We start from the raw sequence: 72,089 nt of genomic DNA, 5'->3' as shown, positions 1-72,089 counted from the left end.
CGGTTTTAACTAAAAGGTTATATAATCTTCGGCTCTGGCCAAAGTTAGATTTCCTTTCTATTTTTTTGTCACTTTAATTCGTTTTCAAAATAACCTCAAAATAAAAAATTTGGGGGTGCCACGTCCGTTTTTTTTTTCTTTATTCCACTTCCTATTAATCCAATAAAAAAATTAAATTAAAAATTTTGTTTCATTCGTGAGTTATTAATTTATGCCAACAAAAGTGGTCGGCTGGGCCATAGTGCAGTGGTGGGTAAACGTTTATTTTCCATAGCACTCGTGCATAGCGTCGGAAGTTCTGCCGCAGCGCTGCCGGTACACTAACAGTATGAGCACTCTCAAATTTTTTTTATAATCTCTCTTATTTGCTCCCATTTTGCCTCATTTGACAGCCTATACTTAAAAATCAAAATGTTCCCATAGAGAACATTTTTTTAGGAAATTGGGTGGAAACATGTTTTCTTCACAGAAAATATAGATAGGGTTCCTAATGTTCAAGAACTGTTGCTAGAAAAACGTTCTTTAAAATAAAATACACTATTTTAGTGCCCGTTCCAACTTTTGAATTAACGAAAAATGAAATCAAAAACTACGTTTTTGGCCGCTCAGTGAAATTTTCTGCTCTGTAAGTTTTTTGCTGCTACGCTTACACTCAAATTTGAAACATGTGTGCGTCTTGCCTCCCACTGATTTCAAGTTCAATAAGCATAGACATATCGGTTTTTGCTGGAAATCTATCTATTCCAGACAGAACAGCTTTATATTGTTTAGTTATTTTAGTGTCGTAAGTACCTTCTGTCAAAAAAGTACCGGGACTGGATTAATTAAAACGCCTGTGCTAAACCGATTTCGGACATTTTTTTTTTTTATGTTGCTAACACTGTTCTGCATTACTAAGTAAAGTTTGAGCGCGATCTGTGAAGTAGTTTGTTTACAGTCGCTGGTTACTTCAGTCTATGTTCTGATTGCTTGCCGAATTTCATAATGAACAACTATATTGAACAAAGAATTTGTCTTAAATTTTGTGTTGCGAACAAAATTTCTTGTACTGACGCTTATGGTGAAGGCTTATGGTGATTCAATTTTATCGAAAACACGTGCTTTTAAGTGGTCTGCTGTCTGCTGACATGATGGAACGTATTATTTCAGCTGATGAGACGTGGATGTATGAATACGACACGCTTACAAGTCAACAATCGTCCGAATGGCGACCAAAATATGCTCCAAAACCGAAATTATGAAATTCGGCAAGCAATCAGAACATAGACTGACGTAACCAGCGACTGTAAACAAACTACTTCACAGATCGCGCTCAAACTTTACTTAGTAATGCAGAACAGTGTTAGCAACATAAAAAAAAAAAATGTCCGAAATCGGTTTCGCACAGGCGTTTTAATTAATCCAGTCCCGGTACTTTTTTGACAGAAGGTATTAAACTCCCAGTTAACTTCGTTAAAATTTGCTGTGGTCAGCTCGAAATGATCCATTGTTTTCAGGAATATTTTATAACCAAAAGATATATTTTGTATGCAATATTTTTCCATTTTTATCATGGACATGATGTCATGACCTTGATTTTGTTTTTGTTTAATTACGGTAATAGGTGGTGGTTTGATGATCACTAGATCTGTGGTATCAGTTTCAATAGCATCAACGTTTTCATCTTCTATGGTTTGAAGAGGGCGATAATAATTTGTATGTTGATTTTGATCGGGGTTTTCCCCTTTGATATTTTTCCTTAGTTTTGTTATTTTGGTTTCGGCAGATGCTAAGGCATCGTCAGTCAAAAGTTTACGGCGCTTAATAATGAATGAGGTAACTATAATAGCTGATAAGAATTTCGCGGCGAATTTTCTATGCGTATGGTAACCGTTTACCGTAAACGATTTCAGAGCTCGTTAAAGACAACCTCACACGACATAAGTCTATCAAAGACTGATATATACATATATACTAGGGCGGGTCAATTTTTTTTCGCAAAAATCGTCCCCCAGAATCGGAATCTATGAAGAATTCTAAGAAAATTTCACGCTAAATTTGAAGCTTAAAGATTTCACTATGAGGTACACAAGGTATTTCGAGGTATTTAAGACATTTTAATGTATTTAAAAAAAACATACGCATTTTCCAGTTATGTTGGAGTCAATTCTGATTCATCTTTTTACAACAAATTTTATGTTTTTTTTTAAATTTATTTAACTTATAATTTATTTTTAATTTCGAAAAAAAGAGTCAAACTAGCCATGTACTTACCCTCATATAAGAAAGTAGGAGCAATGCGTCTGTAACTTTTTAACGAAGTACGGTATCGATCTGAAAAATTAAATATATATTCAAAGGCCTTTTAAAGCAACTAAATAAAAGTAGGCGTGGCATGATAAAAGGCGGAATTTAATTTAATTTTTTATTATAAAGTTTATTTGCTTTCCAACAGTTAGGTAGTTTTTGCATTTTGTTGACTTGGACTATAACGTCATCTTATTAGAATCTCAAGTCTTTCTTTGACTCCATTTGAGGAACTTTGGAACGACTTTATAAAGTCAATGACAGCATCTCGATTCTGTGGCATAACTCGTCGTGAGACATGTGTTAACAACTGCACACATCGTTCGGTGCCCTGTATGTGCGATGGACTTGCTGGATCTGGCAGTGGTATTTTAGCAGAATTGATGTATTCCAACAAGTGATCGTGTGGGATGATCCATTGTGGGATCTCGGGGCTCTCTGCCTATCCAAATGGCACCCACGTCATCCATTTTGGAATCATCATCCCCGCCGTACCAGGATACCGGCTCCGCCCAACACGCACCTCCTGCCACTTTTGGTTCAGTATCGCCGTTCGGAAATTGCTATGCTAGCTACTGCCAGCATTTTAGTGGGAAACCATTCTGACGCTATGCTCCCTTGCTCTGTTGAGCTCGGGGTCTCTGGTGAATTTCATTACAACCCGGTTAGCCAGTCAGCTTCAGCTATGCCACTCAAGGAGTTCTAAGCCTATATCTGGGCTTGATGACGCGGAGTTTTGCACAGACGGAAATTCAGTTGGTGTCTTTCTTCAGTCTCGGCATTCCGTTTAATCTGCCCATATCACGGCAATCATCGCTACCAAGATCTCCGAGATTCAACCCAACGATTATATTAATATTTCGGACTGGAATATCCCGGGAAACTTGGCGCTTGCTGATCATAGCTCAATGAGCCTCAGCGCATCGATTTATTGATTGGTGCTAGTCTCTTCTTTGATCTATTATCGGTGGGACAAGTTAAGTTACAACCTGGCCTTCCCATGTCACACAAAACTCGATTCGGATGGGTAGTTTTTTGCGACCGATCTCAAGAAGCTACCCCGACAGGCTTTTGCCACTTGGCTTCTGCCAACTCGAGGAAGGCGCTGGATGAGCAACGATTATGAAAGGTCCGAGCACTAGGGAGAAAACTAAGTCGTCGATTGCAGCTAAGCACCCACTATGCTCCATCCATCAGATCCCCTTACCAGACCATTGGGGGGGAAAAATAAGGCCCCTGTAGGGTCAGGAAGCAGCCGCTGAATTAGTTTATTTATTATTCTCAAATATGAACATATCACCTTAGTTGGTCGCGAGTCGCCTCTTTCTCGGCCGCTCGACTTCAACAGGACAATCTTAAAAAAAGCTATAGCATTAAAAACTCTCAATGACCAAACAGCCCCAATCATAGATCTTATTGTTGAAAATTCCAGAGTTCATAGTGTTTGGAAACCAGAGACTGGAACTTCGAAGCGCGCTGCGGCTAATATTCATTTGCTGCCCATTAGGGATTTTGTTGAAAGTCAGCTTTCAACAGGGGGAGTATGTTGGGACCAGCAGAAATAAACATGAGCAGCTGCAATAAAGATGCAGTGAATCATAAACATTTGTTATCATGAATTATTATAATCTGTTCTCTTGTATTATTTTTTATCCATTATCGTATGCTCTATCACGTACTCTCTCATCTGCGCTCTTGGACTTGACCGGGAGCTTTTCGGCAGATTAACCAATGCATTTATTGTGGGAGCCGTTAAAGCTCTCACTTTTGTTCTTGTTGAATGCAAAGGTTTGTTGTCTGTTGTACATGTTTTGAGCTGAGCCAATGTATGGATGGTTGTAAATTTAACCCTAAATAAAGTGAACGTAAAGGTAACGGTTTTTGAAGTAGAAGGCTGCAGATGTATATATGGAATTGGAAGAGTTGCATGCTCGTGAATAGCTTGCTGTTTTAGTGAGGAATCGGGGCTCCCTCCACAGCACTATGGGAAAAAACTTTTCGATTTTTTTGGCATAAACTCTAGTTTTAAAGATAAAAACTTGAAATTTGTTATATATACTATTAAGATTAATGTGTAATTTCGGATTTTGTTGCTTTTTGAATCGGACCATTGCCTTCATCCAAGACTTCCTCTTGCATGATTAGTATTCTGTTGAAGCCGCTTTTAAAACAAAATGCCTGTTATTTTCATTAGATTTTCTTGCCGAAATGGTGGCATCGTGGAGTAAAAGAGAACTTGAATTGTTATTTTCTTCTGCAAGTTCAGATGCTAATTTTCTTTTGAGCGTTACGCCAGCATCCTCATAATTCATTTTTGGGCGACTTCGTTTATTCGATGACATATTTTGAGCACAAAAGCTTAAACTCATATTGGCGGCTAGCCACAAAGAGTGTTTTTTCTTAAATTGGTCCATTATACGGTAGCATTTTGCCAAATATTTTTTAATATAACCAATGAAACATTTAATTTTGGTTAATATTTGCTGATTTAAAGATCCTCATCAAATTGCTCGCTGTAAAGTTGTATTTGTATGTATCTTCTTAGAGCATCTTCCGAGCGCCTGTTTTTCTCCCAAACTTCGAGAAGTGCAGCGTATGCAAGCTCATAAGTTGCTGGACATAAGTCATTTTTTTGAAAAAACGTGCAAAAAATGGCAAAAATTATTAGTTTTGCGATATTAAGGATACATTTGGTAATAACTTTGCGTTTTTACCTTTTGCAACGTTGTGCCATTTATAAGTTATACACCCCGCGGAACACAAACAAACTTGTTAGTTTTAAGCTAAAAAGATACACATATAAAACAGTTCTCAGTTGGACAACAAGTCATAATAATCAAAACATCAATCTAAGATACATTTATAAATACCTTTGCTACGATTTGCCATAATCAGAAATAATAAATCAATTTGTTGCTCCACAAAATAAACAGTGAAAGTTTGCAAAGATTTTTCACTTATTTAAGCACACAACAAAGTCAATCGAACAGCTGACTTTGTTCGTTTATTAAAACTATAGTTTTGTAAGTAAAAAATCTTAGATAACGGCTCTTGGCTAATTAGGGTATGTAAATTCAAAAAATATATTTTATTTTAAAAAATAAATTGTAAAATAATTTGATTTTATGCCAAAAAAATTGACTTTTTTCCCATAGTGCACTGCCTTAAATGCGCAAAAGTTAAAATTATCTAAAGCTATTATTATTATTAAAACAAAAGCTATTATATTCTACTGTACATTGTTTATTTTATAAAAAAAAAGTAAAGTCACATTAAAAGCATCACAGTAAAAGAACTGGGAAACAACTACATGTAGTAGTTACATGTAAATCCATCTGTTAGGAAGAGCCCCAAATAAAGGGTCTTACTCCAATGAGTTCCTTTTGGAAAACTGATTTTGTTTGGTAAAGTTCTCTTATAAGTAAGATACATTAAAATCTTAAATCTATTTAAAACTACTTATCAACGCACTGACATGCTATGCGACCCTTCCTCAAGTGCGATAAGCGCACCACTTGTGTATGTGTGTATGTAGGCGGCAGGGGATCGGTTTTAGACCATGCTGTTTGTCTCTTATTTCATGGGTCCGATCCCTTGAAACTCTATCTTAAGAATTTGTATATAAAATAGTGTTCAATGCTTGAACACATCACATTAAAGTACGATGGGACTATAAAGTCCAAATTGAAAACCAAAATAAAAAACTATTACAACTGTCAATCATTTGGTCACGGTTCAAATAATTGTTCAGTTAAAACTTTTTGTGCCCACTGTACCGCACCTCACCCTCACCTTTGTCAGAACTCAAGCAACAATAAATGTGCCAGGATAACGTATATTTAAAACTTTCCTTTAGGGACAACCATTAAATGTTGTCACATAAACTTCACTTATGGATAATTTTACATATTAATATGGTAGAAATAAATTAGAGTAGTAAGTGTCCTTTTTAGTCTTCTAAAAGTGAGTAAGTAGTAAGGGGGTGTGTCCTTTTTAGGCTGCTCGATGTTGTCCAGCAGGGAGCTGGCCAACAGGTTCGGGTGATTATGAAGCCTGTAACGTAACGTGCGCTGCTTCTTTGGATCTCGTCCTTGACCCAAGGAAAATTAAGAACCTCGTGGATGGTGCGATTGTCATGATAGACGTGGGCCTTATATGGCCTTATAAATGAGAAGTTTAGTGGAAGTTCTCAGCTTCGATCTCCTACCCATGAGCCAGTAGAAGGATCGAAGTCTTTGATCAGCCTGTTTCCTCTTCTTAATCAGATGGGATCCCAGGTACTTGTGATTGTCTTCCTGTGGGATTGGAAAACCGTTGAGGTTAACTGCAGGGTAGTTGCCTTTGCAGAGAGAAAATGTGGTGGCAGTGGACTTCTCATTATTGACGGCAATGTTCCATCGCTTTTGCCAGTCGCTGAGCAAGTCAAGCTGCAATTGCATCGTTTCGGCTGCCCCCATGGCGCTATCGGCGGTGGTAAGGAAGGCGGTGTCGTCTGCATAGGTTGCTGCGAGCAGGTCAGGCCTCTGAAGAACAGGGAGGTCGGCCGTGTAAGCATTGTACATCAACGGGCCAAGAACGCTGCCTTGGGGTACACCAGCGTGAGCTTCTCTTATACCGGAGATGGCCTCGCCACATTTAGCCGCAAATTTTCGGTCTTCCAAGAACGACTTTAGGAACTTGAAGTATGGTCGGGGTAGGCCAGTCTTTAATTTATATAGAAGACCGAGATGCCAGACTCTGGGGTACCGTGTCGCCGCCTGAAGCCAAACTGGTGGTCAGGGATCAGTCCAGCCTCGTCAAATACTGGCAGTGCTCTGCTTAAAAACACTCGTTCCAGTATTTTGGAGAGCATTGGTAAAAAACTTATTGGTCGGTAGGACGAAAGGTTTGCTTCGGTTTTCACGGGCTTAGGTATCATAGTTACCTAGGCACGTTTCCATGTGGACGGAAAGTACCCTATCTCCAAGCATCTATTTTAGATCCTCGTAATTAGCTGAATGCTTGGAGGTGGTAACATTTTTAATGCAATTGCATTGATACCATCATCGCCCGGGGCCTTGTTGTTGCTCATGATGGTTATGAGCTCAGCTGTTTCCTCCTCAGTCACTGGCTCGGCTAGCAGTCGGGCAGTTTCAGCAGCATCCTCCGGTGAGCAGCGATCGAAAGGCGTAAAGACACCTTCGAGGTGTTCGGCGAAAGCGTTGGGCCTGTCCATCTCCGATCTGCACCAGCTGCCGTTGGTTCTTTGTACAGGTGGGATCCTTTTCAGCGTCTGTCTGATAGATTTGGTGACTCGTCATAAGTTATGTTGAGGGTCGCCTGGCTCAAGTTGTTCGACGAACCCGTCAAAGGCCTGCTTTCTTAGTCTTGCCAGCGTTTCTGTCAGACATTTGGTCGCTCTATAAAACATAAGAACTTTATTAAGTTCTAAGGTTAATAAGGCGATGCAGGGGCCAGTCACTACGGTATCACAAGGAGCCGCAGTGGCTCAAGTGGAGAGGGGGGTACTTGAGCACACAAGGAGCCCCACAAGTGGATGGGGGTACTTGAGCCGCTGGGGCTCCTTGTGATACCGTACAGGCAAGAGGTTCTACAAGGAGACTTCCCCCCTCCTATCTACTAATGTTCCCAAGAGTGTGCTATCTTTCCTGCGGCGGCTCGCGGTCCTATCCAGCTTTACGGATGAATGCAACGAGTTACGTGGAACGATATCCGTGAGGTCTGTTAGGTCCGTGAGTGCTGCTGCACCCAAGAATTTGAGCCGGCTGCGCCCCAGCGAAGGGCAATAACAGAGAAGGTGTGCGACTGTCTCTTCCTCTTCATCCCCACAGCTCCAGCAGTAATCATAGTGTGGCACCGCTAATCTAGCCGCGTGTGCTAGATTCGCGAGCCACGCTGGAAGAAAAAGGAGCGCAACTGATGTCCATCGTTGAAGCGTGGGGTATGGAAATCGGTGTTACCATTTCCTTCCTTCCTGCTGAAGGGGTCCCTAGCGCGTACCCCGTGTGTGAGAATCGCAGGAGCGAGTCTCCCATACGTACGCAGCTGCCGGTACCTTGGCATCACGGTCAGCGAACGCATGTTTTTCACTGCGCATATCGCATCGCTGCGTCAGCGAATGGCCGGAGTCGTGGGAGCATTGGCACGTGTGCTGCGAGTCGACTGGGAATTCAGTCCTCGTGCCAGGCAGACCTTATATGCCGGACTAATGCTGCCCTGTGCACTATTTGGTGCCTCGGTGTGGTATGTCTTTACGACGCGGCAAGTTGTGGCCAGGGGGCTACTTCTTTCCTGCTAGAGGCTAATCCTTATGGGATGCCTTCCGGTATGCCGGACATCAACCCTGGCACTGCAGGTGCTTGGTGGAGCCCCGCCTCTTGACCTGGTTGCTATGAAAATAGGAATAAAGTACAAGTTGAAGCGTGGATACCCGTTGAAGGGGAACGACTGGCTCTACGGGGAAGACCTTTCAAGTCTGAGCTGGACGCAAAAAGTCGCGGGCATCGAAGGATGCCTACTGTCGGACTGGCAGAGTAGGTGGGATGATGCTGGCTCGCCCGGTCGGGTGACCAACAAATTCATCCCGGACGTTTCGTCCGTATATAATCCAGATTTTGGATGCGCGCTGGCTTTTTGTTAACAGGGCATGGGTCGTTCAATACATTTCTGCATAGACAAGCTCTTAGTGATACTGCCGCATGCTCATGTAGCGATCCTAATGAGGACTGGGAGCACATTTTATGTGTCTGCCCCCTCTATGCAGACTTGCGTCACCTCGATGGACTCGGTCTGCAGTACTTTGGCTGAACCTGGACGTTTGGAAAGATTCTGGACAGCGACGACAGGATGCGGAAACTGAAGCAGGTTGCCGAGGAGGCGTTCCGAAGGAGGAGGGGTCTTTAGACCCATTTTTTCGTGCCGTGTGGCTAGCGGCGAAGAATTCTACCACAGTTCGCCATAGCTTGTCGTAGGAGGCGACTAACATGGCAGGGCCCCCCATCCGAGCTTGTCGGAGCTAAAGGGATGGGTCACCGAGCCCACAAACTTCGGTGCCACGGGTTGGATAGTGTGTCCAAGACACTACCATTGAGGTAGGCCCCCTTGTGGGAGTATCGTGGTGGCTGTGTTTGATACCCATATCGCGGGTAGAGTCCTCGGACTCGACGTGGAGTTGCGTTATACAACTCGGGTGCTGTGACCCATAGATCAGCAGAGGTGATAGATACACTTCGTCTCTTATCCAGAGCGAGTATGCTGCCCGGCAAGCACATACTTGAAAGGTACCAGGCTGGTCGCTATGTACATAGCTATAGCATCTAGTCTGGGGCGCTGGCAGGCGTACCATCCGTGCCCATGCACTATATACCTGTTTTTCCTAGAGCGGATAGGACAGATCACGCGTGAGTTTTGGAGTTTCCTCCATTTCCTCAGTGCTACGCGGTCATAGTGATCCCTGCATTTTAGCCTACGTGTAGCTAAAGGAATGCCTTGCTAGTACCGGCCCTTGCTAGTTCGTCAGTGGCGCAGTTTCCCTCGTGGTCACTATGGCCGGGCACCCATATCAGGTTGATGTCATGCTGTTCTGCCATCTCGTTAATAGATCTGCGACAGTCATTCACTGTCCTGGAATTGGATGAAAATCCGTCAAGGACTTTGAGTGCCGCTTGACTGTCTGAGAAGATACAGATTTTAGCTTGATTGCCAGTAAGTGCTGGAGTTCTAAGTGCTTCCCCGATAGATACTACTTCTGCTTGGAACACCAGTTGGTTTAGAGGTTGACCCTGGGGTACCCTCCGTAGGGAGCTTCTCCATCCCAGCAACTCCTTGGCTTTTGAGGACCTTGGAGTTTGACGGGTCACTGACTCCATTTCCGGACTTTTTTAGGGAGTTCCGTTCTCTGCTTTGGTTTTTGTTATGTAAAATAGTGTCTGTTCAAGCATTGAAAACAACTGTAGATATAAATCAAATACGAATCAAACAGCATGGTCTAAAACCGATCCCCTGCCGCCTACATACACACATACACAAGTGGTGCGCTTATCGCACTTGAGAAAGGGTCGCATAGCAGGTCAGCGTGCAGTGCGTTGACAAGTAGTTTTAAATAGATTTAAGATTCTCATGTATCTTACTTATAAGAGAACTTTACCAAATAAAATCAGTTTCCGAAAGCAACTTATTGGAGTAAGACCCTTTATTTGGGGCTCCTCTTAACATTTGGTCCTTCGAAGCACCCTGACGTTTTCCCCCTGTGGTAAGAGACTCAGGTTTTAAACTAGCACCTATAAGTGGCTGTAGAAAAAAAAAAAATCTGCCCAGGGTAGTTAAAAAAATAAGGCTGCGATCTGGGTAAAAAAGAGCCCTGGTTAAAAATCGTAGTCCTCTGTTGTTTCCCCCCAAGAGGTAAGGGACACAGAGAATAAAATGATATAAATGCCAATGAGCATAAAATAAACAAAAAATAATAAAAATGAGAAAAAAAACGGCTCAAGGAGTATTCTCAACCTTATTTTGGGGCTCCTATTAAAATTGGCACCTAAATAGTGGCTAGATGTGCATTGACACACTCAGTCCAAGGTAGCTAAGATGGCTGCGAACTAGGCATAAAAGAGCTCAGTTTAAAATCGTAGTCCTCTGTTGTTTCCCCCCAAGTGGTAAGGGACACAGAGATTGAGAATTGCCATAGAGCAATAAGTGCGTTTTTTGTTTAGCGCAGGACTGTCCGAGGCCTTACATCGGAATATTTATGAAAAATCTTTGGGCTGGAATTCAACCATTGGATCTCCAAAGCGATACGGCGCAAGTTAAAAACACAACTTGTTGTGGGAAATCAAAAATAAGATTTCAATTAAAAAAAATAAGTTTTTCCGGAACAACACCGGAAATTCACAAATATTGAAAATAATATACGGCGTGTTCGAGGCCAAATATCGAGCAAAAATAAAAAGTCGGGTTCCTGAAAACAACGACAGCCAAAGTCTTTGGCATTTTACGCACAAGTTAACAACCATGAAAATGCAAACATACCTTATAAAAATTGTTCAAATTTTATAACACAAATAAGTTTTTATATATCTTTAAATGGAGAGAAGTCAAGAGCTCTATACTAGCTGGGGTACCTTAGGGATCTGTGTTAGGACCAGTGCTATTAAATATATACACGCATGACATTCCCCAGAGGACTAATTTTAGGCTTCCTTTATTTGCTGATGATGCCGCTATTTACACTTCGCATTATACAATAAAATGAAAAGCATCGTACAAAATTATCTTTATAAATTAGAACAAGAAAGGAAAGCTAACTTCGGGAGGAGCCGAAGTTCATATACCCTTGCAGTTTAAACCGGATATATATCGCAAACATCGGATATAGTTGGCCGATCCTTATGGGAATGTGAATATATAATCCAATTTATTACAATACAAAATCTAAAAAAAGTCTCAAGCTATCTTCCAAAATCTTCAATAGTCTCAAGCTATCTTCTATCTTCAAAAATACCAAAGTTGGTATTTCTACCAAAAACCATTTCCGATCGTTCAGTTATATGGCAGCTATAAGATATAGTCGGCCGATCGTAATGAAATTTGGTAGGTCGGATTAACTGACCAAGAATATAATCTGTACCAAGTTCCAGCTTTCTTTCTTTCTTTCAAAAACACGAAAGTTGGGTCATTTCCGATCGTTCAGTTATATGACAGCTATAGGATATAGTCGGCCGATCCTTACGAAATTTGGCATGTCGTATTATTTTGCCAAAAATAGCGCTCGTGTAAAATTTCTCTAACTTTAAAAACACCGAAGTTATACCATTTCCGATCAATCAGTTATATGGCAGCTATAGGATATAGTCGGCCGATCCCGGCCGTTCCGACTTTTGTACTACGTGAAAAGCACACCGTGTGTGTTTCAAGTCGATAGCTTCAAAACTGAGAGACTAGTTCGTGTTGAAACAGACAGACGGACAGACGGACATGCTCATATCAACTCAAGAGGTGATCCTGATCAAGAATATATATACTTTATAGGGTCGGAGACCCCCTCTGCAAGGGTATAAAAACATGTAAGAAAAACACAGAGCAGCGGCACGACATGTCGCACTCTAAAAATAAAAAAATTAATGAAAGAAACTAAAAAGGATCCATTAATTACAAACATTACAATGTGTTATTCTTTATGCACTATCCTATGCTTTGTGTCTCGGCAGATTAGTCAATGCTTTTATTGTGCGGGCCGTTAAAGCTCTCGTTTTCGATCTTGTTGAATGCATATGTTTGTTGTCTCTTGTTCTTGTTCGAGCTACGGTCTGATGCGAATTTAACCCTTAAGTACATTTTTTATTTTGAATTGCCGGTTTTTTTATTATCAAATTCGGGGCTGTCAAAAACGCTGTCGGCTGTACGCCGAGATCACTCCGAATCTGTACAAAATAACTTTCTTATTTTGGCTCTTAGAGACCTAATTGTGATGCCAATCTTCTTCCTACTATAGTAGACTTTTATTAAGTAACTTTCCCTCACAAAAAAACTTAACACAACCTTATTAATGGTTATGTATGTAGATAGCCAAACTTCTATTCTTATGCCTTATTTGAGCAACACTCTTCCTCGTCATCTTTTACACTTTTCTTTAATCTCGGATATGTTTCCATACGTCATGCAGCCAGCGTCTCTCGTGCCAGGAGTCTGTATGCATCGAGAGCCGCGCAAAAAAAAGAAAAACGAAAAAAATATCCGATAATGGGAACCGCGCAAAAATGATATCACTCGGTCCAGAATTGTAACGCGTCCCCTATCCTGTTGAACGTGAAAGACACCTTTCCCACACCTTTCAAGCCACATTCGCGTAGTCCACCTGAACCAGGACTAGCTTTCTTATTTGTGGCTCTATGCTATGTCATTTCTTAACTTAACTATATCACGTAGCTTAGACGCCAGGGCTCACATATGTTTTCGGTACGTTCCACCATAATTATTAGTTCGACGTGATTACCCGACTTATGAGCCACAGAAGTAGGTTAGATTTAGGCTGCGATGTGGGAGACCAGTAACTGAGCTATTACAGCTTAAAACACACTACAGAGGTCAAAGAGTCTGAAGGACTCATTCAGACAAAGGCCGTCCAACTTCGAGCCGTCCGTGTTGAAGCGTGTGTTCTTTTTTTATACTCGAAAACGGAAGATGCAAAAAAAGTCAAAAATATCTCATTTTGTGCATTAAACATTGTGCTATCATCCCTCATACTTAGTTTTGATCGTTTTCGATTTCGCATTCTGCTACGAGCGCCGAAACAAAAAATTTAAAGGTGTCGTATAATTTTGGGCAGGAGTGTATAAAGGAAACTAGCTGGTGCCGAGATTCGTGCAGTTGGATGAGATTGAAACCTGATCGTTAGCGACGGGTATACAATAGTCCGTACCTCCATAGGTATGGAATGGTATAAATCCAACTTGGTATGACCATAATTAGGTATGGAATAGTATAAGTCCAACTTGGTACCACCATAATTAGTCCTTTTTCATAGGCCCGTCTCTCGACCCCAATTGCCGATATTGTGGCTATCTTGACCCCCATTATTTTTACAGGAATAGCTATCAGTAGTATGAAGGTGACCTGTAATTCAAACCCCGTCAGAGTTTTCCTAAACCATTCCCTACATGAGTAGTTTGTTGAGGCAGACCACCAGACAACTGCCCTGTAAAACCGGTGTAATAACCGCCGTGTAAATCCATTTTACTATTGTATCAGTAGTACGAAGTCTACCTGTAATGCAGACCTCCGCCAAACTTTGAGTTTTCCTAAACTTATTTTTAAATAAGGAGTTTGTTAGGGCAGACCACGAGGAGTGAGCTCCCGCTGAAATGACTACCAGGCTAATGCAACTTCTGCCACTATCCCAGGGGGGACGGGATCATTACGCGACTCTAAAACAGGAGCACAATCCATAAGTATCGCGCACAAGTCAGGAGAGAAAAAAGCAGAATTCTCTGTTAAGCACAGGTTTCTGAATCGGTAGGGACCGTTTAGAGCGATCGATCGAGTAAAGATCGAGTGCAGGGATCTGGACGAGATCACCTCAAAGGAGGAGGTTTTGGGAGCCATTGAAGGCGTTTGCCCAGACGCAAACAGCCGTAAATAGACTGCCTGCAGGGTGCGCTTGGAAAGCACTGAAAAAGGCTGGCTAAAAGTAGGCTGGGTGCGGTGCAGACTCAGGGAAAGAATAAGCGTCACTAGGTGCTTCAGATGACTCGAGTATGGGCACATGGCTAAACAATGCCAGAGCGCCATCGACCGCTCACGAATGTGCCGGAGATGTGGCAAGGACGGCCATATGGCTAAACTGCCTGCAGGGTGCGCTTGGAAAGCACTGAAAAGGGCTGGCTAAAAGTAGGCTGGGTGCGGTGCAGACTCAGGGAAAGAATAAGCGTCACTAGGTGCTTCAGATGACTCGAGTATGGGCACATGGCTAAACAATGCCAGAGCGCCATCGACCGCTCACGAATGTGCCGGAGATGTGGCAAGGACGGCCATATGGCTAAAGACTGCGCGGAGGAACCAAAGTATGAAGCGGGAAAAATCGGGCAGGTACCAACTTACCCAGTTTCTTTCAGGCCACGGATCTTTCCACGGTCATATGGCTAAAGACTGCGCGGAGGAACCAAAGTATGAAGCGGGAAAAATCGGGCAGGTACCAACTTACCCAGTTTCTTTCAGGCCACCAGGATCACTACCAGCGCCGAAGCAGCTTGTAAAATTTGTGTTCAGCTTAAAGGAGCAATGGGACTGGGTAAGCCAGTTGATAGCTTATACACAAGACGACTTAAGGATGTAGTCTCATGTGCCGGCCTACTTTTTAGAGGTTATTTCAAAAAATTTTTTTTGTAATAAAAAATAATGCGATCGTTTCAATTTTCAAATATGTTTTTATAAGCATCATAAACTATTTGAAAATATTTCGTTTAATTTATTCTTGTGTAGTTTAATACACTTTATAGCATGCCAAAGTATGCATATAAAAAAAAAGATAGGTCCCTGGCGCAGGTGATTTCGACTGCTAGAGTCATCCGAAACAAAAAATTAGAATAGATTATTGTTTTGTAAGCTAATGGCTCTGTCCCGTACTAGAATGAAATATTTTCATCAATAAACAACAAAATGGCGAACTCACAAAACAAAAAATTAAAAAAAATTAAAAAAATTTATCTTAAATTAATGATAAAAAAAAAACTAATCATTAAAAATAAATGATTCTAGTACGGGACAGAGGTGTTACTTTTTAGAACAACATATCCAAATTTCAGCTAGATCGGTACCATAGAATTTTGTGAATCACCTGCGCCGCACACAAAAATGTCGTTTCGAGAAAAACGCGTTTAAAGTTTAGACGCTACCGAGAAACTCATACTTTTCGGTGTAGGCGCGCTCTCGATTATGGGCTCTATCTCTGTCATTATTTGATATTTTTATTTGAAACTTTAACAGTACATTCATAATAAACAATACTACCAAAATATAAAAAAAAAAAATTGATTTTTTCAACCTCACACATGAGACTACATCCTTAAGAAGACTTGAAAATTAACGTCGCTTAAGGGAGAATGCCTAGATTAGGCAACCCTTCCCCGCGAAGTATTACTTTGCAGTGGTTCCACAGAGTCTGTGGTGTGTGAGGTGGTGTCTTTAGTACGTAGGCGCCGACTAGACAAGCCGATGAATGGTGGATGATGTTGGTACGGGCCAATAGTATCTAGGATAGATTTTCACCCCAATGGCGCATTCAAAAAAAAGGGCAGGCCACCAGACTACTACCTGTTATCCCGGATAGGTCTAATTACCGCCATTTATTTTTTGAGACATGCCCCGTTTCATCCCAATGGTCTTACGATACATATAGAGCACGATTGTTTGCTCTATCCATAGTATTTAGCTTCCAGTCCAGTTTCCTGTCTAATGTAATTCCTAGGTACTGGGCGTTACCACTAAGGGTAAGAGTTTCCCACGATAGCTTTGGAAGCCTTAAACTTGGAGGTTGGTACTTCCTGGTGAAAAGGACAAGTTCAGTTTTGGATGGGTTTACTCCCATCCCGTTCGTATCTGCACATGTGAAGAGTCGCATAGTCTGTTGAAATTTTCCAGGAAATTGCAACATCATCTACATAAGCAACAACTTTGCATTCACCACCCTTAAAGCACTCTGGGAAATGTGCATTTGTGAGAGCCTCTTGGGTTTCCTTGCTGGACGTGGTTCAACTACCATCTGAATTTTTAATGTACCCTACATTAGGTGCAGTGTTAGCGAGGACCTTCTTCAGGCGGCAGGCCTTCCAGGTGGCCTGAATGCTTGTGCAGAACCTGGTCCAGGCATTTCTCTTTTCTCGTGGCCCATGTACGCCGAGCATACCCGAGCATCTGACGCTCCCAACCCAAAAGTTCTGTCTCCAAGGATCCAGGGTTCCTTGATTAGGGCTACATCAGCTCCACTTTCGACGAAGTGAAGTAGAAGGGCAGCTAATGGCGCGGTGGGTGGTGGTCATTTATATGAAAGATTGTCAGAGACATCCTTGGAATTCTTCACCTCAGTAACCTCCGCTTTCGTCTCGAAGCTCAGCAGAGAGTCCTCCTCCATCTAGACGCCTCTAAGAGCCCTTGCCAAGTTGCTCTCTTCCTATGTGTATCCTTCCAGGATGCCTTCTCCTCATCCGACATTCCTTCAGGATGTCCTTCTTTGGTCGATTCCTCCAAGTCGGGCTCTTGAACCGTCCAGCTCAATGCCTCCAGTCTTTGGTTCCGGCAACCGAGAGTCCTCCGTGAAAAGTGTCGGGTTGTGTCGGTTGCGCGATGACCCCCCTGTTGTACCCGTTTTCCATGTTCACTCACACTTCCAGCTTTTTCAAAAACAAAATTCTTTGGGCGCAGTGCTACGTGCTTAATACAACTGCTTATCATTCTCAGGTCTTTTTCTGACGTTACTCATCCCATTTTTAAGATCACGCCACTCTACCTTTGGCGGGCCCACCTTCCTTCTCTTGGACCCTCCAAGGAGGGGGGCCGATGGTTGCCAGAACCGCTACTCTTCATGATGTCCTTTATTCTCCGCTGTTGCTAGGCGAGATTTTAGAGGCCCTGCAAAGACCGCTACTCTTCACGATGTCCTTCATTCGCTGCTCCTCTATTGTTGTTGGGCGCTCCTTAGTGTACCTCTAGAACCGGTACTCTTCACGGCGTCTATTGCTTTCTCCTTCTTTCGATGTACCTTACGATTTACTCACCTTTCCCTCCCCTCCGTGGCACTCGCTCTTATACTTTTTTCGGCCAAAGCAACCGTTTTCTTCTTTTCCACTCGGAACCGACTGACTCACCTGTCTTTGCGGATGGGGAGATTTAATCTCTTTCTGTAATTTCAATATCTCTATCGAATTCAGTCTGTCTTTAGTCCGCAGTACTTCTTCGCTAGTCCGCAGTACTCCCAGGATTGCGATAAATCCGGCTAATGTGCTTCCCTTTCCTAGCTCTTCAGGGATGTATCCTTTTGTATCTCTGAAATATCTAGGATGCTTCATTAAAGTTGGCCAATTACTCAAATCGTTCTGCAAAAACTCCGGACCCGTTGTCCACGTTTATTGCTGGGGTTTGCCGGTGACCTGTTTCGCTCTGTCTGCTAAGTTCTGCTTCGAAGGCATCACCGCCATTGGTTCAGAACTTTATCTATTATTTCAGCGACTCTATACAGTACGAACTTCCTTACGCGGAGTCTTTAAAGGTTACGCTATTACCAAAGTTTCGTGCCAATGGCGCCAATCTTCCAGCAACGTCTTGGATAGCTCCTGGTCCTATTTAATGTTAAGCCACTGTCGAGTCAGGCAGCAGCCGCGCAATTAGTTTATAATTTGTTTATTATTTATTTGTATGTAAAACTCGCTTGACTGCCACGGGCCTTTCTTTAGAGAGTTTTAGTTTCGCAATGTCTAGGTCGGGCCACTCTCTCCATTATCGAGAGCTTTAGCTTCGCAATGACTAGTCGGGCAGCACTCTCTGTACATAACATTAAGTCCTGCATACACCATAAGCTGGTCTATCTTGTTGATCATCTAGCTTCATCTGCAAGCGGAATAAACATTTTATAGCGTTTCAAAATTATATACATTCGGACTTTTTTATTTACCGTCATTGAAAAATCTCAATGACCAAACAGCCGCCATATACACTGAAAAAGTAGTTTTAGCGCAACCAATCCTCTACCACAACTATGTAGATATCTTACTGGGTGTTATTCAGGTAAAAATTGTCCGTTATTTCATCGCAAATCGTGATCTAGTTGATCCGGAGGCTAGTAAGAATTAAATGGGTTCAGGCTATTTGGTTCCTGAAAGTTTTTTCTTTTTATGCAAGAAAGACACTTCTCTGGACGACTGCTACCACGCCAAGTGAGGCAGCCTTTATATTTTCGGGGCTTACCTTGGCTCGTTCTCTTTAATATTTTTATTGCTAGCTTATTTTCGACTGAGTCTAGCTTACCTGATATTAAAGCCTGAAGAATGGATCTTTTGAAAACAGGTTGAATATTTGGTTCTGAGTGGTGCGTTGTACGGTGTATATCTAAAACGGCTAGTTAGGTTGGTTTGAAGCAGAGTATGGGTAATAAAACCAAAGATTATTTTCTTAAGATATTTCTGTGTAAATAAATCTTATCTTTTTATAAGAAGAGAAACAATTGCGCATCTGCTGTGCGACTCCTCAGCACTGGGGTGCAGCCGGCTTCGTTTTTTTTTGTGCAGTATAATTTACCGACCTAACAGATCCCATTGAGATCCTGCCGCGACGAACGGTAGCCTTCATCCGAAAAGCCGTATGGGACCAGGAACCGCCTCAAGAAAGACTTTACTTACCCAAAATTATGTGGAAAGTGGGATTTCTTAGATCCTTTGCGGTAGTAAAAAGAGCCCTAATAGCCTGATGGAGTCCCCTAATGAGTACATCAAACGTAAATTGGGCGATTTAAATTCATTTTATTTTAAAAATCTGGTACATTTTCAAAAAATTAAATGGATATTTATATTTTCTTTAATTAAAGAGTGGTCATTTTGGTAAATGGTAAATGTAGTGGTAAATTTAGATTATTATACCTATTGAAATACGAACACATTTTTTTAAAATATAAATTTTTGTAATTTTGACAAATGCTTAAAGGATTATATACAGTTGTACCGCGAAAAAAAATGGAACTTCATCGATTTTTTTTTGACACCATAAAAAATATTTATGAAAAATGTTTTACCGACGTTGTTTAGTCATGTTTCTGGGTACTTATTTAAATTTTTTCATAAAAAATATTACATAATAAAAATGTTATAGCCGAATTCCCGGATCGTCTTTTTTCGATGGTGTCTTGCGGTGGACATGATATCGCGAAAACGGTTCATCTGAAATCCAAACTTCAAAAAAATTTAGTTAGTATATTGTATTGTCTAGTCCGTGAACAAGGGATTTTTTAAAATTTTGATAAAAAAAAATAGCGATTTTAACAAAAAATGTACTTTTTCAAGGTGTTCACGGAATGTTCACGGACTATCTAATATCATAATAAATAAGTGGTCAAAATTTGGTGTTGATCGGATTAGTAGTTTTTTAGTAATCGTGTCCACCGCAAAGGTAATTTCGAAAAATTAAGATTCTGAGATAATCGCGTTTAAAGGTTTCAGTTTGTTCAAGTTTGATGTGCAGGTTGTGCGCTATAAATAGCTACAACTTCGGTTATACTGCTCCGATCGTTATGAATTTTTGTGAGAGTATTTTCAACATTATATACTTAAAGAATATGCAATAAAAAAAATTTGATATTTTCATCTATCACAACTGTATATAACCCCTTAAATATAAAAGCCAAAATTTCGCCCAAAATTGCCGAGGTTACAATAAATTCATTTTTCGCCCAATTTTTTTTTAACATTTTAGGATAGCCGAAATTAATTAATTTTAATGAAATTAATTTTGAAGCATAAATGCATTTCATCGATTTTACGAAAAACACCGCCAAGTAACATCGATTTATCGATCTTTAATAAATTAATACATCATTACATTAAGTATTTCTATCATTATTTTATGAGAATTATACAAAATTTAAAATATTTCATACCCTTTTTTTTTTAAATTTTTTTTACTAGGAAATATACTATTGAAGGCCATTTTAATGAAGGCTTATTTATTTTCTGGTTTTTAACACAGAAGACGGTTTAAACCATGTTGTCCGTTAATCTTAAGTCGTTTAATTGTTTTCTGTCAAAGCATTAAAAATTTATAATTACGCGGGACTATTGATTATACATATGTACATATGAGTATTGGCATTGATGAGGTCATCAAATTTGCACAACACTGTGAAGAAAAATCTCTGCTTGCTAGAACATACATATGTATGTATGTTCATCTTAATATACATACATATGCATGTATTCATTCCAAGTTTTGAAGTTGTTAAGAAAGTAACGAATACAACTGGTCAAATTTACGTTTAAATAGACATACATACATATATACATATAACGGTTTACAAATGGACACATCTACAAAAATCTTCCCGTTTTCAATTTGTAATTACTTTTATTTTCAAATTTTCTTGTCTTATAGGATGGTATAAAAAAGAGCACGAAAAAGTCAAATTTACATTCTCGTTTTTCATATTATGGTACTATATTAATGTGTTCATATTAATGTGTGGTAAGAGCTAGGTAACCAATAGGTTAGTGAGAGGGAGCTTCACGGCGTCATTAGTCACACATTTTAATATGTACACTTTATATATATATATATATATATATATATTTTATATACATACATAAGGATTATATACAGTGTATATATTTATACATAAATATATACATAAATTTAAAAAAAAAAAAATGTATATATATATATGTATGTATGTATGATCGGATCGTGGTCATAGTCTCGCTTACGCAAACTACCCAACCAGATTCACCAATCAAGAAAACAGAGGCAAAAACAGAGACTAGTCTTATTCACCACACCAGTGCCAACAACTACTAATGTCATTCTTCGGATTGATTTCTGATTCAGTCGATGAGTTTCTCTCGCTTCCGCGCGTTGATTTTCTCTGTTTCCGCGGTTTCACCTCGATTTCATCGTCGGCTGCGTTCTTCCAACTTTTAAAATCATCGGTGCGCTTCGTGAGTGCTTTTGTGTATGTGACTAAGAATATTTAAGTGATGTTTTTTTGCACTTTTTTCTGCTGTGTCTTTGCGTCTTGTGTATCTACATATGTACATATATAGTATATTATGTATACTCCCCATTTATTTCCCTTAAATATTAAGCTAATGTGATCGTTTACTTATTGCTTGTCCAAACTGTAGGCAGGGCCATCACCAGTTTGTTTTTCTTAACGTTTTTTTGGCAATTTTTAATGATCGCGGAAATATGATGTGTGTGTATATATTTATAAACATATATACATACATAAGTATTTAAAATATAGTCAAGCATATGGGTAGACATACCATAGCTAGGAAGGATCGATCTCTTGAGAACTGTTGAAAAAAAAATCAATATAACAATGCGCGTTTTAAATTCAATCAATTGTAATAGTGAATAAGAATGAAGCCTAAAATCTTACATACATATGTAAAAGTAGTATGCACATACATATATACATAAGTGAAACTTGAATACACATTTGGATGTCGATAATTATTTATACACTTACTCACATATAATTTCATTGAATTTTCAACACTGGTTAAATAAAATACATTATTTCACTTGTTTCAAAGACAAAAAATTATCGGACTTTAATTATAAATTGCGTTTCCCTGAAAACAGTTTATATTTAAATAATTATTGCTGATTAGTATCAATATTATATTTGATGCTTTGGATATCTTTATCGATTTTTAGTTTATCAAACAGCATTGAAATACTCAGTTTAACACAAAAGTGGAAAAGTTTGAAATATGTGCATACATACATACATAATATTTGTATGTATTTATGTATATTCATAGGTATATTGTCAACTCGTCAATACAAATTAAGAACCAACTAAACTAGTCTACTATTAGATACATATGTATGTATGTATATGTATGCATAAACGACGCCTTACATTAGCACTACCTGTGCTTGAATTTTAGCGAACTTTTTATTGTGAGTTCGTTATTAATTATGCGACGCAAAGTGAATATATTTATGTAAATAAATGTCTCCGAGCTTTTATATTTGTTTTTATTGTTGAAATAGCTTAATTTAAGTATTATCTATGTATCAATTATCATGTATGTGTATATGGAAGCATTACAAGTTAAATTTATAGGTTTTCATTCTACTGTTCAGTTGTCAAAAAATTTAACTTAATTTTAGGACGCAATTGTAATAACGAGTCAAATTTTTTTGTTTGTTTTAAGTGTATTTGATACACAAGTATACACATTTATGTATAAGGGTACATCACTTTTTTAATAATGCCCGCTGCATCAATTTGCAAAATCTATACATACATATTGGTATGTATGTATGTACATGCATTCATACGTATATACGATACGTTACCAGATTACTTTGGGGGACACATGTACAGTATGGATTTTGTATTTTAAACCAATCTTTTTGCTTGGTGCACCTTAATTGTACATATTTGTGTATATTAATTCCTAAATCAAATTTTGTTACTTAAAAAAAAAACAAGCTTGGAATTAGCAATGCATTTTTCTATATATGTACATACATATGTGCTTTGTTCATACATACATATACACATACATACATACATATGTATTCATTCGGGAGGAAGCATTTATTTTTCGTAAAAGCATTCAACCAAGATTTCTTTAAAAAAAAATGTTACTCATATGGGTCTAAAATGGGTACATATGTATGTACATACATATGTAACTAGCCCTCGCTAAAAAGGAAAAAATTAATAATTGTGGGTTTTTAATATATATTTTTATTTATTTAAAAAAGTAAGTGAAAAATATAAATAAGTACGTTTCTTATATTTGTTCTATATTTAATTTAAAGCATCAATATCACATATTTATTTTAAGTTTCAAAATTTGGCCGCAAACTGTTAATTTTAAAGTAAAATCTGGTATAATTTATGAAAAATATGTTTTAAAAAAATCTTGCATAAAAAAATGTAACACAATGTTGGGAAAAGTTTCTACTTTATTTTAAAATACTAAAAATAATTAAACTTTAAATAGATGTGTCTAAAGTTTAAGACCAATTTAGATATATGTATCTTAAAATTTTGGACCAATACGTTGATAATTTTTTAAAATTCGTATTAGTAACGAATAGTAGAAAGTAGAGTCTACTAGCCTATTAGTCTAAAAGTGTATACCGCTTGCCGTTTAAGATTAAAAAATTGATATAAAATGCTTTGATTGCGGTTGTGGCCGATATTTCATCTCGTCAAGAAGTTTTTATACCCTCGCAGAGGGTATTATAATTTTGGTCAAAAGGGTGCAACACAGTGAAGTATACATCATCGACCCTATAAAGTATATATTCTTGATCAGGAATATCTCCTAAGTCCATATGTCCGTTTGTCCGTCGGTTTCTACGCAAACTAGTCTTGTTGTTTTAAAGCAGCGCACTATCGGGAATTCGGCCATAATTTCGGTATAACTCACTCACTTTATCAAACTATTTATATTGTTTTTTTTTTTTGTGCAAACATGTTAAAAACATATGGCATTGTAAAATTAAATACCAAAGATTTGAAATAAGTTGAAAAAAAAATTGTTTTTTTTTTTATTGTTTAGGTGTACGTTTGTGTTTGTCTTATTCTGAGAGTTTCAGAGTAGAAAAATGTCTCCTACATTTGCCTCTGTTAGCGCCCGTGGACACGACCACTTTTTTACAACAGCTTCTTAGGACGTCAATCAATACAATGGAGGAACAAGAAAGGACGGCTATAGTCGAGTTTTCCGACTATATTATACCCGGTTCTCATCTCTTCCACCTACATTTAACTAACCTTTAAAGTTTAAACATTAAAAAACCAAGTTTTCAAAAAAGTTTTTCAGAAAACCTTCCAGTATTTGCGCTTCAGAAATTCACGAAACAAACTAAAACTGCGTGGGCTTTGTAGTCTCCATGACAAATGAAGACTCTCCATATCTGTATCTCTCTCTCCATAGCTCTATGTCTAATAGTCTCTGAGATCCACGCGTTCATACGGACATGGCTATATTGACTCGAGTGTTGATGCTGATCAAGAATATATAAATTTTATGGGGTCGGAGATGGTTCCTTCTCTATGTTACGTACATTCACATTACTACAATATACCCTTGTACTTTACGATTACCAGATATAAAAACTACATTTTTTACAAACTACGTTTTTGTACAAATTGAATCTAACAATTAAATTTTTTGTTTTTCATTAAAAAATAATACATCTCGATAAAAGAATATATGTACATGGCTCTTCACTGGTTCTATCGCTAGTGCTTTTTTCTGAGCGTTGGAAAATATGGAATAGTGGGAATGGTCACGTGTCATCTTTATGAAGCAGCCACTATATCAGCTGTCAATTTTTTTTAGCACTATGTTATATCCTGTTCGCGCCCAGCTTCGCATGAGTAAAATTGTGAAGTTTAAGAAATTAAGCTAAACATTAGTATAATTTGACCAATTTACTTTAGCAGAGGGTATTATAATTTTGGTCAAAAGTGTGCAACGCAGTGAAGGAGACATCTCCGACCCTATAAAGTATATACATTCTTGATCAGGATCACCTCCTGAGTTGCTATAAGGATGTCCGTCTGCAAGTTTCTACGCAAACTAGTCTGTCAGTTTTAAAGATATCGATTTCAAATTTTTCATACACCCTTTTTTCCTTTGCACGCAGTGGGATAAGTGCATGAAAGCTATTTTTGGCAAAATAATACGACCCACCAAATGTCATAAGGATCGGCCGACTATATTCTACAGCTGCCATATAACTGAAAAATCGGAAATGACGCAACTTTTGTGTTTTTGAAGATAGAAAGTTGGGACTTGTAAAGATTCTATTTTTCGTCAGTTGATTCGACCTAACAAATTTCAACGATCGGCCGACTTTATAACTGAACGGTTTTGGTTTTTGGTATTTGGTAAAAATACCAACTTTGGTTTTTTTTTCAAGATAGATGTTTGGGACGTTTTTTTTTTAATTTTGTATATTAATAAATTGTTTATATTATGATATTCTCTTAATGATCGGCCGACTATGTCCGATGTTTGCGATACATGTTCGGTTTTAACTGCAAGTGTATATCAACTTCGGCTCCGCCCGACGTTAGCTTTCCTTTTCCGATCCCGGTCGTTCCGACTTATATACTGCGTGCAAAGGAAAGAAGGGTGTGTGCAAAGTTTCAAGTCGATAGCTTTAAAACTGAGAGACAAGTTTTGTGAAGAAACAGACAGACGGACAGACGGACATGCTCATATCAACTCAGGAGGTGATCCTGATCAAGAATATATATACTTTATAGGGTCGGAGATGTCTCCTTCACTGCGTTGCACACTTTTGACCAAAATTATAATACCCTCTGCAAGGGTATAAAAATATTACCTCGTGCGCCGATGAAAAAATTTTAAGATAAAATAGGACCTAATGTGGGACTTGTTTATCTAACATAACCAAGAATATCGAAATGCTGAGGAAATATAATTAATAAATCATTTGAATTTTTAAAATTTTTGTTCCCTTAACCTCATTTACGAGATTCTATATGAGAAACTTAAATTTTAGCCGAAAATTATTTTCACCGTTAGAATAAGCAAAATTTTGGGTGAGAAAGTTCTGCATGTTTTTCAAAAAGCTTTTCCATATCAATTAAAAACGAGAGCTGTTGCGGAAAAACAAACTATTTCTTAGCTGCATTTGGAAATTTACGAAATGCTTGTAAATTTAATTGTATACACTAGGACTGGGTGGAGTTGCGCATCATCTAAACAAAAAGCCTTTGTCACAACCATGAACATATTTCACCAGCTGGGGGTAGGAATCGAACTTCCTTGACAGAGGTACACATTCCCACATTATTTCTATCCTGAGCCCGAACAGCTGCAAGTACGGTTTAGTCATCTAATTTGAAATTGCTCCAAGTGGATTTTGTAAAAATTTTCAAATGTTATAGCATTAATTGGTGCACAGTTTTTCATTCCCTTTCACAACACTTGCTTCTAATATTAGAAAGGGTATTCTTAACTTACATTTATTAATCGTAGTAAAAACCCTTACTAAAACCAGTCCAACCCCCAGATCTACGCTTCCGAAAGTAGTGCTATATTCACAAGATAAGCGTTGCCACTCTTGCCGATTCTGTGTTAATAGTCTCAATAGCTCTCCTGTTAAAGTTGAAATGGTATTTCTTATCCATGGTCTTTCCACAAATATACGATTTTTTACATGTATGGAAAAAGAATGTTTGTCCTGCAGTATTTATTCTGCGCCCACGCAGTCTCTCTTGCAATTTTTGTCTCATTTAAAATTTAGATGGCGTCTCGTTCTCTCAGTTGGGCTGTATACGTGCCACTGAATCCACTCATAATATTTACAAATACCTAAAACCATCCCTATACAACACGTCAAGGTAGCTGAGGAATACGTAGTAAAAGAAAAAGGAACAAGAACGAGTTGCCAACAAATTTCGAGTAACATAAAATAGAATTTCAGTTCGGTCCGCGTGTTTCTTACAATCAGACGTTTTTTCAAATATTTTTTTTGTGACTTCGTGAGTTACCGTGGCTTTACAGCTGTAAAAAATACGTGTATTCGTTTCGCTACACAGCCTTAGTGGTTAAAAATGAAAAAATTAAATATTTGGTGCAAATATCATTTTCAAAGCTCATTAATATTTTAAAACACATCAACAATAAAAACTAAATACGAAACTTAATTTACTTTTTTTTTACTAGTAGTTTGTCTGGAAGTATTAAAAAAACAGCTATAAAGTGGCGCCGTTCTCTAACCATTTGGATTCCCTTGTGGAATTTAAGGCACTTTCTGGTAAGTTAGCTGGCACATGTAGGATTTGAAAAACATTTTGTTTGCATTTATGTTTTGGTAAAGTAGATAACTTTATGGGATGATAGCCAAACGTTGTTTGCGACTATTTAATTTATAAATATTTCAATATTTATAAATAGATAAATATAGTATTAAGATTACTATAATTAAAAAAATGTAATGCCCTGCAGCTTGTGTTTTTACATACATACAGTGTTTTTATACATACATATGTATAAAAAATATCATATATAATATTTGTTTATTCATTTTATATATGCATTTCCATAAACTTTTTATTTTTACGCAAATTTGTTTACTATTAATAGTAAGAAATCTGACCGGCTTAGGTAAAAGGTAAATATGGCACGACAGTGTTATTTATCATTAACAAAATAACTGAATTATACATTTTACGATAGTTTTTTTTTATATAAAGGGTGTTTTGTTTTTAGAGGTATAGAACTTTAAATGCAACAACTTTAATAACACAACGATGGATTATTCTTTTGACATAAATTTGTTTTTTATTCGAAAGAAAATCTTGTGGCATTAAATTTTAAATATGATTTCTGGCATATGACCGCCACGGCTAGCTCGGATGTAGTCTAATCTGGACGTCCAATTTCTGATGACTTCCAAAATTTGTGCCCTATATCGTACAGGAAGTACAGCTCCTGGAAATCATGGCTGTTAAATTCAGGAATGAACAAGTTAGTAATCATAGCTCTATACCGATCTTCATTGACTGTAACGTTCTGGATCGATGGCGGTTGGACTCATTCGGGTCTTCCTCAATGCTGGGTTTACCAGTAGCAATAGCTTCTACTGTACGTACCGTACGGCGTCTCTGGGGATGCATATTATCAATAAGAGTAAACGTGGTGCGAAAACGTTCCATGGCTAATAGAATTAGCTGCTCTGATGGATGATTTTGCCGACGATAAAATGGTCGTGGTGCGCGATAGGTATTCCGCACAGAACCATTATTTTCGAAATAAAATTGCACTATTTGCAAGTGTTGCTATTCATGAATTGCCAAACCAAACTGAGAATAAATCACTTGACAGCTGTTAAATCGGTCGCCATCTTGAACAGTAATACCAATTTAAAGTTCTACACCTCTAAAAATAACTAACATTTTTTGGTTTGGTATACGGATAAGTTGCTAAAGAGTTAGCTAAAAAGCCAACCGACAATCAGCACTGCTTGATTGAAGTTCGACTTCAATAGAGTGGATACAACTAAGAATATAAAATATAGAAGATTTACATTGGAAAAAGAAACAAAATTGCGTGGTTAAAAAAGATATTAGACTATACTATGGTTCAAAAGTTTGGTTTTGTATCTTATAGGAAAAATACTGACTTTCTTGGAAACATTAAACTTATCCTTGATTTTTATTTGAAAAATTCAAATATAAAAATTATTCTTGATTTTATTTAAACATATTAAAAATAAAAATTATTTTGTGATTTTAATTTAAAAAATCAAAAATTAAAATCAAATCGAAATATCTCTTAAGATAATCTTTGCCTCTATGTTTACAGACAAATACAGACAAATTGGCGTATAATATGAATGTAAAATTGCATGCTGTTTTCATTTATAAGTTCTTCTCGAGGAAATAAAATATCATATTTAACGTATTTATGCCCAAATGGCAGACAATTGTATCTTGGTACAGCCAGTTAGAGTGTATAGTATGCTTTTTTCTCTCATTAATTAGATTACAACGATGGGTCGCAACGTAATTTGTAAAATTAAATAATAAAACAATAAAGGAAAGCTATTTTTATAAAAGGATTTTGTATGAATGCTATTTTTGGTAAATTAATACGACGGACCAAATTTCAAACCGATCGGCCAACTATATCTTTTAAACGATATCTGATCGGTCGAAAATGGTATTTGGACCAACTTCGGTATTTTTGAAGATAGAAGCTTGGAACTTTTTTTTTGGATTTTTTATTGTAAAAACTTGGTTATATATTGATATTCTCTTAAGAATCGGTCAACTATATCCGGTGTTTGCGATATATATCCGGTTTTAACTGCAAAGGTATATCAACTTCGGCTCCGCCCGAATTGGCTTGCCTTTCTTGTTATAATAAAAATCGATAATAAAAGCTTTTTCTAATTTTTTCAAACTCAAACATAATTATTATTTGCAGTCCCTGATATCAGGTTCATTGCTTTTAGAATAAAAAAAATATGTGTCGATATCAATACATACATATTTATAGGGTATTATAATTTTGGTCAAAAGTGTGAAACGCAACGATGGAGACATTTTCGTTTTCAAGCTATCGACTTAAAATTTTGCCACACCCTACTTTCTTTTGCACGCAGTATATAATTGGGAACCCTAACTTCGGTATTTTTATATTAAAACAGGATTTTGTATTGACTCTGTTTTTTGCAAAATGGAAAGTGCGAACTTCCTACAGATTCTATTTTGGGCCATATGAGCCGATCTACCGAAATTCCTAAGGATCAGATAAGGGTAGATACAAACGTGGAACTTTATCAAATTTGCCTAACGCTCATTTAGGAAATTTTCCTATCAGAATAGGATAACTATACTCGATATTTACGTTAAATCTTTTCCGATTTACCTCATAACATATACAGTTGTTTGCATCTTGGGCAGTGTATTCGTGACATCTTGGTAGCGGTTGTGTGACGGAAAGGAAAGGAGAGAAACTATGTATATAGAAAAAAATTGGAATCCCTCATTGAGTTTTAGAGTTTGAGAATAACATTTGCCTCTCAAATTTTCATTTCAATATACCCTTGCATATGCATATATGCCATCTCTCAAAGCACAAGTAAAAATCTTTGCCAATACTTTTATAAAACACTTTGGTCTGGAAAAGCTCCTACTGTTGAGTTTAATTTTTGGACATAAGATACTTTCGCCAAAGGGCGAACGACATATACATACATACGAGGTGTGTTCAAAAAGCAAGGTGACTTTTCAAATTTCGCGGGCGAAATTATTTTCTTCTCTGCCACTCTTCCCTAACATTTGTACCAAGTTTCAATTGAATCCCGTTTTTTGATTGGTTTCGAGAGGCGTAAAGGTTACAAGTTGTTTTGCGTGCTCGGCGATTTTTTGCTATCGAAAAATATGGATCAAAGGATTTGAGCATCGCAGATTTACTCTAAAAAGTCATAACTGGTGACGAATCATGGGTGTATGGTTAAGATATCGAAACCGAAGATCCCACTGTCCCAGTGGAAGAGCCCAGGTGAGCCAAGACCGAAAAAAGGACGCCAAGTTCGATCAAATGTCAAACGATTAAGGGGGGACATCTGAGTAGAGTTTTGAAAAAATCGAAAATTTTTTTTTCGCTTAAAAAATTCTTTTCGGTCTTAAAAATAACATATCAAAAGATAGAGTCCGGCCAAAGTGTCTAACTGTCGAAATTTTCCATTCTGCGGCGATGCCTCACAGGTATATCCCACAGTAATTAAAACTTTAAACGCGTTTTTTCTCGAAACCGTTTATTTTGAGTTGGCCGAACATATAAATCGAACAACTCAACCTGTCAATCTAAAATTTGGACAGTATACTCAGAATACCAATGTCTATCGACACACGTAGGTTTTTTTTTTATTTTGCTTACTTTTTTTTTTATCAACAATTTTGTGACGTTTTTTGTTCGTGAAAATTGAAAATTTTGTTCAATCACTCACTATTTTGCAAAAAATCAATATATCGAAAAAATCCTACGTGTGTCGATAGCCGTTGAGATACAGAAACTAACCAAACTTGATTTTTTGTTCTAGATCAAAAATTAGGGACGTTAGGTGTTCGGCCATGGACCCCCTTTAAAAAAATAGGGCCTACGAATAAGGGCTGCAGGGCCGCCATTTTGTTTTCGATTTGTTAAAAAAAAATTTTATTGTGTAGTTCAAATATAAAGTAATAAAACCCCATTTAAAAATTTTCGATTAGCTGTTTTTATTTGGCCAAAAAAAATTCCAGAAAATCCGCTTTTTTTTCGCCTGTCACTCAGATGTCCCCCCTTAAATAGATAAAGACTGCATCGCCTTGGAAAAACCGTTGGCATAAGTGTATTGTATCTGAGGGGGATTGCTTTGAAGGGGACAACCTCAATATTGATAAATAACACAGTGCGACAGTGATTTGGAACTTTTGAAGAGACCTAGTAGGAATTGTTCATTAGGTCGAGTATAGTATAAAACCATGTTTGAAATTTTTCAAACACCCTCAAAATCTTGATTTATTTGGAAAAAACGGTTTTTCGGCACTTTTTTGCTCTTAAAAATTCCTAACCGCGTAATTTTAAACCCATTTTAAAATTTTAAACCCATTTTAAAAAAACGGTTTTTCGGGACTTTTTTGCTTTTAAAAATTCCTAAACGCGTAATTTTAAACCCATTTTAAAATTTTTTTCGTTTTTCTATAGTTAAATGTTGGAACTTTTGAAAAAAAAAATAGATCTTTAATTTATTTCAACAAAAAAGATAAAATTTTTACGCAGGAAACTGACATTTTTGAATTTTTGTCGTGTTCTTCGGACTTTGACGCCATTTTTTCGGTACAACTTCCAAGAAATGGTATCATTTTTTACACATATAAGGAGTAATATAGGAGTAATAGTGTGCCGTTCCATTTCGCTTATTCCTTTTTTTTACACACTTTTACTCCGGAGCGCTAGTAAAATTGCACTAAATTGTTTTGGGAAAATCGTTATAACTTCACCAATTTTCATAATTTCCTAATGAAATTGATATTGTTTTATTCAGAATCAACGAGACAATATTGATATGTGTCGAAAATAATACTACGTTTCTTGGAAATTGTACCGAAAAAATGGCGTCAAAGTCCGAAAAACACGACAAAAATTCTAAAATGTCAGTTTCCTGCGTAAAAATTTTATCTTTTTTGTTGAAATAAATTAAAGATCTATTTTTTTTTCAAAAGCTATTGACTATTGAATAACGAAAGAAATTTTAAAATCGGTTTATAATTACGCGTTTAGGAATTTTTAAAAGCAAAAAAGTCCCGAAAAACCGTTTTTTCCAAATAATTCAAGATTTTGAGGGTGTTTGAAAAATTTCAAACATGGTTTTATACTATACTCGACCTAATGAACAATTCCTACTAGGTCTCTTCAAAAGTTCCTCCAATTTTTATTTTTTTTTGTCGCACTGTGTAATTTAATAGTTCATCTTGAAAGTCACCTTACTTTTTGAACACACCTCGTATGTGGTATAATATAGTCGTCCGATTTGAATAACGATTAAACTGCCTTTAATCATATCACGAAAAGTGATGAAAAGTCTACAATCGAATAATAAACAAGAAAGCAAAGCGTAGCATTCGGTCGTAGCCGATGTTGATATACCCTTTCAGTTAAACGGATATGTATTCCAAATATCAGATATAGTTAGCCGAGCTTTATGGGAATTTAAGTTTTAGACGTAAAGACGTTTTACATGTTTACAATAAATACAACAATAAAATTTTGTTTTGGAAAACTCAAAAGGTTAACTTTTAACATGGTGTAATACTCTTTTAAGTCACGTTGTGTGCATTCTTCACATTTATTATTTTATTTTATTTTCAGTAGGACCCAGCACCATACCATCTCCGTGGACTCCAGTTAATGCCGGTCCTTCAGGAACAGTTGGATCGGCAGAAACAAATGGCAGCATGGTGGATAGTAAAAATCTGGATGTTGGGGATATGAGCGATGTAAGTACTTATTCACACTCTCAACAGATAACAAAACAACATAAATTAGGTTTGCTCATCCTCCTCAAGAGAAGGTTGAAAGAAGTTATGTAAAAATGTCGATTAACGATTAGCGAAACTAGTTGCTGTTCAAAAAACTCTAAACTACAATGCTACAATTACATTGATGAACAGAAAAATAATTTTCTTATGTTTTTTGTTTATTTTGCGGTCCTTTAGTTCCTTTTAGACATTTAAAAATAATAGAGTTTGCGGTGATTCTCAAGGGTTCTTACAATGACTGACTTTCCTCTTTTAGAAATAGAAATAAAATACGAAAATAGGAAATAGAATCATCCCCGATTACATAAAATTTGTATGTACATATGTGTACATACATACATATCAAATATAGACATATATAGCATCAAATATATTGTTTCGGATCAACAGCCGAGTCGATAAAGCCATGTCCGTCTTCGCGAATTACAGCTATAATATTTTGCAGAAAGACTTACAAATCGGTAACAATAATACAATCTCTTACAATAACAAATCAGCCGATTTTTGAAAGTGACATTGACATTTATATTCTAATTCCCATAATCGCTTGTTAAAATTTGGAAGTCGTGGGCCTTGTTGATCTATAAGAGAAGTATCCTATTTGGAAATTGGACTCCTATGTATGGAATCCACGCAAATCAAGTTTGTGCCAAAATTTGGCAAGCCCACTACCGCTTCTGAAACTAAAAATTTTTTTGATCGTCAAAAAAAACAAAAAATTTTACGAATCAAAATCGGACAATTTTTATAAGAGTTATGATATTTTATTTTGCCTACATATATCTGTAAAAGCCTATTTTAGTATTTTTTAACTTCGGTAGGCACCTTGTGCGTCAAGTAGGATTTGTTGAAGCGGACGAATGTTCCACGGCACAAAAGATTAAAAAAATAAATTTGAAGTATGGTAAAATTTTCCTGGGTGACATTTATATTGGTATCAGAATATCGGACCAATCAAATATATCAATTTGGCTATTAAGATTGTGAAAATTAGCCTTACGAAAACAGCGAATCTTATTTGCCACGCAAGGAAACTTCTGATTGGGTGTTGTGGTGCGGCGTGGGGTGGTATGAACTCTCTGGGGTTGATAGGGGCAAAGTTCTGGGGAGAGTGGTACCATCAGCACTAAATACAAAACATAAGTCTAATAGCCGACCTATCGAATTTCTAACACGGTTAATTTGACTTGACAAACAAGCCCGCGGTGAAGTCGTCGCTCGTTATGGTGATGGTGAGTTATCGACATTTGACCACTTTAGTTCTGGGATATATAGTTCCTTCTGGACGAAAGAGGTATATATGAGCATGTATATATATATGAACATGTAATATATAAAGATTTACCGGACAAAATGATTTTAATACAAATAAATTCTGTATAACCAAACTAAACTGTATCATCTGATTTTACCTCTTCATAAGCAAGATTGGCAACTACCGAAATGAGGACTCCTCCTCCCCTTCGTAGAGGTCGATCGCGTCTAAAAGTGGTGTACGTGGAAAAACTTTGGAGCTAAAGATCTCCGACTTTAACCAAGTTTCTGTAAAGGCTGTAGTGTGGGATGCAAAGAAAGAACTATCAGAATAAACATAGTTTACTACGTAGTTTTCTACGAGTTTGCTACGTAGTCCCCTAATATACTGATAAGTAAGCTTCAGTGACGAGATTAGTTTTTAAAGTTGTGGAAGAAGAGGAGGCGAAAGGTTGGTCATTGTTTTTAAAATGTGGGAGTTTAGCTAGCCTGATGTTTCGGGATACAAATTTTCTCTGCCAAAAACTGGGTTAAAAAAATCGTAGTGAACATCAGTACTGCCACACGAATCTTAAAAGAAAATGTAAGTCTCATATACAGTCAATATATGTATATATATCTGTCTATATCTATCTATGTATAGTCTATATAGTGAGCGTGTGTAACGAATAGTTTGAGTGTGAGTGGAAAAGATGAATCGGAAATCATTCAATGCCACCTATGTATATCTAACATCTAAAAAAAATCAACCTTAAGTTTACTTCAAGAGTTTATCAACATGTTTTACATTTGATGGATGAATTTTAGCCAAAAATCGAAAACTTGCTGTTGGAAGCATTGGCAGCATTTTTATTTGAATACCATAATACTTTTTTAACCCTTGCCGGGGGAACTATAATTTTGGTCAAAAGTGTACAACACAGCAACGCAGTGGTGCTCATCCCATTGTTCCCGCTGCTCATTTGTTTTTGAAAATGCTCATGCATACGGAGTTGTGTGATAATTCTCACGCCATAAGATTTGTTGCTCTCAGCATAGGAAAAAGGCAATTACAATAAAAATTGTTTGTGTTTTCCTTATTCTCCTCAATCATGCTAATCCGAATGAATTTTTTTGTTGGAGTGCCGAAAACTTTTCACTGCAAGAAATTCATTCTTGTTTTTGTTTCAGCCAAAATGGTCGACCGCGATGAATTTCTTCTTCGCAGAACATTTTTTTTAAGTAAGAAGCTCTGCAATATTTTTAATAGTATAATAATAAGCTGTTGTACAAAATTATGGGCGTTTTTTTATTTGCTATAATAAAATGTATTTATTATATTGATTTAAAAAAATCTCCCTTGTGAGTTTTACTATAATTGTTTTTTTCAGTGCACCGGTATCGGCCGACTATATCCTATAGCTGACATATAACTGATTGATCGGAAATGCTGTAACTTTGTTGTTTTTTTAGTTAGAGAGTTTGGATTTTGTGTGAGTGCTATTTTTGGCATAATAATGCGACATACCAACCGATAAGGATCGGTTAACTATATCCTATAGCTGCATTTAACTGAACAATCGGAAATGACCCAACTTTCCTGTTTTTAAGGATGGAAAGTTGGAACTTCGTACAGATTCTATTTTTGGTTACTTGATCCGACCTACCAAATTTTATAAGGATCGGCCGCCTATATCCTAAAGCTGCCATATAACTGAACGATCGGAAATGGTAGTTGGCAAAAATACCAATTTTGGTATTTTTGAAGATAGAAGCTTGAACTTTGTTTTGGCTTTATTTTAATAAATTGGTTGTTTGGTCATTAAGATTTTTTAATGCCGAAAAAAAAAATCAAATTGTGTTTAATTGTAAACGTTATAAAAAGTATATTTCTGCATGCCGATGAAGTAGATATGTAGATCAGCTTATGGTGCATGCAGAGACTCAGTAAAGTAAAGTAAAGAGAGCGGCCCGACTAGTCATTGCGAAGGTAAAGCTCTCGATAATGGAGAGGGCGGCCCGACCTAGACATTTGCGGAGCTTAAACTCTCTAAAAAAAAGGCCCGTTTAATCGAGCGGCCCAGAGAGAGTCGGCTTGCGATAAAATAAGCTATTTTTACATACTTAAGCCTAATAAATAAACATTAAACTTAACATTACATTAACATTATTTAAACATCAACATTAAACGCCGTGCTGCTGCCTGACCCGACATTGGTTATATGTATTATGATATTCTCATGAGGTTCGACCAACTATATCCGATGTTTCCGGTTTTCACTGCAAGGGTATATCAACTTTGGCTCCGCCCGAAGTTAGTTTTCCTTTTTTTTTTTTTTTTTTTTTTTTTTAAATTTTCGACTATTTTGCTACTATTTAGCTATTACCACACATTTCATCATAACAATTTAGCAAGGTGTAACTTTTGATATTTATTTATAGGATGAAAAGGACCTATCCTCCGCTGATGCCGAAGGTGTATGGAGCCCTGATATTGAACAGAGCTTTCAAGAGGCCCTATCCATATATCCTCCATGTGGGCGCAGAAAAATTATTTTATCTGACGAGGGTAAAATGTATGGTAAGTGTTGGGTCAAGATTATAAAGTACATAGATGGGACATCAGGGCCCAAAACTGTCACCCTTTTTCTTCTAGCTTGTTGGTCATAGGGGAACGCACATGTATACGATTCTATTTTTAGAACTCTATTTTTATACCCTTGCGTACCAGAGGGTATTATAATTTTGTCCCAAACTGTGCAACGTAGTGATGGAGACATCTCCGACCCTATAAAATATATATATATTGGATCAGTATCACCTCCTGAGTTGATCCGTCTGTCAGTTTCTACGCAAACTGGTCTCTCAGTTTTGCTTTAATGCTACCAACTTGAAACTTTGCACACTCCCTTCTTTTATTTGCACGCAGTATAGAAGTCGGAACGGCCGGGAACGGCCGACTATATCATATTGCTGCCATATAACTAATTGATCGGACATGGTATAACTTTGGTGTTTTTAGAGTTAGAAATTTTACATGAGAGGTATTTTAGGCAAAATAATACGACCAACCAAATTTCATAAGAATTGACTGACTATATCCTATAACTGACATATAACTGAACGATCGGAAATGACGCAACTTTCGTGTTTTTGATGATAGAAAGCTGTAACTTTGTACAGATTCTATTTTTGATTTTTGATACAGATTTGTCAGTTGATCCGACCTACCAAATTTCAAAACGATCAGCCGACTATGGTATATGGTATGGTATTTAGTATCTGGTAAAAATACCAACTTTGGTGTTCTTGAAGATAGAAGCTTAGGACTTTTTTTTTTTTTTAATTTTGTATTGTAATAAATTGGTTTTATAATGATATTCTCATAAGTATCGATCAACTATATCTAATGTTTGCGATATATATCCAGTTTTATTTGCAAGGGTATGCTAACTTCGGGCGGAGCCGAAGTTTCCTTTCTTGTTTATTTGTCATTCAACCATATGGGAAAATGCCATGTGTCGCACGCTACATTCGCACGATTTTAGCTAATGAAAATCAATTTTTTGGGGCGTTCTTTAAAGATTTACCGTAAACTTTTTTCATGTGTTTAGAGTAAATTGAGAGTACTTTCGGAGGGTATACGGTTCAATTTCACTGGGGTCACAGTTTTGAAAATAATTAATAAAATTGTGACGTGTCGCACGCTACACAAAGTGGAAGTTAGTTTCAAAATTTTTATTTCAAACGCAATTTTTAGCGAATTATGCAAAATAAACCCTATGAAAGTTAATATTCTAAAGAAAGTTAAGAATATTAGAAGGCAAAAACCGATCGTTTGGTCTTAATAATGTTTATAGATTTTTAGCAAAGCCGTAAACCCATTGTGTCGCACGCTTCGTGTCGCACGCTACACTTTTTCCAATGGCATTAACATAAGACAAAAATCTTTTTATTTAAACAAAACATTATATATTATATTCATAAATGTGCTTAACAATTATTTTTATTATTATATTATGTATTTATTAACAATTTTCATTTTCAACAATATATAATGTATAAAAAAATGTCAATGTTTACAAATTAATTTTTGAGACTGCCGTAAACACCATTAACAATGCATTCTCCTTATATGATGCAAAATAATAATTGCTTTTTATTCCCGGTATGCTCGATACGTGATCCCATTTCTCCAGCAGCGAATTTGTGGTATTTTGAATGTAAGTGCTACTTACATACTAAATGTAAATGCTAGGTATATTTTTTCCTGGCCAATTTAAAGAAGTCATGGGCATTGTTTAAAATGAGATTCTTACATTTGACCGTTTGCCAAACTTTTCTTTTAAAAAAAGCCCCAATTCCGACAACAGAGCCTGTTCCGCGAGAGGTTGCAAAAATTTGCAGAAAGAGAGGTTGAGAGGTTGCAGAAATTTCACTCAATGTGGGAAACATTAAATTCTTTCCGGAAACAATTTAATAACAGAAAACAATCTCCAATAGATGCTCTCATTTATGTATTTAATCTTCAAATCTGATGCTCTTCTTAACAGTACGTGAATAAGCAAGCAAAGTGTGATGAAACAAAAATACGGTTTTTGGGTAGAATTGAAAAAGTGTCGCACGCTACAAGCATAAATGTGCCAAAAAAATATATTTATATAAATACATCATTTTACTTTTTTATGTTTTTAAAAGCACAATATAATTATGATTTAAAAATTAAGTGGAATCAAAAAAAATTTTTTTTTTACACTAGCTATTTAAAAAAAACGTTATTTTCGTGTCGCACGCTACAGCGCTAGGGCACTACTTTGAAATTTAAATTTAAATTTCTATAAAAGGAAAATAATATTTTTTTTGCACTGAAATTAAAAAACATAAGTTAAGTAATAAGACAACTATTGCTCCAATTCATTGTGTTAACATTAATGTCAAATTTGGAATTTTGAAAAATGTTAACTTTTGTCACAAAAGTGCACACAAAGTGTTTGGGTTGGGTTTGATAAAAATTTATGCATTTATAATGATCGAAATTACTTTTTTGCTTTAAATTCTTAAAATTCGATATCTACTTTAATGTTCCATATGAAGAAAAATTACAAAGAGTGAAATTTACAAATTGGTCGCTGGTGGACTGTTTCTGGGATTTGCCCATATAGCAATAACACTGAATTAAACAAAAGATGAAAGAATGATATTGATGCGATTTTCTCTAATTTTTTATTTCCAATAAGAAAATATAAATATGACGGTAAACCAAATTATATGTGCTAATAAAAATAAAAAAATATAACATAAGTAAAATAAAATTAAACAAAAATGTAGATGTCTCGAGCCTGATTTGAACTTTACACTGAACACTGTACGGTTTACACTGTACCACTCGGCTACTTGAACTTAGCTTGTCGCTCGGTGGAACTCTGTAGTTTTAGACGGACATGCTTATATCAACTAAGTTAACCCAGTCTTATGGGTTTCCCAACTGTTCTTCTCAATTTGATATTAAGCTAATTTACTGGAAGAACCCAGCGTGTCTTTTTTAAAAACGTTAACTCGCCTAGTTCATGTTACATCTGGTGTCCCTCAAGGAAGCTATATGGGACCTTAACTTTGCACACTGTTAACTAACGATTTATCCATTGCCTTAACTAACTCACAGATATTTATGTGCGCTGTGACGTTAAGCTTTTCCTTTAATATAAATTCACCAGTGCCCGTAGAGTCCTAGGGGGCATAGGAAATGTGTCTGTCCGAGATCTGCCGCACACCAGTTATTAAAAGTTAAGTACATAATATGCGTGGCAGCAAAAAACAATAAGAGAAGAGCTTTCAGCCCAGTTTCTGCTGTTCGTTACTAATACTAATGCATATAAATTATATTAATGAGTCAACTTTTAGAGTCGAAATTCACTCCAGAATAAATAACAGGACTTTGGGGGAAAAAGGTTTCGACGTTAAGAACTTAGTGTACATAACACATAGGATACATTTCGGACAAACGAAACATCCCTAAGAGTTCGGGCATACAAAGAGCTACTATACCCTACGACCAGTCTTCGTCTTCTGTGTTGATTTGCACTACAGTTTATACAAACTATGGATAGGAAAAATTACCCTTCTTTAAGCAAATGCGGAAACTGTTGTGGAATTTATACTGCAGAGTACAGGGTCTGACCTGTACACAAAGAACTCAAACGTCGTCTAAATCAGAGACGTAGACGTCCACTCAACAATCGACGTACTATTTAACCAAACTACTTTACGCCCAACTACCTTTTCCAACTTTCTTCGATGTCCGTAAATAACAAAAGAAAGTACTGCCCCCAGTACGCAAAACCAAACTTTTCCCCCACAAAAACCTACATAGGAACCTAGGAATCAACCCTCGGTACTCCTACAAGTATAATGGTACCAATTAAAAATATGTACACTGCAAGAGCTAATGCAAAACCAGACCCTAATATAGCTTTTATATATATATATATATATATATATATATATTTTTTTTTTTTCGCGATCTTTCAGAATTTGGAAATGGCTTGTGCATCAATAAGAGCATCAGCTAGCATTCCTGTATTCATCATAAAGCTTAGAGGCCCAAACGACCGAGGGGCGCTCGAGAAACGATTTGTTAGTACGTATTAAGCTATTTATAACTTGTTAAGCTAGGAGTTAGTAAGAAAATGTAAAATTCTATATTTTAAATTAGAGGGACAGGAAAGAGATGTTATAGAGTAAAGACCATTGTAGTTCGAACATAATACCCTAAAAGGGTCATGCAGTGCATATGTCGAACTACAATGGCTAAGGAACAGAGGACTAAAGTTTCGAGTCCTTCTATTAGGAATGTTAAATTTTAAGCGTGTTAGTAAATGCTGGCTATCTACATCCCCGTTAATAAGTTTATGCAGAAAGACTACACCGAGCATTGTCCTACGATTTGTTAAGCTAGGTAAGTTTATAAGTAAAAGTCTGCTACTGTAGGATGGAAGCTGAAGATTTGCATCCCAGTATAGACCTCTAAGTGCGAATATTAAAAAATTCTTTACGGATTCTATGCGGTCCTTATGTACTCCATATTGGGGACTCCAGACGCATGAACCGTACTCCAGTATAGGACGGACCAAAGAAATGAATAATGTTTTGGTTATATAGGGGTCATTAAATTCTTTTGACCACCTTTTAATGAAACCAATGACTCCTTTAGCCTTATTAACCATTAAGGAAATATGGTCGGCAAATTTAAGTTTTATGTCTAATAGGATGCCGAGATCATTAACCTGGGTTAATTTTTCTAAGGCAATCCCATTAATGGAATACGTGGAAGTATTAGATCATTAGCTAAACACCATTTTTGAAAGTTATCAAGGTCAGACTGAAGACTGCACTGGGCAGAGATGGATTTGTACTGAAGACAAAGCTTTACATCATCTGCATACATAAGAACTAGAGAGTTCGTTAAAGCAGGGGGCAAGTCGTTTATAAAAAGCGTAAATAATAACGGGCCAAGATGACTTCCTTGAGGGACGCCAGACGGGACTGTATGTTTTTAAATAAGCCTCTTATTCCGTCCTTTGTGAAAAGTCTTAGAAGAGGTTTGCATAGAGCCCTGGCACAGTACTTTACCACACAGCCTGGTACTCCATCGGGGCCTGGCGAATAAATGGGTATGACCCTTAAAAGATCAGATAATTAGTTGTTCTCAGAGAAAATCGGACAGAAAATAAGATTTGCTGCTTGAATGTTATATGCGTAAGGCTGATCTGTCAATTTAGGCGGAGAATAAGTTGTATAAAAAAATTCTACGAATAGATCGGCATTGGCCTGATCAGGGGTCGCAGAGGAATTTTTAAACGTAAGCAGGGGTGAAAAAGATACGTGTTTACCCTTGTTGTTTACAAAATTATAAAACTGCTTTGGATCCTGAGTAAATTGTATCCATCCGGCAGCGGCGAATTTAATTCCTGTATCATTCAGCGTTATGCACGGTAAAATTTGACCGAGCTAGTAGATATCTTGAAAAATCAATACTACTGCAGGTTTTTTTATATTTAAGTAAAAGTCTATTTTTAGTATTTTTTAGGTTAGTGAGGCACCTTGTGAACCAAGGAGGATTTGTTGATGCGGACGGATATTTCCATGGCACACATGAGTCAAAAAATTTATTTAAAGTACAATAAAATTTTTGTAAGGACACGTTAAGATCGGTGCATGTCAGAATATCGGACCAGTCATATGTATCGATAAGGCTATTAAGTTTATGAAAATCAGCATTACGGAAGCAGCGAATCTTATTTACCACGCGTGGAGATATTTTTTCGATACCAGGAAGGGTTTCGATTGATACCTCCAGCGTGGGGTGATATGGATCCTCTGGGATTGAGAGGGGAAAAGCTCTGGAGAGCGGTACCATCAGGATCAGATACAAAACATAAGTCTAAAAACCGACCTAACGAATTTCCAACATGGTTAATCTGACCTAGGGACATGTCAAACATTCCCGCGGTGAGTAGTGAGTGATGAGTGACAAAGATGGTGAGTTCTCGACGTTGGATCACTTTATTTCTGGGATATTAAAGTCGCCCACCGCTACGAGTTGGTCACGATCCGTCATAAGATTAAAGACGTGTCGAATATCGGACAAATGCTGCCAATATGTAGGCGGTTCAGACATAGGCGGTATGTATGAACATGTAATGTCACCTCTTCAGAAGCAAGAGGGGAGTCTACCGAAATGAGGACTCCACCCCCCTTCGTTGAGGTCGATCCCTTCTAAAAGTGGTGTACTTACTTGGAAAAACTTCGGAGCTAAAGATCTCCGGCTTTAACCAAGTTTCTGTAAAGGCTATAATATGGGATGCAAAGAAAGAACTATCAGAATATAGTTTGGGGAGTTTGCCACATAGCCCCCTAGTATTCTGATAAGTAAGTGTTAATGACGATACTAGTTTTTTGGGTTAGTGGACGAAGAAGAGGGGAAGGTTGGTCAGTAGTTCTGATATCGGGTAGTTTAACTCCCGCTGGTTTTAATACTTTTTTTTCACGGAACTCTGGCCAAAAGCTGGGTGAACAAATCGTCTTGAACATCAGCGCGGGCACACGAATCTTGAAAGAAGACGTGCGACGTATATAATTATGTTTAAATTTAGCTATGTCCTCCAACTTTATATCGGCTTTTCTTTTGGCTTTCATATACGCCGAGATATCAATCTCTAAAGTATCAGGGGCAAGCCTAGAAACAAATATATGTTTCGATGGAGGAATCACCTGTAAGGGTTTTGGTGTCGCAGGTACGAGAACTGCAGCATCAGTCGGTGCCGGTGGTCCGGACTGTTTAATACCCTTTTGGGTGACTCTAATGGGGGGGGTTTCGTTCCCTAGGACCTGTGGCATCACTTGAAGGGATGCCATGGCGGACATATCGGACAATTGTTCATGATCCCTGAGAAATTCGGACGAATTTTTCTCAGTTCTAGCCCTTGGGGTGGCCAGAGATATAAGCGGCTGCATTAATGTCGGCTGAGCAGGCTGAGGCGGATCAGAAACAGCGGATTTCTAACGCTTAGGAGACTTATTTATCAGCTTAAGGCCACTAAACTGAGGGTCAAGCGCACAGAGCTGGTCATTGATTTTATGAAAACCAGTGATCAGCTCATTAAATTTATTCTTGGTCTGTCTCATGAACGACCTTATTTCGCCTTGGGCAGCGTGACAATTTTCACATAGCCAGCAATGGATGGTAGGCTGGGATGAGGAAATTGTCTTGTTACAAGACTTCATAGCACAGACAAGTTTAAATTCCATATTTTTAATTAATAATTAACAAAATTAATAAATAAAAAGTTAAAAAACACTATTCCTTGAACCACTGTGCGAAATAGGAAGACGAAGCGGGAGCTTTAGAGAGTGCAAAGGAAAAGTGCAGAAATATAGATAAGACGGGGAAGAAGCAGAGCTGAACTATGCTTGGAATTGAATTTAGACAAATTATTAATTCTCCTCCAAATATACCACAGCACTCGCGAAGCGATACGGTTTAGGATTCTCAAAACTTAAGATTCTCAATAGATTCATAAGTAAGTAAACACAGGTTTACCAATATTTATTATTAACGCAGTGCGCACAAAAAAACACGACCGTTCGCTTAAGAGGAAGAGAGAGAAGTTTGAATATGATTCCTGAAGAATACACTTAACCATGATTACTGACTTTTGAAAACCCACGTCTAGACATTCCAAATGACAAACCACCCTAATAACAATAATCTTTAAGGTACCACCATCCTTATCAAACGACGTAGAAAAAAGTCTGATGAAATTCGCTACAAGCTTGCGGTAGGACACATCCTTAAGTAAAAAATCAAAAATAAATATCAAAAATGGTAGAAAACTATTTCATAAACTTTCAATACTCACTAGGAAGACAAAGATTACGGTGAGTATAAGGAAAAGCGACCCCACTTGGGCTCTCGTCTTACCAAGTCTAAATGAGGCAAATTATAAAAAGCTATTATCACTCCGGGAAGACACACTGGCTCACCGATACTAACAACCAGCACGACATTTCGGAACTCGCTGTAAACAGAAGAGTAGCCTGTCCACGTAGCCTGACACACGTGGAAACCTTAAGCCCTTTGCCATCAGACATCTGAATATAAACCAATTTAATGGATCAAAATGCAAACTTCGGTAATTTTTATGTATCTAGCCTTATCCAAGCTACATACATACCACATCACCAAGAACGTATTGAATTTGTAAAAAAGAGTTTCTTACTATTTACTCTTAGGGACCCAACTGGGATGAAAACCTCAACATTCCTTCCTATCATCGTAGACGTACATTCTACGTTCCTATTCAAGGAACTTGGAATTATATTTTTTTATTCCTCTGATTTTGTAGTTCGACATCTGCCGAAATTAATGTTCTGGTGGAACTACAATGGTCCCCATCGCATCATTTCACTTTTCTCACATTTGAGTCTTAAAAGATGTTTTTCGAAACTCGTATGTGAGCAAAAAAATTAAGCTTTAATATATTCCCGCGATTCGGGCCGATATGGAGGTGAGTAGTGAGCAAACAGAGGCAGCCACGACAAAAGTAAAAATAAAATGAAACAATCTAGATGAAATATACAAAATATGTAAGCACTCAAATAGAGCTTGCTCGAACTCCTCACTGGAAGATTGCGATCTACCCAAAAACCACGACCACAAAAAGTACCAATTTGATCAGATCAGACGAAAAATTCATCTTTTATACTTACTATCATATCTTTAAAACAATATATCAGGAGGATATCCGTAAAATTAAGTAAAAATTAAAAGAATACAACTGTCGAAGAGGTAAGCCGCCACACATCTGTATCGCGACTTAACAGGTTGAGAATTCACCGAAAGAAGTAAAAATTTCACTTGAACTTGTGTAGGATACATGAGAACGTCGCAGATATGGCTTTGAAAATAATCGCCAAACCAGCGGACCGCCGTTCCTGAAAAGGCCTAAAGGCCAGTGGCCAAATTATTAACCATGTCTACATATGAAAAACAATAATAACGAGCTCAAAAATATAGTTTTAGCTACCAGAGTATATAGTCCAGTGCTTTTAAAACTAAATATCGAATTGTTCTCAAACTGGAAACGTCTTAACCGTGCCACATCGACCTTCATGATGTATGTGAAAGTCAGTTCTAAAGGCGAAATGTCAAGGAGAAATAATCCTGAAAACCTTGTCCGAGGAAATAGTAATTTAATAGAAAGAAAAGAACCTGCTGTACAAAGTAGCGCAAAGAGATGCTTTCAAAGAAGAATTAGGTTCTCTTCAAGAAAACAATATCATCCAAAATACGAGCGCGCTTATTGGGTTGAATATCTAACTAGACGACTGCGGTATAATTCGGACCCGGGAAGGTAATAAACTATAAACCTAAACGACGACCAAATAGTGCTACCCAAACGCCACCTGGTGACACATCTCCTCGTCAAGCACTACCACGAAAAAAACACTATTTTCTGCATGAAGAAGCTATAAATATAATCAGAAGTCAGTTATTTATACCCCAGTTAAGAGTGGTATAAAAGTCTGTTAGAAAACAATGCCAGAAATGTAAAAACGACGCAGCATCCCCAATAGCACCCCAGATGGCACCATTGCCAGCAGCCAGGATCGACAGCTTTTATTGCCGTGAATGTGGGAAAAAAGATGGGATAGCGCATAGCCTCGACACAAGCTCATGCGTAATGTGCCCCTCAAACTTTATGGAACGACGAAGGACAGCCAGAGCTGTCCTTATATTCGGATAACGGAAGCATTTTCAATGCGACTGAAAAAGTAGTCGGGGAGGAGCTGGAGAATGTAAACATCCACAACATAACCGTCAAGTACGACGAGATTAAATGGAACATCAATCGTTCAGCCGTTCCACATATGGGAGGAGCTTGGGAACGTTTAATACGGTCAAGAAAACTTATAGTAAAAAGCATCTTTCCTTATTACAGCTTTAACGACGAAAGCTTTCGAAACGCCCAGACGAATGCCGAATACGTGATCGACTCCCGTCCCCTAACATTCGTATCCTTGGACTTAAAAGATGACGAAGCTCTCAATCCAAGTAATTTATTGCTAGGTTCTGCAGATGAATACAAGCCAGTCATAACCAAGGATTCGGATGCTGGGCAACGATGGCACCATGTAAGCGTCGACACTACATCGAAATAACTAAACGATATTAGCGCCACAACAAGACGACCGATGGTAGCAGTAATACCGACATTTAGTTTCAAAATATTGAACCAAAATATCATCTCAATCGTCACAGTCTCAGTAGAAGCGAACAACAACGAGAACAAGATTTTTTGAAGCTCGACAATTTTGATAAAAAAAATATTAAAACATCACAAAAAAGTGCTATAAACAGTTTTTTTCTTACACTACACATCCTGGGCTGCAATAGTCATTTTCATATTTAATTCCTTTTCATTCAATTCCTTCAATAATTTAATTTTGATCCCTTGATGACAACCTTCAGTCCCCTGCTACTCTATAGTTGGTAGGTAAAGTAAGCCGAACACTTGGTTGTCGTGGTTCTTAGTAACTAAGCGGTAGTTTTTTTCGTCTTTACTTTGTATTTTGTATGTTGCCCCGTTTTATTGAAGTAAAATTAAATTGGTTCAAGCCAATTTTGTCGGTTAATTTTTTATACCCTTGCAGAGGGTATTATAATTTTGGTCAAAAGTGTGCAACGCAGTGAAGGAGACATCGCCGACCCTATAAAGTATATATATTCTTGATCAGGATCACCTCCTGAGTTGATATGAGCATGTCCGTCTGTCCGTCTGTTTGTTTCTACGCAAACTAGTCTCTCAGTTTTAAAACTATCGACTTGAAACTTTGCACACACCCTTTTTTCCTTTGCGCAGGATATAAGTCGGAACGACCGGAATCGGCCGACTATATCCTATAGCTGTCATATAACTGATTGATCGGAAATGGTATAACTTTGGTGTTTTTAAAGTTAGAGAGTTTTAGGTGGGAGCTATTTTTGGCAAAATAATACGACATGCCAAATTTCGTAAGGATCGGCCGACTATCTCCTATAGATGCCATATAACTGAACGATCGGAAATATGAAAATATGAATTTCTTTAACTCGTCTAACCTTTCTGAACAACTATATTCATAGATTTCCTTGAATATAAAAACTAATTAATAAATATTTTTAATTTTATAGGTCGGAACGAACTGATTGCGCGTTATATAAAACTACGCACAGGTAAAACGAGAACCAGAAAACAAGTCAGTTCACACATCCAAGTGCTAGCAAGGCGAAAACTGAGAGAGATCCAAGCAAAAATCAAAGTTGTAAGTTCTATATTATATGGGACTCTAAACGGTATTAAAAAAACGTATTTTATTTTTTATTATTATAATTTACATATATCTCTAGTACTTAGTTTTAGCGGGTTAATCATTCCCCAGTCCACAATCCCCTCTGTTTTCAGTCAGTGTATACAGGTCTTACAGCGAGCAGTATCAGTCGAGTACCAGTTTTACGTCTGTTAAAATTTTGTAGTTTTGTAAGATTGCAGCAATAAAACTTTTTTTTTGACTTGGAGGGATAACTTTTTATACCCTTGCAGAGGGTATTATAATTTTGTTCAAAAGTGTGCAACGCAGTGAAGGAGACATCTCCGACCCTATAAAGTATATATATTCTTGATCAGGATCACCTCCTGAGTTGATATGAGCATGTCCGTCTGTCCGTCTGACCGTCTGTCCGTCTGTCTGTTTCTACGCGAACTAGTCTCTCAGTTTTAAAGCTATCGTCTTGAAACTTTGCACACACCCTTCTTTCCTTTGCACGCAGTATATAAGTCGGAACGGCCCGGATCGGCCGACTATATCCTATAGCTGCCATATAACTGATTGATCGGAAATGGTATAACTTTGGTGTTTTTAGAGTTAGAGAGTTCAAATTTGACACGAAAGCTATCTTTGGCAAAACATTACGACATGCCAAATTTCATAAGGATCGGCCGACTATATCCTATAGCTGCCATATAACTGAACGATCGGAAATGACCCAACTTTCGTTTTTTTGAAGATAGAAAGCTGAAATTTAATACAGATTCTATTTTTGGTCAGTTGATCTAACGTACCAAATTTCATAAGAATCGGCTAACTATATCCGATGTTTGCGATATATATCCGGTTTTAGCTGCAAGGGTATATAAACTTCGGCTCCGCCCGAAGTTAGTTTTCCTTTCTTGTTTAAAATCAAAAAATAAATCAAAAAAGTCCTATTAAGGGAGCAGGAGTGTTCCGTTCTAGGAGTTTCCAAGTTCGGTTGTGCTGATTTGTAGATTTATATGCACGCACAAAGCTACACATTTTCAGATTTAGTGGATTACTAGAAAGGTTTATGAGATGATCAAGATTATATATACTTACTAGCTAAATTTACTTACTAGATTTCCTATACTAGCTACTAGAGTACTATCTTCTAAAAAGATTAAAAGTTAATTTGAGGCAAAAAAAAAAAATTTTTTGTTTGATTCCATGAAATCCTTACAACCTTGTAAATTAAACCCTGTTGCATACATATACAAGGTGTGTGTCAAAAGTTTCCGAACTTTTCATAAAGGGCATTTTCTGGTGCCGCCATCTTTGTGTGAGTATATGCGTTTGAAAGATACATTATTCACCGATTTTCCCTCCAAATTTCAAGACATTTGGAACAGTGGAATTGGAATTATTGCGTTTTAAGTGACAGTACCTTGTGTTAGTTGGTCGACGAAAAATCATGGAGCAAAGAGCGGTTATTAAGTTTTGTTTTAAACTCGGTGAAAGCCTGGAAGACGACGAACGTTCGGGCCTTCCGAAAAGTGCTGTTATTGATGAAAACATTCAAATGTTCGTGATTTTGTCAAAAAAAGAACCAAAATCTTCGTTGAGATACATGGAAATGGAGTTGGAGATATCCGATAAGTCTATTCATCGCATTTTGATTGAGCATTTGGGTATGCGGAAGGTTTGTGCACGGTTTGTTCCACACACACTCAAAGAGCACGAAAAGGCGCTTCGCATTCAGCATTCGAATCACATTCAAATCACATTCTTACCGTCAACCACTCACCATATTCACCTGATTTAGCTCCGTGTGACTTTTTCCTATTCGGAAAATTAAAATTGGCAATGAAAGGAAGATATTTTGATGACATAAAGTCCATTGAAAAGGCGACGACCGGCATAAGGCCATCCCGGTTGACGAGATAAAACACTCATTCGAATCACTTTTAAATCGTGCAAATCGTTGTATTGAGTCGGAGGGAGACTATTTTGAATAAATGCAAAGTTTCATTCCAAACTATTTTGTAGTTTTTTTTCTTTTTGAAAAGTTCGGAAACTTTTGACACACACCTTGTATGTATGTATGCACATATAATATAAAAATATAATTAAGAAACATTTTTTTTTTTACTTAGCAATTCTGGCAACCGGGACTACAGCCGAGTACATCGCAAGAGTAAGTTGACATTACCTACTAAAGGAGTTGACCACACAGCACTTTTCCATTGACATTTAGTTTGTATGATTACAGTATCAAACCATTCGCGCAACCACCTTATTCGGCCGGAAAGCCGTCGACTACAGTATCGGGCGACATTGACGCAGGTATCCTGCCCGCACAATTGCCTTGGGAAGGAAGAGCAATTGCTACCCACAAATTTAGATTACTTGAGTTTACGGCATTCATGGAAATCCAAAGAGATGATATGGTATGCACACAAACTGTCTAAATATTTGTAAACTAGTCTGAATTATATATATAACATATGTTGTTTTAGTATAACCGTCACCTGTTCGTACAACTAGGCGGTAAGCCTTCATTTTCCGATCCATTGCTTGAAGTGAGTTTATTTGTAAAATTAACTTGTCAAACGAAAATTATCTATGTTAATTATTTTATAGACTGTCGACATTCGTCAAATATTTGATAAATTTCCGGAAAAATCTGGCGGTCTTAAAGATTTGTATGAAAAGGGGCCCCAGAATGCATTTTATCTGGTTAAATGCTGGGCAGACTTAAACACCGACATAACTACCGGGAGCGATTCTGGAGATTTCTATGGCGTAACTAGCCAGTAAGATTATTCAACTCTGCAAACAAAAATATGTTTCATTATTAAATCATTGCAGATATGAGAGTAATGAGAACGTAGTGCTCGTATGCTCAACAATCGTTTGCTCATTCGGCAAACAGGTAGTGGAGAAGGTGGAAAGCGAATATTCTCGGTTAGAAAATAATCGTTATGTCTATCGAATCCAGCGCTCCCCAATGTGCGAGTATATGATCAATTTTATACAAAAGTTAAAAAACTTACCTGAACGCTATATGATGAATAGCGTATTAGAAAATTTTACAATATTACAAGTATGTACTTCCTCAATTCCAATGAAATATATTTAAATATTGTTTCTTTTGTTAGGTGATGCGAGCTCGTGAAACCCAGGAGACACTTTTGTGCATAGCGTATGTTTTTGAGGTTGCTGCTCAGAACAGCGGTACCACTCATCACATCTATCGTCTCATTAAGGAATAGCCAAAATTCCATAGATCGGAGCTCGATCTTTCGGTGAACCCCACCAATGCACAAGCCACTAAATATAATATCAACAGCTTTTGTAATAATTACAATGATAGCGTTATTAAAACAAGTACTGGCCATAAAAATATCAATACAATTACAAATCAAGTCAGTATCGTCCATTCTACCCATGCCAACAACAAGAACGAATTCAGCCCTAAATTGTGCAGCTCTCATACAAAGAAAAATAGTCACGAAAACATATTGAAATGCAAAAACGACACAAATATTAGAAATTCTTCTGTTAATACATCTAATATCAAGCAATCTCCCTCCTCACCACAGCAGAATCAACAGCGTTTGCAACATCCAAAAGTAGATTTTAATGTTGCACACCAAGTAGAGGACGTTCCATATGCCGAAAGGCAAATAGATGGCAACTATCCGTTTCAGGCGTCTTCACGTCTGTCGCCGAATATACAGATGGAACCAGATGAAAATAACCGGGGGCAGCAGCCGCAAATTCAAGAGCCACATCTGCAGCATGTAGTTTATCAGATTCGAACAGCTCCTCCAGCATTTCAATCATACATTAATAACAAGCAGCAACCGTATGAACCCGAACAGCAGGTTCAATCGCAACTTAGCACTTATGAACCGTTTATAAAATTTTCTGCGCATGATTATGAAGTCTCTGAAACCGAGACAGCGGCGCTGAATCTTAGCAGCATTGATGGAAGGAATACACTTATTAACGACAAGGAGCTACATGAAAACCAGCAAGTGTCGAATTTACTTCATCAGGTCAATGTAACCGCGGCAATGGCAGTTGTCGTCACCATGGATGATGGCGGTAACAAAGATCGGGAGCCATAATCCGTTACCCCGTGGTCGATATACTAAACGTGACAATAAAGAAATAAAACAAGTTTAAGGAAATAATGGTATTTAGAGATGGAATCTGATCTTTCTCAATAAAGAGGTTTCGTTGTTATAAATTGACTAAATAACATCTGATACAGCGCTGGGTGTCATTATTAAAATTTTAATATATATATATGATAAAAAATATATGATCTCAATGTTACTTAAATCCTATTTTTCTGAGTAAATTTGTAATAAAACGGTAACCGTATGAAACATGAAAACGGTAGACGCTACTTTAAAAAAAAACATGAAATGAGTTTGAAAACATAATAAATTGACACTGCAAGAGATAAACTAACAATTTTTTTCTGTATTTACTACTATGAAAGTGCAGTGCTTTTTTTTTTGTTTTTTTTATATTATTCTCTTCTATTATTCAATGAAAAACTATGCGGCATAATTAAATGAGACTCTAATAACATGTAATTAATTGAAGAGGCAGCAATTAGTATTGTTTTTTTAACACTTTCAAAAGTGAAGTGAAAATAATAAGGAGCAATAAAACGCGCTGACATTAAAAATGTAGAAACTTTTCCATCTTGAAATGGAAATTAGATTAGATATTCATTCTATATTTACACATAATGTAACGTATATATTTAAATGAAATTATAAGACCTTAAATCTAAGTATAATTTTTTTTTATAAGCACAGCACTTCAACAAAGTATGAGTCGAACGATCCACCGTTATTTAAATTAGTAGCTTTCATTTTAATTTATGTTTATGAATATCTTTTAGGATATTAACAAAATCGGAATGTATAAAGCCATCTCTGCATCCACCGAAGGCAAGCTCAAAAATATCTAAGAGCTGCGCCATGTCACATAATAAATAGTTAAGTAAATTAAATAAATAAGTGCTAATATTAATAAGTATATATTTATATACAAAAACATATATATATAAAGGTATAAAATGTTTTTATTTGGAATGGAAAATATTACATATTCACTTTTATGGTAAAATGTAAAGTATTTTGTAGTTTTACAATTATAAAAAACAGCATTTTATATTATCTACATAGAATTAAATGTTAAAGGACCTCTAAATAAAATATGAAACCAACAATTAGTTACAATAAATTTTTTAAGACCGAAAATGATTTTAATACTTGTTAATACTTTTGTATTAACGAAAGTTAATACATGTGTATTAACGAAAGTTAATACATGTGTATTAACGAAAGTTAATACATGTGTATTAACGAAAGTTAATACATGTGTATTAACGAAAGTTAATACATGTGTATTAACGAAAGTTAATACTTGTGTATTACCGAAAGTTAATACTTGTGTTCACAAACAAATTAATTTGAATAAAAATAAAGTAAATAAAATATAGTGCCTAGTAAACAAAAAGTATTAGATAGTATCCGGCTTCTGCAAAAGATATTTTGAAATATTGAACATCTTACCTTTGCTTGGATAATGCTGAAAGTTCATTTTACCAATGTATACGTTAAAAAATTATAATATCTTTGAAGAACCATCAATCTGTTCACAAAAAATGAAGGCACTTAAATAAAAAACGTTCTGTGCAAGTCTATGGGTATGCCTGTACTGAAGATAAATTATACATATGAATTTGATACAAATTAATGTATACATGTGAATTTTCCTAATGTAATGTGTACATGTGAATCAAATTGTTTTTACCAACTTTAAATTCGCTAATTTAACCATACATTAAAAATTACTTGCTAAAAATCTTAATCAGATTCAACTAAAAGATATTTAAAAAGAAACAAAAAAAAATTTTATGGTTTTTTTAATACCTGATTTTATATTTTATTTTTGGCGTTATCGTTTTTTTCGAGCGTAATAATAATATATATTTGGAATACATAGTTTTATCAAAATTTACGGATGAAAAATTTATTTTTGTATATTGAAAACTTCAATGCTAGAGAATATAAATTAAAAATTTTATGGTTTTTTTAATACCTGATTTTATCTTTTATTTTTGGCGTTATCGTTTTTTTTCGAGCGTAATAATGCTAGAGAATATAAATTAAAAAAAAAACTTATCCAGAAAAAAGGCAAACATTTTTTTTTTATTTATTTTTTTTTATATGTTTTTTTTTTATATGTTTTTTTTTTAAATAACTTGGTTTGGTACTATTGGGGGAAATCGTAAAAATAAATATTGTAAATATATACATTTGTAATTTTATTAAATCGTCAAAATTTGTAGATTATTTAAATATTTAAATCAACACCCAAGCGCAGCCATGACTTGTATAATATGGATCTTTTCATCATACATATGCACGCACATAGAAAATTATGAATGTAATGTGTTATTAATATTTACAGTTCAATATAAAAATTTTAATAGAGTGTTTCACGCTCAATGTTTCACGCTCCCGCCAAACCGCACTTAAATGGAAAAAAAAAATCAACTAGCGAATAAATACAAAGTGCGGACATGAACTTGACATAACTCATTTTTTTTTTAAATATAATTAAAGATTTTACCTAAAAACGAGAACAATAGCTTAGATTTGAAAAACAAATATATTTTTTTAATTATACCGACGATTTAAGCAATAAAAAAAATCAGTGAATATGTAATATAATAAAATTACATATTAAGAATGTATATGCCTACGTAAACATATGTATATGCCTACGTATGATTTGATTTAATAATGGGTTTAAAAAAGATGCTAATGGGAAAAATAATATTAAGAAGTATGTAAAATTTACATAAAAAATGTGTCATTTTAATTTTACATTTATAATAAAAAAAAATCTACGGCATTACGTAATCAAATTTGTATAAGCTCCCATTGTTCTTTTAATCAAAAATAATATGATCAACGTGTGAAAGATGCCACGAATACCACAATTTTTAAAATCTACAAACCGTTAGAATATTAATAACCGCTAACAGCTTGAACGACTAAACGGCAGTAGTTTCCCAATTTTTATAGAAATGTAAGTTCGAACCATGACCGTATCTGGGCATCACTGATTTAAATCTATATTGGTCCCCAATAACAAAGAAAACAAGAAAGGAAAGCTAACTTCGGGCGGAGCCGAAGTTTATATACCCTTGCAGTTAAAACCGGATATATATCGCAAACATCGGATACCGATCCTTATGGGAATATGAATATATAATCTAATTTATTACAATACAAAATCTAAAAAAAGTCCCAACCTTCTATCTTCAAACATACCAAAGTTTATATTTCTACCAAAAACCATTTTCGATGGTTCAGTTATATGGCAGCTATAAGATATAGTCGGCCGATCGTTATGAAATTTGGTAGGTAGGATTAACTGACCAAAAATATAATCTGTACCAAGTTCCAGCTTTCTATCTTCAAAAACACGAATGTTGGGTAATTTTCGATCGTTCAGTTATATGGCAGCTATAGGAGATAGTCGGCCGATCCTTATGAAATTTGGCATGTCGTATTATTTTGCCAAAAACATCGCTCATGTGAAATGAACTCTCTCACTCTTAAAACACCGAAGTTATACCATTTCCGATCAATCAGTTATATGACAGCTATAGGATATAGTCGGCCGATTCCGGTCGTTCCGACTTATATCCTGCGCAAAGGAAAAAAGGGTGTGTGCAAAGTTTCAAGTCGATAGTTTTAAAACTGAGAGACTAGTTTGCGTAGAAACAAACAGACGGACAGACGGACATGCTCATATCAACTCAGGAGGTGATCCTGATCAAGAATATATATACTTTATAGGGTCGGAGATGTCTCCTTCACTGCGTTGCACACTTTTGACCAAAATTATAATACCCTCTGCAAGGGTATAAAAATAGGTTTAAGCTTTGATTTTTGGCCCCACATCCAGATTTTTTGCTTGATTCTTTAAGAACGAAATGAGGGTATTATTCTATTGCATTATTCCACCTAGTCCAACTATAAGGTATGGTTCATGTTGTGGGGCTTTTAATTCTCTTTCGAATGCATATTGTCTGATAGTGAAATTTAGCGCACATTCGTCAGTGTTTGATTTTTAAAAGGCTTACTTTGAGATCAAATATACTATTTTTATACCCTTGCAGAGGGTATTATAATTTTGTCCAAAAGTGTGCAACGCAGTGAAGGAGACATCTCCGACCCTATAAAGTATATATATTCTTGATCAGGATCACCTCCTGAGTTGATATGAGCATGTCCGTCTGTCCGTCTGTCCGTCTGTCTGTTTCTACGCAAACTAGTCTCTCAGTTTTAAAGCTATCGTCTTGAAACTTTGCACACACCCTTCTTTCCTTTGCACGCAGTATATAAGTCGGAACGGCCGGGATCGGCCGACTATATCCTATAGCTGCCATATAACTGATTGATCGGAAATGGTATAACTTTGGTGTTTTTAGAGTTAGAGAGTTCAAATTTGACATGAGAGCTATTTTTGGCAAAATAATACGACATGCTAAATTTCATAAGGATCGGCCGACTATATCCTATAGCTGCCATATAACTGAACGATCGGAAATGACCCAACTTTCGTGTTTTTAAAGATAGAAAGCTGGAATTTAGTACAGACTCTATTTTTGGTTAGTTGATCCAACCTACCAAATTTCATAAGGATCGGCCGACTATATCTTATAGCTGCCATATAACTGAACGATCGGAAATGACCCAACTTTAGCTTTCCTTTCTTGTTTGAATTGTGGTTGTCATTTTTTTACCATCCCGTGGAGTGAGCAGCAAAACACCAATTAAGGTTCTACCAATAAAGATTATAAGGAATGTTTAGACCAGTGGTGCCAAAGTTCTGCATACGGGAGAGCAAACTCCGATACCAATGCAAAAAATCATCAAACATTGGTGCGAGAATTTTTTTCCCATCCATGTGGTTGCACTGAAAAATAAAATTATAGTAACATTCACAAAGGGTCTAAAAAAAATCAATATAAAAAAAATACATTTTATTACAGCAATTAAAAAAAGGACCTATTCTTTAGGTTATTACTTTAAAACAATGTTCTGCGAAGAACAAATTCATCGCTTCAGATCGACCATTTTGGCAGAAACAAAAACAAGAATGAATTTCTTGCAGTGAAAAGTTTTCGACACTCTAACAACAACAACATGCATTCGGATTATCACGATTGAGAAGTATAGGGAAAACACAAAAAATTGTTATTGTAATTGCCCTTTGCCTATGCTGGGAATAACGAAGCTTATGGCGTGAGCAACGGAACCTTTTGGCGTGAGCAGTCAGACACAACTCCGTATGCATTAGCATTTGCAAAAACAAATGAGCAGCGAGAGCAATGGGATGAGCAACACTGGTTTAGATGTCTGGGGAAAAAATATTTTATAAAATACACATTCACATAATAAAAAAATATTTTAAATCATTTTTCATATTTCGATTTTGATTTTTCAAGATTTTTATTTTACTAATATTTTCAAGAAACCACTTGTAGCAAGAACTTACCACGATTATTTTTATTAAGTATTATAATTCCTATTAGAAACAAATTATAAGAAACAGAACTAAAAAATTGCATATCCGTCTGTTCGTTTGTCTGTCCGTCTGTCTGTTTCGACGCAAACTAGTCTCTCAGTTTTAAAGTTATCGATTTGAAACATTGCAAACAACCTTCTTTTTTTTTTGCACGCAGTATATAAGTCGAAACGGCCGACTATATCCTATAGCTGTCATATAACTAATCGATCGGACATGGTATAACTTTGGTGTTTTTAGAGATAGAAATTTTACATAAATGCTATTTTTGGCAAAATAATACGACCCACCAAATTTCATAAGAATTAGCTGACTATATCTTATAGCTGACTTACAGTAGCGGACTATGAAATCCGGACAGGCAGAAAATACTACTTTTTTAGTTTTTTTTCAGCCAGCGTTAACTTTATGGAGTAAATTTGTTTCAAATCGATGAAATTAATATATATGTTAATTAAAACCGTGTTTTTTTTAAATGTCATTTTGTTTTATTTTGAAATAAAACGTATACTTCAATATTCGATGGATTTAACAAAAATGTAGGCAAACAAAAAAAATTTTGTTTTTTTATTCCTAGAAAACAAACATTTTTGAAAGTTCTTTCTTAATAGCTTAGTATTTTTTTTTTTTTTTATTATCAATCAATCAATAGTTATATTTAAAATCTGTCCGGAGTTATGGACAATAATTAAATTTTATAATGGGACCTTAACTTAATGAAATATTGAGTAGTACAATGTTTGCTTATCCTAGGAAACTAATTTTAACAGTAAACCTTAGCGATAGAATTCAAGTTATTTCGCCCGAGTAGCAGAGGTCCAATGGGTGGGTCCGTTTCAGCCTCCTTGTGGTGTAGCTGTTGTCCAAAAGATTGATGGCCTCAGGGTTAGGATGTCGGTCCAGCCTTTCCACGTACCTATTGGCGAATCGCTGAACTTCTTCGCTCACATATGAGACTCTCAGTTGGGCGTGGATTATCGCATTGTCGTGGAACGGATGAGCTCCAGTTAAAGTTCTTAGGGCCTTGTTTTGGGCGATCTGGATGATCCTTCGGTTGCTTAGACACGCCGTCCCCCATAGCTGGATACCATAGGTCCAGACTGGCTTTACAATGGCCTTATATATAAGGAGCTTGACTCTTTGAGGTCCTACATTCGCTGAGCCATCCGGGAGTTAAGGCAACGAACAAGTTGGTCGGCAAACACAACGTTTGGCCCCGCATGGCGAAGGATGTCGCTAAAATCGTACGCTCTTGCATCCCGTGCCAGAAGGCCCAAATCCAACGTCACACCAAATGGGTGTGACGGGCGACGCCCGTTTCGAATACATAAATATCGACATTGTCGGCCCGCTGCCTTCATCGAACGGATACCGATACTGCCTCACGTGTATCGATCGATTCTCAAGATGGCCCGCAGCAATTCCTTTAGTAGACATCACAGCACAATCTGTAGCCAACGCACTGATATCGGGCTGGTTGGCTCAGTACGGTATTCCTCTCCACATCACAACCGATCTGGGTCGACAATTCGAGTCTACATTATTCCAAGAGCTTTCCAAAATTTGTAGTTTTAAGCACCTGCGGACGACGGCGTACCACCCGCAAGCCACCCGATCATGGTATGATCGAACGCTGGCACAGAACGTTAAAAGCTGCTTTAAAAAGCGTCGATCCAATCAACTGGAGCAGTTCCCTGCATCTAATCCTACTTGGCCTACACACAACAATCAAAAGCGACATCGGGCTGAGCCCTGCTGAAATGGTTTATGGCACCACACTACGGGTGCCAGGCGGATTTTTTGCACCGAACACACAAAAACACACTGAGTCCGAGTTCACCGAGGTTCTTCAAAAAACCATGTCTCAACTGCCAACCACTAAGCCAGTGCACCATCATACACCGCAAGAATTTGTGCACCCCGACCTAAACCATTGCACCCACGTCTTCGTTCGAGTGGATCGGGTGAAAACCCCGTTGGCAGCAAACAACAAGGGTCCTTACGAAGTGGTAACAAAACACGACAAATATTTTACACTCAAAGGCCACACAAAGGAAAACAAGGTTTCCATTGATCGACTTAAACCAGCTTACATCTTCAAAGACGTACCGCCTCCAACACACGACAGCGCCAACTGCTCAGACACCCGAGAAAGTGTCAAGATCAGGACGACGAATCAGATTCCCAGCAAAGTATCTTTCCCAACTGGAACTCTAGGAGGGGGGTACTGTGGCAACCTTTTTCAGTTCTCGTTCTCGACCAAACTCAATAACTCACGCGAGTATCGATGTTACGGGAGTACATCTCTTCCGTACATATTACGGAAGAGACACACTCTCTCGTCTATCAGCTTCGTCCGCCGCCACTGCAGAGTCTTTGCCGCATTTATCTCTCGATCATCTTTCTAGTTTTAAATATAAGTATATAGTGAACAATAAATATAAGCAAAACAACAATATAATAACTTCTTGTTTAATCAAATATTAATTTAAAATTATTCTTTTCAAATTGGCTTAATTGGGTGCCATACAATTGGCATTCAAATATGGTTTGTCCCACAAATCTGAAATGACGAGATGAATTTCTACTTATTTATTTAGATCTATAATAACCACTGCATCGAATTCATCAGTTTGACTTTGGCAAAGGCTTATATTGATTTTTTTCATTGTTACAACTAAACAAGAAAGGAAAGCTAATTTTGGGCGGAGCCCAAGTTGATATACCCCTGCAGCTAAAACCGGATATATATCGCAAACATCAGATATAGTTGACCGAACTCAAAGGAACCTTCCTTCGATCACGATAATTCCAAAAAATATACGTGTCAAGTATCTGGGCTTGCATCTCGACCGCAGACTAACATGTAAAAACCACATTAAGGCAAAATGTCAGAAACTGATACTTCAAACACTTAGAATGTCCTGGTCGAAATAAAGTCGAAAGTCAGAAACCACATTGGAAAACAAAATTCGTTTCTACAAATCCATACTGGAGCCTGTTTGGAACTATGCTATACAACTCTGGGGAACTTCTAGCCACTCAAATAATGATACTTTAGCGATACCAACCAAAAACTTTGCGACAAATTGTCAATGCTCCTTTTAATATCCCTACCATAAAAGAAGAAATAAATAAAATTAGTAAAAAATACAGTAGCGGAAAATGAAATTCGGACGACAGAAAATACTCCTTTTTTAGTTTTTTTCAGCCAGCGTTTACTTTATGGAGTAAATTTGTTTCAAATCGATGAAATTAATATATATGTTAATTAAAACCGTGTTTTTTTTTAAATGTCATTTTGTTTTATTTGGAAATAAAACGTTTACTTCAATATTCGATGGAATTAACAAAAATGTAGGCAAACAAAAAAAATTTTGTTTTTTTATTCCTAGATAACAAAAATTTTTGAAAGTTCTTTCTTAATAGCTTAGTATTTAACAAAAAAAAATCTATTATTTTTTTGTGTATTTTTTTTATGTATTTTACCTTTTAAAATAGGACAACGATATTGAATCGGATAGAAATCAGGACTACTGCCTGTCTAGTCGAATGTTGATATTCGATTTTTCTACAAAAAATGTATTACCTAAATTTAAAAAAAAATACTAGAAATTTAAAACTTTAATTATTGTTTAAAGAGTTAAATAATTAAAAAAAAAATATATCCCTTTTTTTTGCACAATAGCAAGGACGTGAGTCGTCCTGAAAGATTATGTTTGGGGCATGAGAAAGATGGCCCTTCATTGAGGGTAGTAGGTGACGATTCAGAACACCTTGGATCTTTTCAGCATTCACAGTTCCATCAATTAATGCCAGATTACCAACGCCATAGTAAGAAAAGCATCCCCGGACCATTTGGCAAAACTTGAACAAACTTGAAACTTTAAACGCGATTCTCTCAGAATCGTTTTTTTGGGAAATTACCTTTGCGGTGGACACGATTACTAAAAAACTACTAATCCGATCAACACCAAATTTTGACCACTTAGTTTTTTTGAAAAGTCCTTTTTTAAAGCATAAAAATCGAAAATCTTTTACCTTGAACAAGTAAATTTTTTGTTAAAAACGTCGCCATTTTTTTGTTAATGAAAATTTTTAAAAATCTTTCGTTTACGGACTGGACAATACAATATACTAACGAAACATTTTTGAATTTTGGATTTCAGATGAACCGTTTTCGGGATATCATGTCCACCGCAACACACCTTCGAAAAAAGACGATCCGGGAATTCGGCTATAGCATTTTTATTATGTAATATTTTTTTATGAAAAAATTTAAATAAGTACCCAGAAACATGTACTAAACAACGTCGGTAAAACATTTTTCATAAATATTTTCTACGGTGTCAAAAAAAAATCGATAAAATTCCTTTTTTTTTGTGCGGTACAACTGTATATAACCCCTTTACATAGTAAAGATGCAGAAATCTGTATATAAATCATGAATATATTTTGCATGGGTGGCCTACGTGGTAAAACACACGGCGTACGCGGCTATATGAAAAATGAGTTGCTAAAAGGTGTCAGGCCCATAGAGGACTGACTCACCTGCCTCGTGAACCTTTATCCCTCCTGGATAGGGCACCAGCAAGGCCTCGGCGAGGGTTCAGACTAGGCGCCAGCCGCACAAACTTTTTCTTCCAGGAATTCCCTCTCAGGATTCTCTCCTGGATCGTTGCGCTAGTCACGGAATCTGATCGAAAAATCAGCTGGTGGTTAATGACAACGTCTGATCGGTAGAGGACACTTTTTCGGATGTCGACGGTAGCAGGGCTGCAAAACGACGCAGTGCCGCGTCTGCAGGTCGCCAAGTACTTTGAGACTGAGCAGAAGGGTGGCATACATAGCAGCTCTTCTGCCCCAGGTCTTTTGACAAAAACAGTGCGAAAGGGGCTGGAAAACACTGTCCTGCTACGAGGTGATAAAGGTCATGGAAGTGACCAACTGCCAACCCCTCCGTTACTATGATTAACCCATAAAAGGGGCTCTGGCAACAAAGCAGGAGCAGGAGTGTCTCGGATCTCTCCGAACTTGATTTACACGGTGTGTTCCACACCGAAGGAATTACAACCACGGTAATCGAATATACCTACAAGAGGCATATAGTACATGGGCACGGATGATACGCCTGACAGCGCCCCAGACTAGAAGCTATTGCTATGTACAGAGCGACCAGCCTGGTACTTTTCAAGTATATTCTTGGCGGGCAGCATAATCCCTCTGAATGAGAGGCAAAGAAAATGCCAAGGCAGTAGAATCCAACCGGCAAGAAACAAAGAATGCGGGAATGGCCTCCCGAAAACCAAGCGAAGGATAGGAGGCCCAAATCAGCCACAGCGAACCCGGCAGCCAGGCCAAGATTAGTTATCCCTAGCTCCCTACGGAGGGGCAACATCTGGAGGCGGGACACGCCGGTGCGGAGAAGGTTGCCAAAGCGGGGCTAGTCAACGGCCACCGAACGGCGTGGAGAGGAAGACCAGAGGGTCAACCTCTAAACCAACCAGCGGGGCCCTAAGGCGAACCCTGGTCCGGGAGCGTCTCTCTCGACGCAGAGAAAGTGTTCTTATAAAGATAGGAGGAGAACAGCCTTCATCTTAATGTAGGCGGACCCAACGGCCGACGCCAACCCGGACCAGGCCGACATTATCAAGTGGGCAAGGAAGGTCCTGCCCGACTTTAAGCCGGAAAAGGCGGGTGTGAGGCTGGATCTGAAAAAACGTGCTGGATCAGATCCTGCCAAGGAGATCGCGTAAAGCGTGATAAGGCTGGGGTCCACGGAGGGAGAAGGCCCAGCCGCAGCGGTCCAACTGCTCGTTCGCCGAAGCGACGAAGGGAAGAACCCTAATTGGAGTCCTGGACAAGGGCTCCAAAGATGGGCTCATCCCCAAGGACCTTTGGCGACGAGTGGTTAACGAGTTGCATGGACGCTTCGTGGAGGAGATGCTACGGAGCGAAGGACCCCCACCAGAATGCGAAGACGCAGGATGGTATCAGGGTAGCGTCAAGGTAATTGCTTGCCAGGACGCGCAATCGGTAGAGACCTACAAGTGAATGGTAGCATCGCTTTGAGAGGTGTCTACCCCGGGGCTAAGCTGGTGGCGGTTGACTGGGGGGAGATCCTAAATAAACCGAGGGCGCGAGTGTGGCTCACAGAAAAGCCAGTCGATCCTAAAACCATCCTGACGATGCTTAGGATGTGCAATCCGACGCTTGCCACGGTGGACTGGAGAGTCCCCAAGGTCGAGGAGGCGGTAGGACTGCGGAGGCAGGTCATCCTCACACTCAACGAAGAGACCGTGAAAGACCAGGAAAGGTCGGAGCACCGGTTAAAGTACGGATTTCAACATGTGACGGTCCGTATTTATAAATCCGATGCGAAGAGCAAGCCAGGAGGTATCGGACTGGAGGCAGACGCGCAAGAGCCAGACTTGGAGTAGCCGACCGAAGAGGGGCACCCGGAAGGAATGTCAGATGAGGATGAGGAAATCCTGGAAGGGTACACCTCAGAAGAGAGCGACTTGGCAAGGGCACTTAGTGGAGTCGGAATGGAGGAGGACTCTATGCAGAGCTCCGAGACGGAGGCAGAAGTTACTGTGGTGGAGAATTGTATGAATGTCCCTGACAATCTTGCAGATAAACCTCCATCACAGTAAAGCGGCGTCGGCTGCCCTCCTACTCCACCTCGCCGAGCCCAAAGGGCCCTCTAAGGGTGTGTTCGGCGTATATGGGCCACGACCAGCAGGCCCTCCCCCCGCACTCACTACTCAAACAGCTGGTGGAAGATAGCAGGAAGCACAAGATCAACCTGATCATAGGTTGCGATGCCAACGCCCATCATCATCAATGGGGCAGCACTGATACGAACGAGAGGGGTGAGTCAATCTTCGATTTTATCCTAAGCTCCAGTCTTCTGGTGGGTAACAGGGGTACAGAACCCACCTTCATAGTCAAGAACAGAAGGGAAGTACTTGACATTACTCTTAACTCTGAATCCCTTGCTAACAAGATTATTATATGGGGAGTTCTGGAGAAACACTCTTCCTCGGACCATCGATACATAGAATTAGTGGTCAATTTTGAGAACTTTAATCGACTAACGGTACGCAACCCGAGAAAAGCGAACTGGGAATTATACAAGAAAAAACTAGAAAGATCCTTGGGGAAACCTCCACCAAGGGATTTGACAGTAGGGAAGTTCTGGATGCCATGGTGGACACGATAACGGCAGCATGCGCCAGGGCATTCAATAAAGCTTGTCTAAAAAGCAGATCGGGCAGTAGCAAGTCAAAGGAACCACCATGGTGGTCGTAAGCACTTGCGCCCTTTAAGACCAGGGCCCGCAAAGCCTTCAATTTCGCCAGTAAGGCAAACACGGAGACATCATGGGAGACGTACAAAGCGAATCTTAGGCAGTACAACAAAGAACTGCGTATGCACGAACATTCAACAGAGATCGGGGGCCTCCCGACTCATGAAGATCCTCGCAACAACTGCACCAAATGTAGGATACATTAAAACCTCAGAAGGTAGCTGGACCACGTCCAGCCAAGAAACTCTGGAGGCTCTCACAGAGGCACATTTCCCGGGATGCTCTTTAGAAGAAAAACTCTGGAAACTCATGAACAGGGGAACAGTCCCTCCCTTCCTAACCAACTCGAATACCTATTGAGAGATAGGTATCTCAGCTGGGCGATAAACAGCTTCAAGCTTTTCAAATTCCCTGCCCCATATGGCATTGTCCCGGCTCAACTAATTAAAGCCCGACCCAATCTTAGATCATGGGTCAGGAAAGCTTTCTCAGCAATTTTCAGAATAGGCATCGTACCCACAATGTGGTTGCGGACGAAGGTCGTATTCATACCTAAAGCGGGAAAACCTTCGCATTGCACCCCTAAGGACATCAGACCTATAAGCCTGTCGTCCTTCCTCCTCAAGACAATGGAGAGACTAATCAGCCTCCACATTAATCTTACCACCAACCCAGATGATATCTCGGGATCACAGCATGCGTATATGAAGGGCCGATCCACGGAGACGGCATTCCACAAATCACTGCTTTCGTCGAAAAGGAACTCTTCACCAGGAAGTACAAAATACCAAATTTAAGGCTTCCAAAACTACCAGGGGAAACACTCTCCCTCAGTGGTAACGCCAAGTACCTGTATTTAGACAGGAAATCACTGGAAAGAGGAAATCAAACACTATGGATAGAGAAAGCAAGGCAACAATTGTTCTCTGTACATGCCGAAAGGCCATTGGACCCAAATGGGGAATGTCCCCAAATATAGTCAGATGGCTTTACACAGCGGTCATAAGACCCATCCTTTTCTACGGGGTGGTGGTCTGGTGGCCAGCTCTTACAAACTCCACATGTAGATAGAGATTCCGGAAAACGCAAAGGATGGCGGAGGTCTGCATTACAGGCAGTCTACGTACCACACCAACAGACGCCGTAGACTTCATACTCGACCTATTACCTGTAAAGATATTGAGGGAAAAAATAGCCACGCTATCGGCAATTAGACTACGCCAGACGGGTCTATGGAAAAGAACCGACTATGGACATACCTAGTTGGACCTACACCACATCACGCCAACGGGTATACAGACTACTGTATACCTGTTGATCATCCCACCTTAAAATATAAGGTATCTATTCCAACGAGGGAAGAATGGGCCACACAAATCCCGGGACCAGCCGGTTCCCTGGTGGGAAAGTGGAATGGCCAGAAGGGAGGCGGTTTCCATTGCGAGCGGATGTGTCTAAATGAGTCCTTCAGACTCCCCGACCACTTTAGTGTGTTCCAAGCAGAAGTAATAGCTATCGGGGAAGTACTTAAATCCCCAGCACTTACTGTCAATTAAGACACAATCTGTATCTTCTCAGACAGTCAAGGGGCACTCAAAGCCCTAGACGGATTCTCACCCAACTCCAGGACAGTGAATGGCTGTCGCAGATCTTTTACCGAGATGGCAGAATAGTATGACATCCACTTCATATGGGTGCACGGACATAGGGACTACGAGGGAAATTGCGCCGCTGACGAACTAGCAAGAGCAGGTACTACCAATCCTCTCCTCCCGGAGAAGGAACCAGTAGGCATCCCCTTAGCTAAGTGAAGGCTAAAATACAGGGATCACTTTGACTGCGCACCACTAAGGAAATCTCCAAAACTGCAGGAATTCACGCATGATATGGTCTATCCGTTCTAGGAAGAGATCAATGATGCTTATCGCCCTCAATAGGCAGGGCTGCAGTCTGGAAGTCAAGGCCATCACGGGACACTGTTAAAAGGAGCACGCGCGGCTAGATTAGCGGTGCCACATTATGACTACTGCAGGAGCTGTGGGGATGTAGAAGAGGAAGAGACAGTCGCACACCTCCTGTGTCAATGCACTGCGCGGGGGCGCTTCGGACTCAAATTCTTGGGCAGCACTCACGGACCTAACAGACCTCGCGGAGATCGCTCCACGCAGACTCGTAGCCTTCATTCGTTGATCCAAATGAGACCTCGAGCTGCCACAGGAAAGACAGCATAATCTTGTGCACATTAGCAGATAGGAGGGGGAAGTCCCCCTGCGCGGTACCACAAGGAGCCCTAGCGGCTCAAGTGGATGGGGGTGTCAGTGACTGGCCCCGCATCGCCTCCTCAACATAACCTAACCTACCAAGACCATCGCAGCAGTGGTTAAAGTGAAGGTTGGATGATCTGTCTGCCATATAAAGGAGAAGGAGGTGGTTGGAGGGGGTCCTGTGCAAGGGCACAGGACACGGGCCGCCCGAGAACGAATGCACGAGAAAGAGTAGTGATAGGAACCATCGTTTTAATCGATTTTGTGCTACTGAACGAGAAGAACCAGCACACTTGTTGTGCGTGTGGAGTTCAAGAAAGAGAGGCAGCGACTGATTTGAGGAGCGACAGCATTGCCTGTAAGGATCGCCGCAGAACACTGAATCCGTGATACGTGATAGTAAAAGCAAAAGTAGGAGCGGTTAATAAAGAAATAAAGTTAATAGAGCAGTGGTTTCAAAATGCTGGACTATGCCTAGCTCCAGCGGACCAGAAAATACCTTGGAGTGATGATGGACGCCCAGCAATCTTGCCGGGGGCACCTGGTGTATATCCAGGATAAGGCCTTAGCCACTACCCGGCTCATTATAGAACTCTCTCTAATGCCATAGAATAGAACTTCCGAATGCTATAACTCTCTCTTAAAGACTCTGAAATCCATGCCTTCGTCTCATTTGTCTCCTCCTCTTAAGCGAACTGTCGTGTTTTTAAAGTGAACTCTTCTAACAAGGCAATCTCCTCATCCCAGCCTACCAGTTGGCTATGCGAAAACGTCGTATACGCCAAGTGTGCCGCGTTCGCTGCCTAGGTTTCAAATGCCATTTCATTAAATTCTTTTTTTTATAATTGTCGTGCTGTCCAAGACAAAATGAGGTCGTTCATGAGACACACTAAGATTGGATTTAAAGAGTTGATCACTGGTTTTCGTAAAATCAATGACCAGCTCTGTGCGCTTGACACTCAGTTTAGCGGACTTAACGGCCTAAAGCGGCCTAGTTTGATCCGCCTCAGCCTCTTCAGCCGACATTAACGCAGCCGGTCATATCTCTGGCCACCCCAAGGGCTAAAACTAAGAACAATTCGCCGTCCGATTTCTCAGTACAAGTGACCAATTAGCCGACATGTACTCCGTGACATCCCATCAAGTGATACCACACGTCCTAGTGAATGAAACCCCCGTTAGAGTCACCCAATCGGGTATTCCACAGTCCGGACCACCGGCACCGACTGATGCTGCTGTTTTCGTACTTGCGACACCAAAACCCTTACAGGTGATTCCTCCATCAGAACAGAGATTTATATCTCGGCTTATATCAAAATCAAAACAAAAGCCGATATAAAAGTGGAAGACATAGCTTTATATATAATTAAATAAGGCGCACTTCTTCTTTCAAGATTCGTATGCCTGCGCTGATGTTCAAGACTATTTGTTCACGCAGTTTTTGGCCAGAGAACATTTTCGTCCAAGAACATAACCGTTAAGAAATGGTGTGAAAACCAGTGGGCGTGAAACTTCCCCATATCAGAACCACGGACCAACCTTCCACCTATTCTTCGTTCATTAACAGAAAAACTAATAACGTCACTAACACTTACCTATCAGAATACTAGGGGACTACGTAGCAAACTCGTAGCAAACTACGTAGTAAACTATATTCTGATAGTTTTTTTCCATGATACAGTTATACATGGAGTATGTTATAATTGTGTCTTATTATCTTTCCCTTTGCATCCCATATTATAGCCTCTCTTTATCATCAGGGAGGCTTTGAACTTTACGTTTCGTTTTTATCGTGTGTTAAAAATCAAAAATTTTTTTTCAATAAAAACTAATAAATATAACAACCTCATTTATTCAACAATCTTGCGGCCAATCGTCGTCACTTACATTGCTGCTTTAATTTTCTCCATTGAGGACATTGTTGCCAAAAATAAGGACTTCTTTTAGAAAGACAAGAGACAACCAGGTGAGGGTTATGATGCCGGATAAGGAGTCGTAGTCCGCCCTCAAATCCCTATAGCCTCTCTCTTTGTGGACTCCACCACACCACCGACATAGATGAGGTCAAGGAGGACTTCCGGCAACAAGGACATGCAGTCCGAGATGTGCACAATGTCCTAGGGCACATCTCCAAGAACCAATATTTTTTTCTAAACTTAGAGCTGTCTAGCAACAACAAAGATGTTTTTAGGTTGAATAGAATCTGCCACTCTGGGGTCACGGTGAAACCCCGACGCGAAAGATGGTAAACATCACAGCTCAAGTGAGTGCAGAAAAAATCCAGTAGAAGCAGCGTTCGTGCACTGCCACGGGCCCCATCCTGCATCCTACAAAGGCTGCCCAGCATATAAGAAAGCCAAGGCCCTTTAAGAACCACGCCGTTTAACCTTCCCACCCACTCAATACTATCCAACAGTGGACACCTCATCCAGGAGCTATACTGATATAGCCCGGGGAGGAGCCCACCCACTACAGCAACAAGCGACAGCACCTGAAATGCCACAAGCGGACCAGCTGGCAGCGTTCAGGACGAGGGTGGAAAGCTCCTGGAGAGAGTTATGGACAAGATGTTTGAACGTATGAATTCAATGATAAGCTCCAACCTTTCTCAGGTATGCAACAAGTAGGCCTGCATGTAGCCTTCTGGAACGCTAACGCCCTAGTTAAAAATAGACCAAAAGTGGAGCATTTTATCCAACCCCACTTCATCGGCATATTGCTAATTTCAGAAACCCACTTCACACATAAATCATAAGCCGTTACACGGCTACGATATCATGTATGCCGATCATCCCAGTGGCAGAGGGCACGGAGGCGCGGCAGTTTTAGTCAAGGCTAGTATTGACTAAAATAAGATTGCAACACTCAAAGAAGAGGGGATTCAGGGCGGCAAGATTAATGTCTTCACCCCTGGGTGGAAAATCATCATCGCTTCCGCTTATATCCCTCCTAAACGGAGCGACATGGGCAATAAATTTATACTCGCAGCGATTTCAATGCCAAACACCCATGGGGGGGCTCGAGGGTGATTAACCCTCGGGTCTACACTATTCAAGTGTATACAGCGCAGAGCCTACAACGGTCACTCAACCGGAGAACCTACGTACCTAAGGAGAACATAAAAAAGTCAGACCTCCTGGAATTTGCCAACTCTCACGGAATCCATCCGGACTCCATTGCCTGCACAGCTAATACCGATCTCTTTTTGGATTACAGCCCGGTGGAGCTCCACATTAACACCCCTGTTGAGAAGAAGGCCACTCTATCCATGATGATCAGAACACGTACCAATATCGAGAGCTACATAGAATGGCTAAATAACGCCCTAGGGAATTCGCAGTCGGATCTCAACAACGGATTTGATATTCACAATTATGGTCAACCTCACTCAGGAGATGCACAATGCTGCCTTAGTCGCAACACCAAGGGCTCCATGCAAGAACGAAATCCTTCAAAGGCACCTACATTTGTGGTCTCCGCTTAGACGGCTTAGAAGGGTCTGGTTCCAGATTGGAGCCAGAGGAGGAAGAGGAGGTTCAGGAGGAGGTCTCTGGCCTCAACACCAAAAAATACCCGAGTGCGGATGGCCTTGAAGCACTTGCCAAACTTCTCCCCCCATCCAAAAGCATCCAAAGGCTTACGAGCATATTCAACGCGGGCTTGGACATGGGCCACTTCCCCTCTGACTGGAAAAAGGCGGATTATCCTCATTCCTAAACCAGGAAAGCCTGAAGCTGATCTTGCTTCATACAGGCCGATAAGCTTACTATCAGTATTATCCAAGTAACTTGAGAGAGTATTTCTGCGCAGATTTTAAACTGTATTGGACGAAGCTGGCTTGATTCCAGACCATCAATTTGTTTTCAAGCGCTGTCACGCCACTCCGGAGCAATGCCAAAAAATTGTACAAAAAATTCTAAACAGCCTGGAGGAGAAGAAATATTGTTGACGTCAAGAAGGCATTTGACAGGGTCTGGAATCCGGGACTACTCATGAAGATCAAAAGGAGCGTACCCCATGAGCATTACACCTTCCTCAAGTCATATCTGAATGACAGGTCATTTGGGTCAGATGTGGAAACGCAAGGTCAGCTTATAGGACCATTAAGACAGGATTCCCGCAGGGCACAGCATATAAACAGCAGATAGGCCTGTTATAGATGAAGGAGGTTTTTTAGCCGCAACATATGCAGACGACACAGCTTTCCTAGCCTCTGCAAGCCTGCCACAGGATGCCTTTGACTGTCTCCAGCGTCAGCTCGATGCCCTCGACCCGTGGCTTCAAAGATGGAACATTGCGATTAATTATGATAAGTCCGCTGTCCACAGATTAGCATTGGATGTACTGCCATACCTCCTAACTCAACTCCTTAATACTTGGGAATGACGTTGGACAGGCGTCTAAAATGGTGGACCCATCTACTGCACAGACGAATGCAAGTTCACGAAAAGCTGCAGCAGCTTTACAACCCTGAAGCTGAGGGTAAAACTAATAATATATAAGTCCATAGTGAAGCCAGTTTGGACGTATTGTATCCAACTGTGGGGCCGACGAGTCCAAGCAATATGAAAGTCATTCAGCTGGCACAGAACAGAGCTCTCAGAACGCTTTCTTGGGCTCATCCTTACATGTGCCACCAATTTGCAGGGCAGCAGCAGCACCACCAGAAGACTGAAGAGGAAGCATCCACTGGATTTACTAAATTTACTTTTTAGATTCAAGATTAACTTGTATT

At 38.3% G+C, this 72,089-nt stretch overlaps 1 protein-coding gene and 1 long non-coding RNA gene across 12 annotated transcripts; one reads left to right on the top strand and one right to left on the bottom strand.

Annotated features, from left to right (window-relative positions):
• Positions 1-21,309: 21,309 nt before the first annotated feature.
• On the top strand, positions 21,310-54,251 carry sd (TEA domain transcription factor 1 homolog scalloped). Of its 11 annotated transcripts, none has more exons than XM_070276441.1 (11): positions 21,310-21,467; positions 27,216-27,303; positions 32,910-33,034; positions 36,752-36,890; positions 48,042-48,172; positions 50,296-50,336; positions 50,397-50,589; positions 50,659-50,721; positions 50,783-50,955; positions 51,011-51,245; positions 51,301-54,251. In XM_070276441.1, exons 3-11 carry the CDS (start codon positions 32,993-32,995, stop codon positions 51,412-51,414), a joined length of 1,131 nt encoding a protein of 376 aa, XP_070132542.1. In that variant the 5' UTR covers positions 21,310-21,467; positions 27,216-27,303; positions 32,910-32,992; the 3' UTR covers positions 51,415-54,251. The 11 variants fall into 11 exon arrangements, with proteins under 11 accessions (XP_070132542.1, XP_070132506.1, XP_043067095.1 ...); XM_070276405.1 differs by having other exon boundaries at positions 27,213-27,303; XM_043211160.2 differs by having other exon boundaries at positions 21,310-21,481.
• On the bottom strand, positions 27,213-28,548 carry LOC138925697 (uncharacterized). Its single transcript, XR_011441899.1, has 2 exons — positions 28,039-28,548; positions 27,213-27,980 (listed from the first exon to the last, which is right to left on the bottom strand). It is a non-coding gene; the product is annotated as an uncharacterized lncRNA (long non-coding RNA).
• Positions 54,252-72,089: the final 17,838 nt, after the last annotated feature.

Source organism: Drosophila bipectinata, chromosome XL (assembly GCF_030179905.1).
Source record: "Drosophila bipectinata strain 14024-0381.07 chromosome XL, DbipHiC1v2, whole genome shotgun sequence".
Classification (NCBI taxonomy): domain Eukaryota; kingdom Metazoa; phylum Arthropoda; class Insecta; order Diptera; family Drosophilidae; genus Drosophila; species Drosophila bipectinata.
Note: the sequence above shows the minus strand (reverse complement) of the source record. Positions and strands in the feature narration are given on the sequence as shown.

What these genes read in the sequence shown, in the direction of transcription:
- sd (XM_043211162.2), top strand. Translation starts at nt 32,993, where the DNA reads ATGGTGGATAGTAAAAATCTGGATGTTGGGGATATGAGCGAT. An exon ending in CAGCCGAGTACATCGCAAGA is followed by an intron (nt 50,337 to 50,396) that starts GTAAGTTGACAT and finishes ATTGACATTTAG; the next exon opens with TTTGTATGATTACAGTATCA. An exon ending in TTTCCGATCCATTGCTTGAA is followed by an intron (nt 50,722 to 50,782) that starts GTGAGTTTATTT and finishes ATTATTTTATAG; the next exon opens with ACTGTCGACATTCGTCAAAT.